General features: G+C 35.7%; 2 protein-coding genes and 1 long non-coding RNA gene across 8 annotated transcripts; all 3 read left to right on the top strand.

The window, feature by feature from the left end:
* The first annotated feature begins 260 nt into the window (after positions 1-260).
* LOC118682628 (uncharacterized) lies at positions 261-2,781 on the top strand. The gene is made up of 3 exons (XR_011396530.1): positions 261-1,791; positions 1,860-2,075; positions 2,136-2,781. It is a non-coding gene; the product is annotated as an uncharacterized lncRNA (long non-coding RNA).
* Positions 2,782-22,592: 19,811 nt separating this feature from the next.
* Positions 22,593-44,638, top strand: Actn (alpha actinin). 6 transcript variants are annotated; one of them, XM_014244309.3, is made up of 10 exons: positions 22,593-22,733; positions 28,599-28,918; positions 37,649-38,065; positions 38,175-38,328; positions 38,534-38,682; positions 40,239-40,331; positions 40,397-40,747; positions 40,809-40,987; positions 42,384-43,518; positions 43,586-44,638. In XM_014244309.3, exons 2-10 carry the CDS (start codon positions 28,805-28,807, stop codon positions 43,742-43,744), a joined length of 2,751 nt encoding a protein of 916 aa, XP_014099784.1. In that variant the 5' UTR covers positions 22,593-22,733; positions 28,599-28,804; the 3' UTR covers positions 43,745-44,638. The 6 variants fall into 6 exon arrangements, with proteins under 6 accessions (XP_014099784.1, XP_036227807.1, XP_014099785.1 ...); XM_036371914.2 differs by lacking the exons at positions 22,593-22,733; positions 38,534-38,682 and adding exons at positions 27,922-28,044; positions 39,736-39,821; XM_014244310.3 differs by lacking the exon at positions 22,593-22,733 and adding an exon at positions 27,923-28,044.
* On the top strand, positions 23,337-25,982 carry usp (retinoid X receptor ultraspiracle). The gene has a single exon (XM_014244313.3). It carries the CDS (start codon positions 24,243-24,245, stop codon positions 25,602-25,604), a length of 1,362 nt encoding a protein of 453 aa, XP_014099788.1. The 5' UTR covers positions 23,337-24,242; the 3' UTR covers positions 25,605-25,982.
* Positions 44,639-72,089: the final 27,451 nt, after the last annotated feature.

Below are 72,089 nucleotides of genomic sequence, written 5' to 3' on the forward strand. Positions count from 1 at the left end.
CATACCACTAAATAAGGACATCAAAAAAAATAAATAAATAAAAAATGTTCAATAAATTGTTAAATTAAATTAAATTACAAATAAATACGAACCGGTATCTATAACAACTAAATCCGGGTATTTCAGTTATTTATTTCAAATTAAGAACGCTAATTAACAAAAAAAATTTTATGCGGTTATACATACAAGTATATACGAAAATTAATATTAATTTTGTTCGAAGTGGAAAACTCTATTCACTAAAAAAAAAAGCTTTCGTTCACACACTTATATATATGCTGACCACCTGTACGTAAATGACACGTACAGTACGTAAATTTGGAGCCATGTACCGTGTACCGAAGCTTTAGCGAAAATCACGAAAATGTACGTAAATTGAAACGGAGAATATTGATGTACGTAATTTGCGTTAAAACAACAAAAAATTGCTATACAATTGTGTCCCACCCGTGACGATGGAATGAATACCCCTAATGCAAATTAAATATATTCACCCAGCTTTAACTATGTTAAACTCGCCATTATGGCAACGCCGTTTGTGGAATGCTTTTATTGTATTTGTTCGTGTTAAAGAGAAATTACATATGTTAAAGCTCTTCTTATTTACATTTATTCATGTATTTTCTACCAACAATTTGTGGAACTTATGCTGACAGGTGATATTGTGGAAGCTACGCTATTGTGTGTGTACGTTGTATTATTTTTTTAAAATGTCGCGAAAACGTGGAGTAAATATATTTAACGAAAAATTGCGCGAAGAATTTTCGTTTATTAAGAAAGCGAAGACCGAAAGTGATGTCCTTTGCGAAGTGTGCAACACGGGTTTTAGTATTATGCATAGTGGTCGCCGAGATATTGAGTCGCATATTAAATCAAAAAATCGCCAAATTGCACGCTGCCACGTCCAGCCACACACTCAATAGATATTTAAAAAGTTCTACTTTGACCGGAACAGATGCCCATATCGCGGCGTGTGAAGGCGTTTGGGCATTTCATGTGATAAGTTCTAATCACAGTTTTCGCTCGGCCGATTGCGCTTCCAAAATCATTCGGAGTTGTTTCGCAATGTCCAAATTTTCTTGTGCGCGAACGAAATGCGAAGCTATCGCAACCGGAGTGTTCGCACCGTTCGTATTGCAAGAGCTCCAGAAAGACTTAAATGACTGCCATTTCTTCACTATATTGACGGACGCCTCTAATCATGGCAGCACAAAAATGTTTCCGATATTAGTTCGCTTCTTTTCGGAAAAGGATGGCGTCAAAGTGAAAATTATAGACTTGGTAGATGCACATGGAGAAAGTTCCGAAATAATTGTAAATTTGCTGAATAGCGCTATGAACAAATTGAACAGAAATAAGAAACTAGTTGCGTTTTGTGGAGATAACGCGGGGTGTAATTTTGGCAACGTTAATCGAACGCAGCTTTATCCTGGATTGATTGGCGTTGGATGTGCAGCGCATATTGTTCACAATACTTTAAAAAAAGCTTGCGACAAAATGCCTTTTGATGTGGAGATGATTGTAGTCAAAATTTATTGACATTTCTATTTGTTCACCGTGCGTGTCGCAAAATTGAAAAAATTATTTGATTCCGTGGATGTGGAATATAAAAAACTGATAGGTTACAGCAAAACTCGTTTCCTAGGCTTGTTGTCATCAGTCGACTCAATATTAAGAATTTTTGATGGTCTTAAGGAGTATTTTTTGGGAGATCCCAACACCCCAAATTCTTTGCTACTATTTTTTGAAGATCCAAGGGCCAAGATGTGGCTACTTTTCCTTCGTGATCAAGTAAGTATCGGTTAATGGGAATGAAATGTGTCAGGCACCAATAACTTTCTTTTTAATTTCTTATGTAGGCATCTATTTTCAACAGAACAGTTAAAGCAGTGGAAAGCGACAATATTAATGCAATGGAAGTTGGGCATGCACTCAATTCTTTTGTCCAATCGCTCGAATCTCGGAAAAAAGAAGCATTTTTGTCCGCTCCAGTGCAAAAGGAAATGGAACATATTTCTGCTGTTGACGAAGAGTGTCAAAAGAAGAGATGCAAGATCTCTCACGTCAATTCTATGGTTCGAATATTAATTTAGATTTATTTTCAATTTAAAAGATTTTATTCATTTCTTTCTAAGAATCATGTATAAAATATATTGAAAAGTGGAAAGAACAATTTGACCATATTATGATTTTTGCCTGGTGTGCGCTTGATCAACCACCGCAATGGAAGTTTATCGAAACCACCGCGAAGTACATCGCAACCAATAACCATTTTGATCTGGAATCATCCGATACTGATTTATTCGATCAGTTCACGTATTTGGAAAGATACGTAACCGAAGAGAAAATCCAATCGTGGGAAGAAAATGGTACTGCCACCGATCAACGCTGGGTTGAAATTTTTCAACATTTCGTCAAAAATAAGGTTCCATACAACCACATGGTCAGAATCATATCGTATATTCTCTCCTTGCCAGGCACATCAGCCACCGTTGAACGAGTATTTTCTCTGATCAATCAGATTTGGAACGATGAAAAATCACAAATAAAGATCGAAACATTGCGAGATCTTTTATATGTTCGATACAACATTAAAATGACTTGTAAGGAATTTTTTGAATTTTTAAAAATGCAACCTAAAATGTTGAAGGAAATTGCATCAAATAAAAAATACGCATTCAAAAATGCCAATCAGATCGACGAAAACAAAAATAAGTCTGCTGAAATTTGTATGCAAAAAACGAGTTTGGATACCGAAAAATAAACTGCTTTCTCCATAACTTGACCATAAATTGAAATCAAATTAAATTAAATTGCATTTTCAAGCACCGTTTTTTCATTAATTAAAAACTGTACATAATATAAACTTATAGTAATCTAACTATCATTATAGAAAGAGGCAAGCAAAAAAATTTTTGTGTACGTAAATGAGATCTTGAAAAGGTGGTCACCCTACTTATATATATGAAGATATTTCCTGAATTATCCATCAGTCGACACTGAGGAATTTTTAATTTATTTCATACAATTTCTAAATGAGCTCAGACTCAAAAGATTCAAAAACAACACAGTCTCTAAAGTACCAAAAATGTTTTCGGACGAAAAAAGTCCATGCACACCAGCAGAAGCTACACGCTCAAAGCAAGGTGCTGCAAAACAAAAAAGGGGTAGAGACATTTTTTATACAAAATTCATTTCGGAAAGTGACAGTTTTATAAGATACTGCGCTAGATTCTCATCTTCGCCGATTCAGGACAATTCTGAATCGGTATTAGAAATCAAAAAAGACAATCTTGACAATTTTTGGTCACGTCTCCAAGCTGCATATGACGCAATTGCAGAATCTGACGACTCAGATCTACCAGAAAATTTCAAATCTTCGGCTTACGCCAAATACGAAAACTGCTTAGACCAGTTCGAAAAAACTAAAGCAATGATTTCTGATCAACTAAAGCTAATAAAAGCAATTGCACCTCCTCCACATCAACGAGTAGAGCTGCCACAAGTACAAAGCCAAGATGCAAAGCGTAAATGCACAAAAATTTTATCACCTCCGATACAAAACAAAAGGTCAAGCAGGCGTAATAGTAAAACAGTTCGCACTAAATCCAGATATGAAAATGAAAGAATATTGGTCGATAAGCAAGTAACGATACTAATGAACTTACCTAAGATTCTAAAGGTTGAGAGTGCAGAGTTTATAAAACTGCAATCCACTGTTTCTAATTGCTTGTCGGTTCTATCGACACAAAATATTCCCACAGACAGTTGGGACCCAATACTGGTAAATATATGTACCGCCGCTTTACTAGAAAAATCGTTACTTTTGTGGGAGCAATCGCTCTCATCTCGAAAAAAATGCCCAACATGGCAACAGACGAAAGACTTTTTAATAACCCAATACGAAATCGCAGAAAGGGTAGATAAAAAAATGGTCAGAACGAAAACCTTCCAACACGACCTAAATAGAAGCTTTCACAGACCCCAAGCCAGTAGCAACAACAATTTAAATAAAAGCTTCTTCAAAAATCAAACGTTCACATCCGAACAGTACAAGCAAACGTCATGCGAACATGTACAGGGGGGCATAAGCTCAAATCTTGCGAGAGATTCAAAAAATTGAATATTATCGACAGAAACAATTTTGTAAAAACAAAAAGACTTTGCACAAACTGCTTGTCACATGCGCATACACTTAAAGAGAGCGAAAGAAACATTTAATTGCGTTTATTGTCATAAACGACATCATTCTATGCTTCATTATAACAATTTTTCCAGCTCACCCCCAAACAGCGCAAATATGAAAAGAGCCACGGGTTTAGTTGCAACAACAAATCCTGAAGTGCGAAATCCCGAAAATTGCCAAGAAGCACCATGTTGCTCAAAGGCATTAAAAACTCAAACGCTACTACCAAAGTAGGGTACTACCACCCACAGCAGTCGTCTCCATCGAACACCCATAGACCAAGGATCACAACGATCTTTCATAGCGTCTAGGGCACAAAATAAGCTGCAACTGCCAACAAAACAAGCCAACTTTGAAATTACAGGAATTGGCGGAAGAGTAGTGCAAAACTCTAATAAAATCCCCATTACCTTCATTTCCTCCCAAGCGGATAAGAGAATTAAAGCAGAAGCTTTAGCCTTGCCGCAACTAACAAATATGCTTCCAAGCTATCATATAAATAGCAAGCATTGGCAAAAGGTTTCACACCTAAAGCTACCAGGTCCCAACTGCAACACCCCCGCTCAAATAGACATTCTATAGGAAGCGATCTCATACCTCAGATAATACTCGAGGGTGTAGGTAAAATTTCAAACACACTATTGGCACAAAATACCATTTTCGGTTGATCCTAAGTGGACTAGTTACGGAAACAGTTACCACTATGACAACTGAGTTGAGTTGATCTCAAATGAATACCTCAATTCACAATTGAACAAATTTTGGGAGTTAAAAGAACTTCCCCCCATTACAATTACAACCCCAGAAGATCAGTATTGTGAAGACTTTTACAAAGCCACAACTACTAGATCAAATAATGGCAGGTATGTCGTACGTCTACCACTAAAACAACAATTTCCCAACACAATCGCCTTAGGTCACTCTCGCACCTCTGCAATACAGCAGTTTCAAAGTATGGAAGAAAAACCTACTTAAAAAAGGTGAACTCAAACCAGTATATGATGGTGTGTTGGAAGAATACCTCCATTTAGACCACATGGAGAGAGTAAGTCCATGCGAAAAAATCATCAACGGCAAATATTACTCATTTTACTTGCCGCATCATGCAGTGGTAAAGCCAGACAAAAAAACAACGAAAGTAAGAGTTGTCTTTAATGCATCAAGATCCACCAGCTCGGGGAATTCCCTAAATTATATCCTATTTACGGGACCCACGCTCCAACCAGATTTAATGCTACTCATTTTAAATTGACATATATTCAAATACGTATTTAACGGAGACGTCGAAAAAATGTATAGACAAATAGTCGTACATAAAGACGATCAAGATTTTTAGCGAATTATTTTCCGAAAATCTCCCAATAGTCCACTCCGCGACTGTAAATTAAAAACGGTTACCTTTGGCGTCAACTGTGCTCCATATCTAGCCATTCGAACACTGCACGAATTGACAGGAAACACCAAGTCAGAAATTCCTCTGGCAACCCAGATGTTAAAAACTCCAACGTATATAGACGATATCCTGTCTGGAAGTCACAGTCTTCCACAAGCATACGAGTCACTATCACAAGTGGTAAAAGCCCTCAAAACCGCAGGGTTTCCGTTGAAAAAGATAACGGCGAACCACCCTAATATTTTAAAAAATATACCACATGAAAATTTGTTAGATACTAATTTCCTTAAATTCGAAAAGGAAAGTACAACAAAAACTCTGGGGATCCAAGGGAATGCGATATCTGACCAGTTTTCATACACTACAGAGTCAATATCTGCGTTATCCGCCATAACAAAGCGACAAATTCTATCCTCTGTGGCGAAACTTTTCGACCCCGCAGGATGGCTTTCGCCAGTTATGATACAAGCCAAAATCCTAATACAAGAATTATGGTTAGATGGAACCGACTGGGACGAACAAGTAAAACCACTTCGTTTAGAAAAGTGGTCCCAGTTTGCGAGCAATCTAAATGATATCTCACAGATACAAATCCTACGTTAGGTAAATTATGCCCCAGAGCACAAAGTCAAACTACACGGCCTCTGTGACGCTTCTGAAAAGGCATATTGCGCAACTATATACATATGTTCGCACACAAAGCGACACTGCGACCACAAGCTACTTATTAGTAGCAAAGGTAAAAGTGGCTCCTTTAAAAACAATAAGTCTGACGCGACTTGAACTATGTGGAGCGCTATTACTAGCCAAACTAGTGTCCATCGTACAAACGCACACAAACGCAAACATCTCACAATATAAATTATATCTATGGTCAGATTCCCAAATTGTATTAGCATGGTTAGAAAAACCACCACATGCATGGAAGACGTATATTTCCAATCGAACGTCTCAAATCCTTGAATTAGTAGGATCAGCCACTTGGCCACATGTAGCCAGTGCTGATAATCCTGCTGACCTAGGTACAAGGCCCCTACTGGTTAACAGAATCTCATGATTCTTGGCCACAAGCGCCCATGCGCAATATAATTGCCCCAGAAAGTCGAAAAATCGACTCTTTTCATGCAACATCGGATGATACTGACATCCTTGAGCGATTCTCATCGTTCCCCCGAGCCCTCAGAGTAGTTGCCTACATGATCAAATTTATAGAGCAGCTCAAAACTAAAGTTAACGGAACATCTCCAATATACCCCCAATGCGATACATTAACGCACCTACACTTACAAAAGGCAAAAGGCGCTCTTATCCCATCTACTCAAGCGCGCTACTTCAGCCGTGAAATATCATTGCTAAAAGATTCGAAGCCGATGGAGAAAAGGAGCTCACTTTTAGTACTAAATCCATTTCTGGACACAAAGGGTCTGCTTCGTGCGAATGGTCATCTTGTCAAGTCCAGCCTGACATACAACGAACGACATCCCATAATCATACAAGAAAAAGCACGGCTTGCCACATTATATCTGCATTATGTCCACATACTGATGCTACACGCCGAGCACCGACTCATGCAACAAATAGTCCGCCAAGAGTTTTATATTCCCCGTCTTAAGCCTCAAATAAAGAAGTGCATTTACATGTGCAAAGTTTGCACAACGTACAAGCAAAAAATGCGAACGCAGATAATGACAGCACTTCCACCTGCACGCTGCAACTTTGATCTGCCCTTTACAACAACAGGTGTCGATTTTGCTGGGCCTTTCCAGACAAAGGCTTCAATGTTAAGGTCTCCCACTTCAATGAAAGGCTATGTGGCAGTTTTTGTTTGTTTTACGACAAAAGCTGTTCACCTTGAACTATGTACAAATCTGACGACAGAGACTTTTCTCGCGGCATTCGCTCGCTTCGTTGGACGGCGTGGTTTTCCTTCAAAAATAATGAGTGACAACGGCAAAACGTTTATTGGAGCCAAAAGAGCCACTGATAAACAGTTTGTGGACTTTATCAAACAAGTCTCACCACAGAAGTACGCACCCCAAGGCATTAATTGGCAGATTATCCCCCCAAGCGCTCCTCATATGGGTGGTTTATGGGAATCAGTTGTAAAAAGCTTCAAATCCCACTTCAAAAAAGTAGCTGGAAACTACAAGTTTAATTATGAAGAATTCACGACCTTATTAATTCGAATTGAAGCCGTACTTAATTTACGGCCAATCACAATCCTCTCGCAAGATCCCTCCGATTTCACCGCCCTAACTCCTGGGCATTTTCTCAAAGGACCACCCATTCAGGCCATACCTGAGCAAGAAGTGGAGTCGTTATTCTTATTAAACCGATTTGAAAGAATCAAAATTCTCCATCACAATTTTAGCCGCCAAGGGAAAGAAGAGTATTTAAAGGACCTCCACAAGAGGTACCGCTGGAAACCTCCAGAAAAGGCAACGAAGCTTGGACATTGCGTGCTAGTACACAATGATTGTCTCCCCCCTACCGAATGGCGGCTTGGCCGCTTAGAAAACCTTCACCATGATTCCGACGGTCACATCCGAGTAGTCGATCTCCGTACGCAAACCGAAACACTAACTAGACCTCTAGTAAAGCTATGCTTTTTACCCACAGCCGATAATACCAAACAAACGTAAATAATAACCCGATAAGAACCAAAAACCGCTAAAATTAATAAATAAAGAAAACCTTAATCCGGTAAAAAGTCGATCGAACTAACGACCCATTTATGCCACTTAACATGGCCCAAATTTTCAACTCAATCATGCGACAAACTTATAATCTAAATAACTTTTTTCCCATATAGATCATTATGGACGGAAATGCACCAACACCAACGCCAGCAATACGTTCGGCCGTTAATGTGCCACGCCCAGGGGCAAATCCTGTACCCCGAACTACGGCAGCCACAGCCCCTCTAATCGCTCCTCGTAGTGGCACGCGGCCACTAACCCCGTCAACATCGCTGTCCGCGGAGCAGCACCGCCTCCGATGCCCGCTATGTCGTCGCCCACACCGGTTGCAACATTGCGGCATATTTAAAGGTATGCCACCAGTCCAACGACAGCAAATCGCCCAGGCACATGGCCACTGCCTGAATTGTTGGCCCACACCCATGCAACAACCGCATGTGAGTGAAGGGGCCTTTGTCAGATGTGCGGTGAGCAACATCACACACTCCTTCACCATACCGCGAGGCGCGACAGTGGTCGACTAACTACCTCCCACCGCCGCGGCGTAGTCAGGCGACTCCCAAGACGCGCCGTAGCCACCTTCGGTCACCACCCCGCCGTGCCACTGGGCTGAGCAGCGTCGTATACACGCTGCAACAACTTCAGCGTCTGCTAGGCTAATAAACGCCTAGGGGGGCCGGGATGGCTAAATTATCCTACGTTGTCCCGAAAATGTACACACCAATACACCTCCCACATCAACTAACACAATCTACATCACACATCACCGACACGCAACATTCACCACATCACCTCTCGCAACATTCACCACCTCACACAACGACACTACCACCCAGGATATTCAACACACCGACCGATCACCCCACCAACCATCAACAAAACCACAAACACTAGAAGCGGCTGACCTCTTTTGACGTATCAAATTCGAAGCAGACACCTCGTCAACGTACATTATCGTGCATCAGCAGCCTGAGCCGGACAATTCCATTTTTTCTTATAATCTAAAGCATTTTTATACATTTTTTTTCTGCGCTGCGTCGCAAGTGATTGTTGTATTAAGTGGGTGTTAAATATACTATAATTTCATTTTATTCAATTGTTGCGACACGTTATTGAAGAGTGAGTGATGAGTGCAATAATTCCAAAGGGTTGGAATAAATACACAAAGCTTTTGTCGATTTATTTTTACAATTCTAAAATATTTTTCCGTGACTCGCAAAAATCGGCGTCATATGTATGCATTCTCATATATAACATACATATTTACGATGATTTGTGGGCAAAGCTGTTAGAGCGGCAAGGGAAGCGGTGACAATCGGCGAGCGTTCGTTTCTTTTTCGGCACACCTCGGATTTTCTACCAACAACACAATGTTGTGACGCTTTGTTGTCCTGTCAGTCCTTCGGCAGATTGACTCTTTGACATAAAAGCAAAAAACGTGAGCTTCGATCATTGATTGTGAACGGAGATTTCACATGAAATAATGAGTGTACACATCTACATACATATGTTGTTTGTAGACAAATTTACTAATATTTTTCTTTCATATTTCTTTACTTACTACTACTAATAATTTAAAAGTATTTTGATATATTTCTCATAATACAAATAAAGTGAAAATGAATTAACATAAAATAATTTAAACAAGTAAGGAAGTGCTAAGTTCGTATGTAACCGAACATTTTATACTCTCACAAAGCAAATGGTATACTCGTTTGAGATTTCTTTGTGGATTGACCGATATTTGCGGTAAAAGGTCAACTATAGGCAGGGGGGTCCACATATTCAGTACTTAGGGGCTTGAACAGTTTTGGTTCGATTTAGACAATTTTTGATCACAAGGCGGCATACTTTAAACGTATTATTCACGCAAAGTTTTACCCCGATATAATCATTCTTGCTTGATTTGCATAATGACTAATTTTGAACGCGGTTCCTATAAAGTGATCTCATACCATCCCAGATATAAAATTTAATTTCACACTGTCGATAGAGGTGCTAAAAACATTTGTTATCTGTGAATTTGGTTATTATAGCTTTAGCGGTTTAGGAGATATGCACATTAAACTTATTAGAGGCGGGACCACGACCACTTTATAAAAAAAAATTTAACTGCGGATGCCCCTCTCTAATGTGATCCTGTGTACCAACTAACAGTCTTGTATCTTATTGCGGAGCTTAGTTATGGCAATTTATTTGTTTTTGATTAATGGCGTTTTATGGGCATGGCAGTTGTCCGATTACGCCCATCTGCAATACCAACCGTCTTACGGTACCAAGAAACATGTGTACCAAGTTTCATAAAGATATCTCAATTTTTACTCAAGTTACAGCTTGCACGGACGGACGGACGGACAGACAGTCACCCGGATTTCAACTCGTCTCTTAAAGATCATATATATATATATAACCCTATATCTAACTCGATTAGTGTTAAATGCATCGCTTATATACCATTTACAAATCTTACTATCTAATTAAATGTATACATACACATAGCGTTGTTTTTAAGTACAACTCAATACATGTGTGTGTGTGTGTATCTCCGTATGTATGTACATGTTATGGGATTGTTTTCAAGTGCACATGTGCACTTGTAATCAATTGCCTAAATATATATCTTAGGTCTACAAGTTATCATATGAGTGTATATTTGTTTATGTGTTTGCTTATGTATGTATGTATGCCTGTTAAATATATTTGAGCATACATATTTAGGATTAGTGGACTGTATATTCTAACATGTTTCTTATCTTAATACTTATGTAAAATAATAAAACTAAATTTATTTCTGCACGCCGTCTAAGTGGGGCCCTTGTCCTAACGCACATGTTCATTTTTGAACTATTAGTTTTAGGTGATACAAACAACCGTTAGGTGAACAAACTATTATACTCTGTAGCAACAAGTTTCGAGAGTATTAAAATAATAGTTCAATAAAAGGGAATTTATTTCAAATGGCATATCAATATTCCCAGTTTGGCATACATATTATATTCTCCTCAATATTCGCCGTTTGGTTATGTTAAGAACGGTGATACGCTCATAAGCTCTGTACAGATTCACCGTTCTTATAAAAGCGAGAATTTGTTTCTCCTGCGTGTAAGGTGAACTCCCCGATAAAATTTTACAAATGTTCGCTGTCGAACCTGCACCTTCTCATTCTTCTAAATTCTCTGATTAAACGACATCGACGGGAAAAGAATCCACGCAGTTGAGAAAGAACTGGCTAAGGAAAAGGGGAAAGAGTCAAAGAGCTGTACAAAGAAACCAAATGCAAAATAAGAGTAGATGGTAGGCGATCGCAGAAATTCTGTATAAAGGATGGAGTAAAGCAGGGATGCCGCTTAAGTTCTAGACTCTTCATAATTTTAATAGCTGATCTGGGAATTGAACTAAGTAAAGAACAAACCGGCGGTCATAGGAAAAGATAAAATTTGGAGCCTGGAATATGCTGACGACGTAGTACTGCTCGCGACCAGTGCAGAAAAGTTAAAAGATATGATCAAGAGACTAGAGAAATATTTAGATCAGAAAAAACTGATACTGAATGAGACCAAGGTAATGGTTTTTGAAAACGGAGGCGGCAAGAGAAGAAAAACTGACTGGTTCTGGAAAGGAAGACAGCTGGAAGAAGTAAATGAATTCATCTATTTGGGTTACCTATTCAAGAGTAGCGGAAAAAATAGAGCCATATCAATGAAAGAGTCAAAAAGGCTGTTATAGTGTATACTTATGTCTATGTATATACTTGGAGTATAGGTGAACCGTAAAAATGTTCGAGAGCCTTATAGTCAATATAATGGCATATGGAGCCGAAATATGGGGGTGGGAAGATGTTGAAGAGATGGCAAAAACTCAGAAGTAGTACCTCAAGTGGACACTTGGATTAGAAAAATGTACTCCGGATTGCATTTTGCTGGAAGAGACTAAACGAGAAAAGCTAAGACTAAGGTTCGCGAAAATGGCTGTTAATTACGAAAGCAAAATTATGGAGAAAGAAGGCCTGGTCAAAGAGTGCCTGGTGGAAAGATCCAGAGGAAGAGGAGGTAAGCTGACATTGAACTACAGAACGAAGTTTTTAAATGATTTTCAGTAATGAAGAAGTTGATGCAATAAAAGACGCTAGTAGGTCAGTTGAAGATGAAGTTTAAACGCGAGGAATGGATGTACAAAGGCAGCTACAGTGGAACAAAATCCAAAATCCGCGTTTTCACTTTTGTGGTGGCTGAGGTCGTAAGCGGGAAGGGGTTAAGCACAATCCGAATACGGACCTATACGTTCGAATCCTAAAACTCATGAAACTGAAATTTTATTTAATTTTTTATTTTATTAATTGGAATCTAAGCATTTCATAATTCAATTACTTTAATAGCATATTTAACTTCCTTATTTATGCGTATTTACACAAATGTGATAATCACACATACATTCATAAGTACACGTATTATATTTTCCTGATATATTTTAATTATCTCAGTAAGTAAAATATGCTATTAAAGAAATTGAATTATGATATGCTTAGACTCCAATTAATAAAATAAAAAAATTAAATAAAATTCGTTTTAGGATTCGTACGTATAGGCTCGTATTCGGATTGTGCTTAACCCCTTCCCGCTTACGACCTCAGCCACCACAAAAGTGGAAATGTGGCCGCTTAGCCACCGTTTTATTGTTATCCTTTGTTTAATAAGCAATTGCTCACATAACGCACATACATAAGTTGGAAAAATAGCCTATTAAATGTTTATTTTATTATGAATTCTGGGGTTTTTACCGGTAATACAGATTTTTAATTCAGAAGGCTTTTCATAATTATAAATTTGTCATATCATAGAAATTGAAAACATAAATCTAAATAGGTATGCGCAACGATTTTTCATATAGGAATATTCGTTGTGTCTATTTATAGCATTTCGCATATTGTGTGGTGTATATTTCTTTTTCGAAGTTATACTTTTCGATGTTCCCTCTTGTGGAATTACAAATTAGTACTCAAAAAGTTTTCATTTAACATTTGCTCCTTCTCTACTCATCAACATTCTCTGTCCTAAGTTAGAACGCCTCTGTGTATGGTGGCAAGCCAACGAAATAACGGCGAGTTCGCGCAGACATTGTGTTGTTGAAAAAAACCAAATGACGACTTTGTCCACAAACATACATATGTATATACATACATACATACATATATGAGCTCGCATACATATTGACACCAAATTGTGTGAATCGTCGCGGAGTTGACAAAATTTGTTTGTACCGACAATTTTGCGACAATGTCGGTCGGCTAAGTTGTCTCGTTTGCCCTTTATGCAGTGGTTTGCTATTGAAAGTTGACTTATGCCAGAGAACGTAAATGAATAGAGAAGGAGCAAATGTTAGCAGTACTAAAATGTTAATTACGTTGGAGGAACATCGAAAACGCGCAAGTTCGAAAATAAAATGTCACCACAATTATCAATTTACGCAACGAACTACACCACTCTATAAGCAAAATGTATGTATATACATATGCACAGATGTTCTTTGATATGCGCATAAACAAAAATTGAAATAATAAAAACGAAAGAAATTGACTTCTGACAGGAAAATATTAATAATCAGGGAAATAATATTAAAATAGAATTAAAATATCATTTCATAAAAAAGGGTTATAAAAATAAAAAAGGACTATATAATATATGATTGGATTTGAACTTAGGCAAAATATTTCACGTTGCAGTAAACAAGTCTGCTATACAAGCAGCACCACAGACGATATTCGAGTAATTTTTTCTAATCTGTAAACTCAAACAGCTATTGTTGTTTACTTGCTTCAATGTACATACGTCTATATGTGAATATTCTTGAAATTGCCTTCCTTCATTCGCATGTCCAAATATATTTGCATATATGTACACATATGTACATATGTATGTCCCTCAATCTGTCTTTCGCAAAAAATCGGGGCATATTTTCTAAGTTTTTCATATTACAACGACAACAAATTCATTCATAAGGAACGTGCGTCTGCTTCAAAGCAAAGTACGTTCGTTCATAACTCTGCGCCGCGCTATTTTTTCTGTGCGCCTGGTAAACCACATTTGGTTTGCATATAGAATTCCTACGCAAAAGTTTATAAAATAATGAATGAATGAAATTGAATTCAGTAAAATTGAAGAAGTTTCAATTTTACAACTGATCCTACCATTCCCCTCGCATTTGTATGTTGCCCACAAGCTGCTGCCTCACAACATTTGCTAAAAATCAGAAATTGAAGACTTTGTCTGATGTTCACTTCAGAAAGGAGAATTGGCAACATGACCTATTGCGAGTTTAAATAATATTTATATTTTTGCATATTATGCACTATATATGGTATTAAATTAAAAAATTTATATAAAATTGCCATTCATAAGAAATCTTTAACTACTTCTATATATTCTATGCACACTGCATATAGTACTTTTACATGTTTACTTATTATCATTGTTTCATAGTTTTTCGATTTAGGCCATTTTATCTAAATATGACGCTATGAAAATGCAGCCCAATCGGTAATCGCAATATTTCAAAAGAGCATAAGTCAATTTTCAACAGCAAAGCCCTGCAAAAAGGACAAACGAGACAACATAGCCGATCGACATTGTCGTAAAATTGTCGATTGAAAAAAATTTTGTCAACTCCGCCACGATGCGCAAAATTCGGCGTCAATATGTATGCGAGCTCATATGTATATATGTATGTTTGTCGTCATTTGGTTACTTTCAACAACACAATGTCTGCGCGAACTCGCCGTTATTTCGTTGGTTTGCCACTATACACAGAGGCGTTCTAACTGAGGGCTCTTAGTATATTATTATGTTGCTTAATTTGTATTGAAAAATACTGATGCATTTATGAATTATTTTCGTACTATAATATATATTATATATATATATAAATACACATAAACTCATACCTATAATCGTTTTTAAACTAAATTCGATAAATAAAATATATATCTGAAATAATTATGTGGCAGTGCGCCCCAATCCCTCCTTGCCTGCGATCGTTCAACTCGCAAAAAGCAAAAAGTGTGGACAAAAGTCATTGCTTGTGCGGGGCAAGAAGAAGCAAGCATCAGCGTACGTGTACTTATGAATTACGCTTAGCCACCGTTTTATTGTTATCCTTTGTTTAATAAGCAATTGCTCACATAACGCACATACATAAGTTGGAAAAATTGCCTATTGAATGTTTATTTTATTATGAATTCTGGGGCTTTTACCGGTAATACAGCTTTTTAATTCAGAAGACTTTTCATAATTATAAATTTGTCATATCATAGAAATTGAAAACATAAATCTAAATAGGTATACGCAACGATTTTTCATATAGGAATATTCGTTGTGTCTATTTATAGCATTTCGCACATTGCGTGGTGTACTTTTACTTTTCGAAGTTATATTTTTCGATGTTCCCTCATCTGGAACTACAAATTAGTACTCAAAAAGTTTTCAGTTAACATTTGCTCCTTCTCTACTCATCAACATTCTCTGACAATATTCGAACTTTTCAGTCTAATCTGTGAAGTCAAACAGCTATTATTGTTTACTTGCTTCAAATGTTCATATGTCTGTATGTGAATATTCTTGAAATTGCCTTCTTTCATTCGCATGTCCAAATATATTTGCATATATGTACACATATGTACATATGTATGTCCCTCAATATGTCTTTCGCAAAAAATCAAACATTCGCGCAAGTGACAAAAAAACGTAGACGCACCATCATCGACCAATAATATTCAAGCGAACTCGCGGCTTATTTTCTAAGTATTTCATATTACAACGACAACAAATTCATTCATAAGGAACGTGCGCTGCTTCAAAGCAAAGTGCGTTCGTTCATAACTCTGCGCCGCGCTATTTTTTCTGTGCGCCTGGTAAACCACATTTGGTTTTCATATAGAATTCCTACCGCAAATGCGCGAAAATTAAAATGAATGAAATTGAATTTGAATGTCTTCAGTACAATTGAAGAATCAGCAAAATTTCAATTTTACAATTTGTATCACTGAAAATCCTACCATCCCCCTCGTATTTGTATGTTGCCCACACATTGGCAACATGACCTATTAGCGAGTTTAAATAATATTTATATTTTTTCATATTATGCACTATTTATGGCATTAAATTATAAAATTTATATAAAATTGCAATTCATAAGAAATCTTTAACTACTTCTATATATTCTAAGCACACTGCATATAGTACTTTTATATGTTTACTTATTATCATTATTTTATAGTTTGTAGATTTAGCCCATTTTATCTAAATACGACGCTATGAAAATGCAGCCCAATCGGTAATCGCAATATTTCAAAAGAGCATAAGTCAACTTTCAATAGCAAACCACTGCAAAACGGACAAACAAGACAACATAGCCGACCGACATTGTCGATTCAAACAAATTTTGTCAACTCCGCCAAATGCCCAAAATTCGGCGTCAATATGTATGCGAGCTCATATGTATATATGTATGTTTGTCGACAAAATCGTCATTTGGTTTTTTTCAACAACACAATGTCCGCGCGAACTCGCCGTTATTTCGTTGGCTTGCCACCATGCACAGAGGCGTGTCAAGTGAGGGCTCATAATATATTAATATGTTGCTTAATTTGTATTGAAAAATACTAATGCATTATGACTTATTGACGTAATATAATTAATAGATACGTAAAAATATAAATACAAATAAATTCATACCTATAATCGTTTTCAAACTGAATTCGATAAATAAAATATATATCTGAAATAATTATGTGGCGGTGCACCCCAATCCCTCCTTGCCTGCGATCGTTCAACTTGCTTCTCGCAAAAAGCAAAAAGTGTAGACAAAAGTCATTGCTTGTGCGGGGCAAGAAGAAGCAAGCATCAGCGTACGTGTATTTAAGAATGTATGTGTGATTATCACATTTGTGTAAATACGCATAAATAAGGGAATAAGCAATAAACCCAAACATATGAACATATTTTCCTGAAATATGTTAATTATCTCAGGAAGTTAAATATGCTATTAAAGTAATTGAATTATGATATGCTTAGATTCCAATTAATAAAATAAAAAATTAAATAAAATTTCAGTTTCATGAGTTTTAGGATTCGAACGTATAGGTTCGTATTCGGATTGTGCTTAACCCCTTCCCGCTTACGACCTCAGCCACCTCAAAAGTGGAAACGCGGCCGCTTAGCCATCGTTTTATTGTTATGGTTTGCTCAATAAGCAATTGCTCATTAAATGTTTATTTTATTATGAATTCTGGGGTTTTTGCCAGTAATCCTCCTTTTTAATTCAAAAGGCCTTTCCATAATTATAAATTTGTCATATCATAGAAATTGAAAACATAAATCTAAATAGGTATGCGCAACGATTTTTCATATAGGAATATTCGTTGTGTCTATTTATAGCATTTCGCACATTGTGTGGTGTATTTTTCTTTTTCGAAGTTATATTTTTCGATGTTCCCTCATGTGGAATTACAAATTAGTACTCAAAAAGTTTTCAGTTAACATTTGCTCCTTCTCTATTCTTCAACATTCTCTGCTTATGCTCTTTTGAAATATTGCGATTACCGATTGGGCTGCATTTTCATAGCGTCGTATTTAGATAAAATGGGCTAAATCGAAAAACTATGAAACAATGATAATAAGTAAACATGTAATATAGTACTTTTAGTGTGAATAGAATATATAGAAGTAGTTAAAGATTTCTTATGAATGGCAATTTTATATAAATTTTTTAATTTAATGCCATATATAGTGCATAATATGCAAAAATATAAATATTATTTAAACTATTAGGTCATGTTGCCAATTCTCCTTTCATCAGACAAATTCTTCAATTTCTGATTTTTAGCAAATGTTGTGAGGATGCAGCTTGTGGGCAACATACAAATGCGACGGGGATGGTAGGATTTTCAGTGATAAAATTGTAAAATTGAAATTTTCTCGTTTTACTGAAACCATTCAAATTGATTCATTCATTCATTTTATAAACTTAATTTCGCATATGTGTAGGAATTCTATATGAAAACCAAATGTGGTTTACCAGGCGCACAGAAAAAATAGCGCGGCGCAGAGTTATGAACGAGCGTACTTTGCTTTGAAGCAGACGCACGTTCCTTATGAATGAATTTGTTGTCGTTGTAATATGAAATACTTAGAAAATAAGCCGCGAGTTCGCTTGAATATTATTGGTCGATGATGGTGCGTCTACGTTTTTTTGTCACTTGCGCGAATGTTTGATTGTTTGCGAAAGACATATTGAGGGACATACATATGTACATATATGTAAATATATTTGGACATGCGAATGAAGGAAGGCAATTTGAAGAATATTCACATATAGACTTATGAACATTGAAGCAAGTAAACAACAATAGCTGTTTCAGTTCACAGATTAGACAAAGTAGCTTAAATATTATCGGCGGTGATGCTTGTATAGCACACTTCCTTATTGCAATGAAATGTTTTGCCTAAGTTCAAATCCTATCATATTTTTATATACTATTTTTTATTTTTAATAACCCTTTTTTATTGAATGACATTTTAATTCTATTTTCATATTATTTCCCTCATTACTTATATTTTCTTTTCATAAGTCAATTATTTTCCTTTTTATTATTTTAAGTTTTGTTTATGCGCATATCAAAGAACATCTGTGCATATGTATGTATGTGTATACATTTTGCTTATAGAGTGGTGTAGTTCGTTTCGTACCCTGATAGTTGTGGTGAAATTTTATTTTCGAACTTGCGCGTTTTCGATGTTCCTTCTTAGCAATTAACATTTTAGTACTGCTAACATTTGCTCCTTCTCTACTCATCAACATTCTCTGCTGGTACAGCTAACATTTGCTCCTTCTCTATTCATTTACGTTCTCTGATTTAACATTTGCTCCTTCTCTATTCATTTACGTTCTCTGATACGATAGCAAACGGATCGTAATTTATTTACAATTCACAATAGTTTTTAAATTTGCTTTGGATTGTATTTTTAGATCACAATAGATGTGGAGCTGTCAAAACTGTTGCAATTTTGAATAAACTAACAAAAGCAAATTCAATATCAAAAGGATCCGAATTTGTTATTTTATATATGAGCTCTAGTGAAAGTGATGGGGACATTGTATTAGCAACCCGTACCACGTGTGACTTTAGTAGTAGAATATAAGTAGGCAACCCGTACCAAGTGTGATTTTAGTAGTAGAATTTTCGTGGTAACCCGTACCAAGTGGGACATTTTTGCGTATGTATTAGTGAAAATCTTAGGATTGGTTACTTGTTGATGTATACCATTGTATAAGCCTACAAGTAGCCAAAGAATCAGCTGTTTTCCTATGTGTGTGAAACAGCCGTGATCACCTGATCGAATGTGCCTTTTTTTGACACAGAGTTTTAAATAAAAGGTTGCAGTTTAACAATTTGCACTTCAAATGGAAATATCTCGAAAACTATAAGTTTCCGGCTGCAATAATTTAATATATTCGTGATCTAGAGAATCTCGTCTCTCCAACCATACCCCTCTTAACCCTGAAATCGTGGGATGCTAAACGAAAGTTTTCCCATTGCTTTTCCTCACCACCTCTGAGGTTGCAATATAGGCGCGTTACCGATCTTTTTTGGGTGTTCGTTTCCCCAGGACTAAACCGGTAAACTAACAATTTAAATATTCAACAGACAAAGAATTTTCACTCACAAAAACATAAACATGTAAGTAAAAAAGATAAAATCGGAAACATATAATAATATTTAAATACAATAAATAATAATTTAAATAATACTTTGTAAATTTAATCTTTAGGAATTAAAACAATCGAAAAATATTTGAATATGGAATAAAAACATTCTTAAAGTTATTAATTTTAAAACATAACACGGCAACACACTATAGCAGATTTCTGTCATTTGGACGTTTTAGTAGTAGAATATTGTTTGTCAACCCGTACAAAGTGTGACTTTAGTAGCAGAATATTGGTTGGCAGCCCGTACCAAGTGTGATTTTAGTAGTAGAATTTTCGAGGCAACCCGTACCAAGTGGGATATTTTTGCATGTGTATTAGTGAAAATCTTAGGATTTGTTACTTGTAGATTTATACAATGATGTATACAATGGACGATGATGAGAAAATAGTGCGGAGGCAGCAGAGATCGGAACAATCCTTTGGCACTGTTGAATACAGTGTAGGTATACAAAAAACAAATTATGAAGCCTCATTAACAATTTCGTCTAACTTAAGAGGCTTTTGAATATGTCCTAAATAATACAGGTAGTGCTACAATTGGCAGCCACATCCCACTTTTGGCTAGTGGTAAGCAGTGACTATTTGGTTAGGATGTGTCAAAGCACTGTTTCGAAGCTGACATCACATGAGCTTAAAGAAATGGAAACGAAGTTGTGCCCACAGTTTATACGGTTTGCACCAGAGTATTCCCTTACATGGAAGGAATGGTTTGTGCAGCGGTAAAAAATCTCTGGAGATAAATTACTCAAATAGTAATATTGCTAAATATAATTAATTTTTAGTTATTGGATGCGTTGATGGTGTTCACATCGGCTTGCAAAAATCAGTAGACGAACATATGTACTTTAATACAAAAAGCTACCATAGCATCAACGCCATGATAGTAAAATGATATTAGAATATATTTTTTGAATAAATATGATATTTGTTAAATTTTATTTTGTCAGATATGTGACCACACATACAAAATTTTGGCTATCAACTGCCAATACGGTGGTGCACGATTCATTTGTTTGGAAACACTCAAACTCAAGAGTTTTGGAAGAACAATTTCAGCACAATGGTAATGTAAATTCATGGCTTTTAGGTATATTATCATTTTTTCGCTATTACCACCGAATGAAATTTATTTACATTTTAGCAGCGGATTCTGGCTACCCACTGCAATTATGTTGCAAAACCCCTTACAGAAACGCTTTGGATGGTGCAAGTTACGAAGTATCTTAAAAAGATGCTGGATAATTTTAGGATATGACAAGAGAGGGAGAAACCATCCCACGAAATTTACAAAATTTGTTAACGTTTGTGTGGCATTACATAACATCTGCATATAATATAAAATAAGTAATGATCCTCAAAATTGCGATTCTGACTACACACCAGAAATCAACACCGTGAAGTGAAATGAAGTATTCTTTATTAAATTTAAGCAGAAAATATATACAGTGGCGAGCAGATTTGAGTGCATGTTTACAAAACTGACTTTCATCACCTATAAAAACATAACCACACAAGCAAATCCAAAATTTTTTTTGTTTTATTATTAATATTTAATTCGTAACAAATTGTAGTAAAGAAACAATGACTAATAAGAAAAATTCGAAGAGTTTGAAAGAGAAAACGAAAGATTATTATATTGCTATTTGCAAAATTTTTCTTTCAAACTATTAGAATTTTTCTCATTTGTTTTGGTTTCTTTACTAGAATTTGTTACAAATTAAAACATAAAAATAAAATAAAACAAAATTTTGGATTTGCTTGTGTGGTTTTTTTTTTTATGGGTGATGAAAGTCAGTTTTGTAAACATGCACTCAATTCTGCTCGCCACTGTATGTATGTCTTTAACTTTGTAAATAATCTTTTGAATTTAAACTGAAATACAAAAATTTTGTTCATATAAATAAATTTTTTTTGTACTTTTAATGATACTTTCAAATGCAGAAAATTTTATAATTCCCGATGGTGTGAGGTAATGCCAAAGACAGTAGCATGCTACTGAAATGTAACATGTAAAAAAATTATATATTAAAATAATCGAAAAAACTAAAATAACAAAAAGTTATTGCAAGGCCTTTTCTTGAAAGTAATCTTTTATATTGCTTGGTCCTTTTTAATGCCCATAGAGATAGTGTAAAATATTTCCTTTTCCTCCATAAGTAATAAAATATTTAAAGATTCTTTGTTGTCATAAGAAATTTGGCTTAATTTTCTGGTTTATATGTATTTATTTTCATTTAGTTGATTTAAAGCATTGTATACATCTTAGGCTTATACAATAATTTAAAGTGTCAAACTCATAGAAGGCTGGTACATGGTTTCCTGAGCTTTTATTGTAGTTCACATTGTAGTACGGAATCCATATGTTGAAATTAAAGGTTTCCTGTTAATTGTAATGAAAATGTTTATGTGGCAACCTGGGACACAGCACTCTTCGTAAGTGCATGTAGGTGTGTGCGAAATGCAATTATAGACTGTATTTGGAAGATGGATTAAATAATTCACTCATTTCGTGTTGTCTCTTTTTATCACATAGTGCATTGTCCTAACATTTCTTTGTGTACTGTGTATGTAATATCAAAGCAATGAGTGTTGAATGACAAATTGTTTGGTATTGTTGTGATCGGTCTGGTTGCGAAGCCGTATAAATAATAGTAATTCATTCGACGTTCTGAGACGCAACATTTGCGATAGTGTAAGTAGTTAAACAAAAGTCTGTGCAATTACTGTTTTGAAATACATGATATTTTCTTCGTAAATATAAACAAAAATTTAGCAAAACTAAAATTCACCAAAGTCGGCATTTTAAGTTTGGTGAATTGATTGTACTGCTGTGTTTGAAAATAAGTGTTATATAAATACAGTGTTGTATGTCAAAAATAAATTAGAACTATAGATGTATAACACTTGTGGACACATAATTTATAGCGTTTTCTTTTCCAACAAAAATTTTTTCCCAAAATGTAAGGGTGAAAGTTGCCCTGATGATGTTTATTCTTCGTTCTTAATAGTTATTTTTTTTTATCAACTTTGTCTACTAATTTTAATGAATCTATTAGTTTTGTTATGCCCAATAATGGATATTGCAAATGAGTTGGAGTTGCATATAATCATGTTGCCATATAATGAGGCAACATTTTCATCGATAAAAGAAAACGCTTGAAGTAAGGGCGGCATCAGATTCGTTAGAATAAAAAAAAACAAATATAATTAGTGCATAAGGTGTTTTTCTATGGACATTGAAATAAATCATCTGACAAAGTAATAAAATTAATATATAATAAATTACAATGATATCCTTAAAGTTGGTTTATATACAACTTTGGCTTTGCTGTCAAAGTGTAAACCATCTGATTTGAACTGTCTCGAAGAAAACATGTTAGCGCTGAGTGGCAGCGGAAGCGTTGTCAATATGTTTGAACGTGTGTACGTTTCAGTCCATTCTTTCTAAAAAATTTCCCATATACTATGTTCGCACCGACACAAAATTCGTGTTTTCATAGACAAAAGAGGTTTCCACGCAAAAACTTGTGTTTTCATCCATACAAAATCTATCAAACGAAAACACAGTTTTCACTAAAAACCCTTGAAAACTTACATTCCACTTATAATAATTGTGTCGGTGCGAACATAGTATTAGTTCATTTTGTTCTTGACTACTTTGTTGCTAATGCGCAATTCGTAATACATTTCATGATAAATTCTTCCTTCCTTAAGAACAGGTGGTTTATAAAAGCAACAGTTAATAAGATAAAAACTAAAACTGATATTAGGAATACAATTTATACTACGAAAGTGAATGTTTCTTTGTTAGATTTTTACAAATCAGATTAAGTTCAGATAATTGTCCCTCTGTAACGGATCGTGAACCTTTTTATTTATATTTTATTTCACTATTCACTTAATAAATTTTGAAATATTCCGCATACATAAAAATTAAAATGTGTTAAATATGCAAATATCCCCATTTCATAACTTTTATTGGCGCAGACTTGAAATATTGGTATTTGGCACTTGAAGTTTCTATGTACATATCTAATGTAACAACACATTTCGAACGCAGTATAAGGTGTACTTCGTTGGTGATGGTGAAAATTTTATTTGCGAAAATAAAATATCGCCACCGAAAATTGCTCATTATTAAAGTTTTTCAGAGGGTTTTCGTAATATATTTTTTGATAAAGGTTTTTCAAATTCATTTAAAATGGACGGTGGTGAACAAGATCAGGGTTTCCGTTTGGGACCATTATCACCACAAGAAGTGAAACCAGACATTTCTATATTGAATGAAAACAACACTAGTGGATACTCACCAAAATCACCAAGTCCTGTTTCTTTTGGGGCAATTGGTTTGCAATCAATGAATATGACAAATGCTGGTTCAGTGGCAGCGACAGTAGCAGGTCACAATCCTAACCAGCTACAACTCGGTACACAACAACAGCAACAACAATATCCCCCAAATCACCCATTAAGTGGATCAAAACATTTATGTTCCATTTGTGGTGATAGAGCAAGTGGAAAACACTATGGAGTTTACAGTTGTGAAGGATGTAAAGGTTTTTTTAAACGTACCGTAAGAAAGGATTTGACTTACGCATGTCGTGAAGATAGAAACTGCATCATCGATAAGAGGCAACGCAATCGTTGTCAATATTGCCGGTATCAGAAATGCCTGGCATGTGGAATGAAGCGCGAAGCCGTTCAAGAAGAAAGACAACGTGGCACAAGGTCACAAAATGTTCGTTCAAATGATGATTTCAATCCAAGTAGTTCTGTCCGTGATTTAACAATAGAACGTATTATTGATGCAGAACAAAAAAGTGAACAACTTACTGGAGATAATGCTATACCATTCCTTCGGGTTGGACCGAATTCCATGGTACAACCTGATTATAAAGGAGCTGTTTCACATCTTTGTCAAATGGTGAATAAACAACTTTATCAAATGGTTGAATATGCCCGGAAAATGCCACATTTTGCAGAATTGCAGCGTGACGATCAGGTGCTGTTACTCAAGGCAGGTTGGAATGAATTACTCATAGCAAATGTGGCATGGTGTAGTATTGATTCATTGGATTCTGATTACGCTTCATCAGGAGGTCACGATACTTCGTTCGGGCGGCGTTCTCCAATACGTCAACCTCAGCAACTTTTTCTTAATCATAATTTTTCCTATCATCGTAACAGCGCAATAAAAGCGGGTGTGGCAACTATTTTTGATAGGATTTTATCAGAACTTAGCGTAAAAATGAAGAGGCTGAGCATTGATCGCTCCGAGCTATCGTGCTTGAAAGCTATTATTCTCTTCAATCCTGACATACGTGGTTTAAAAGGACGAAATGATGTAGAAATTTGTAGAGAACAAGTTTATGCTTGCCTTGATGAGCACTGTCGTACAGAACATCCTGGAGATGACAGCCGATTTGCACAACTTTTACTTCGGTTGCCGGCACTACGATCTATTAGCCTTAAGTGTCTGGATCATTTGTTTTTCTTTAGAATTATGGGTGACAAACCCTTAGATCAATTATTCTATGAACAGCTTGACGCGCCAATGTGTTAGGTAGTTAAAATTAAATTTAATAATTAAAGTACTTGATAAATTTCTCAAATGAACAACTTTCCAGTTGATAGATGTGATTCCTATCATCTAATGAAATATAACTAGCTGCTTAATTCTTCAAAAGTTTTTCTTTAATCAAACTTATTTTTAGTAAGTTACTATTTACTGTAAAGAATTTTTGACAATTAACTCTAATATTGTAAATTGAATAAATGTCTTGTAAAATGTTGAAATGTCGTTAATAACTGAAGGGAAAAATTTATATAGTATTAAGGTATGAGGTAGCAACCGACCTTCAGATGTTCTATTTTGTGTTTAAGAATATCTATGTTAATCTTATTCATATTTTAATTCAATATATTATATATACACATATGATGACTTTATCGTTTTTTTTATATCCTGAACAGGGTATATTAAGTTTGCCTTGAAGTTTGTAACATCCAGACGAAAACTTTGGAAACCCTATAAAATGTACATACATATATATAAATGATCAGCATAATGAGCTGAGTCGATTTAACTAACTGCATACGATATCGGACAACTATATCATATATTAGAAGCCATACAAAATGACCGATCAAACTCAAGTTCTTGTATGGAAAGCTTTTTTTATTTGATAAAGCCTTCACGAAATATGGCGTAGATTATTGTTCAAGGCAATGGTACAATCTCTGAAAAAATGTTTACTTCGGGCAGCCATGGCATATATGTATGTAGCTGACTGAACAAAATTACTGACCGATCAAAATGATGTAATTTTTTAAGTCCTTATATGGAAAACTTTTTTATTTGACATGTTATCTTCATTTAATTTGGCATGAATTTTAGTTTAAGGCATATTTACATTATCCAAAAATATTGTACAAATTGGACCACTTTAGGGTAAAATAGTGTATAACAGATGTAACTTCTAAAAATTAATTGCGAAAAATTATTAATTTAAACACATGTTTATTTTTAGAAACTTTTGTCCAACTAGATTTGGAATTCAGCCCACTGTGCGGCGTCCACAGTGTAAAAAATAGATTAAAGCATTTTCCAGAAATTGTTGGAGACAATATAAAATTAAATAGCCATAGCCTCGCATTTTCCTTAATGCTATATAAATTAATGTTCATATGTGCTACCATATGCACATTTAAAGGTATTAAATAATGGGAAACATATTTTAAAATAATAAATTGTATATTCAAATCATAGCAAATATATCTGAGCGAGAGTGGATCGAGTGGGTGGTAATGTTATGAAACAGTTTACCTAAAAATAAATATGGTACACAGAGAAATATTTCACTTGTGAGCCATTTTAAAGAAAATGAAAAGTTTATTGCTAATAAGATGAAAAAACATATTCATTTGTTATATATATACATTGCGTATGTATGTACTTAAGAATTACTGATATTATTGAGAGCGTTCTATCCTTGCATCGTGCCAATGCTTTGAAGAAGAGACATTTTTAGCACAGGGATCATGGGAATAGTTCTAAATTTTTATATTCACTGAATTTCGACTAAGTGCTATTTTCCGAAAAAACATTAACAAACAATCCAGTGATAAAATTGCATATCTAGATTTATGATATAAGCATACATACTTATGTACATATGTATATATTATATTTATAGCTGCATATACTAAAATATTTGTGTTGATTTGTACGTATAGAAGCATGTAAACACATTTTCAGTCATATGTTTATACATTTTTGCAGATATGCATAAGTACTTGATTGTCAAGTCTTTCCTGTATTTGTTCGTTTCCCTCAAAAGAGAGACTGCCTCAAAGTGCGATCTCCTGCACTTTCCTAACGAGTCGCCCAGTGGTCGGAGTCATGAAATAGTATCAAGAAGTGAATATACATATTTACATGGCTATGTGTATTTACATACATATGGTGCCGTAAAGATACAAATAGTGAATTGTACGTTTTCATCTTCCTACCACTGAAACAATTTGGAGTTGGCATTGCTCTTTAATTTCTCGGTTAGTTTCGCCGCCCACCCACACATTTTCGGTATTTTATATCATATTTACATGTAGGCAAACATGTAGATATTTATATATGTGTGTAGATGTGTACATTTGCGAAAACAAAATATCATCTACATATCTTGTTTGAAGCACTTCATATTCTCACAAGTACGAGTATTTTACTCGTTATACCGTTTGTTTACTTGGAAATAAGCATACAAAGGTATGCACCTTCATATGTACATATATATATATCTATATATATATATATATGTATATTCACATATTCGTGGATAAAACTGTATGAACGAGTATAATTGAGCATCGGTAAGATTGCGTTGCGGTTACAGCGCGATTTTCATTGCTTTGGGGCGCAGTTTGTCCAAACGCAGATCATTGGCGCAACATTAGTTTTGAGTTGGCTACCAACGCGAGCGGGTCATTCTCTTTTCAAGCGAAACGTACTGATCAGACACGGTTTTTACATATTTCATTTTATTTTGTCTTAGTATATTGACAACATACTACATACATAGTTGCATACATACATACAGAATGTCTTTGTGTATATTTCAAATTGAAGCAAATAAAAAATAATTATTATTTATTTGTATTAATTGCATACATACATATGTACATACGCGTATGTTTTATATTATACATAAATGCATGTACATACTTTATGCATGCAAATACATATATATTTATGTATATACTTATATAAATAAACATATGTATAAATATTAAATAAAAATAACAAATAAAATTAATTCGAAAAAGAGGAACTATTTTTAACGAGTGTTATACAACGACAAGGCATCTCCTGCCTAACCATTTTTTCATTATTCCAAACTGTGGCCGAACTGTGTCAAAATTATTAAATAAATAATATCTGTAGTGTTTATTCAAAGAATTAAAAATTAAAAATTAATTTAAAAGATAACTTTCCAAGTTGTTGATTTTTGTATTGTGCTAAAGCAAATTCTTTATATTTTTTGTTTATTTGGAATTTCAGATTTAATATTAAGCATACTCCGAACGAATTAAAGTACTTTAAGAACGCCCATCTTACATCCTTCTAAGTTTCAACCTTAAATAATAAAATTTACATGATTTTGCTAATTGGAACAAATCAACAATTCTAGAAACGAAATACAAACAATTATTATACAAAAACCTTCGATACGAAATTTAACGGATAATAACTGTAAAGAAAGCAACATGATGATGGAGAACGGACTCTCCATGGAGTATGGAGATGGCTATATGGAGCAGGAGGAAGAATGGGAGCGAGAAGGACTTTTAGATCCCGCGTGGGAGAAACAACAGAAGAAGGTAAGTGACTATATTCTGTAGATGCTATTGAGCTTTAAGAATAAGTATTTGGTACAGACGAATTCATCACGAAATGAGATCATTCGCAACAATCGATTTTTTTGAAATCTAATTAGTTTTTTAAGCATGACCATTTTTCTAAAAATAACCTCAAAAAAATTTTAAAATAGATTTTTCATCTTACATAGTATAGACTGTTTTATTATTCACACAGTGTTGATTTCTAAATAACACATATTTATCTTCGCTACACTTTTTCAATACTTTTTCAATATATAAAAAATGGATTTCTTTTTAAATTTCTTTCATAAGTCCATTTATTTATGTATATGTGAATATATGTATGTAACAACACACATGTGCCGTCGTGCAAATGTATATGTTTAGAAATATTATTCTTATTTTTTGTGTTTCGATTCCGATAAAGTCTAACGAAAAGAGCTTTTTATTTTTAAAAATAGATTCAACACGACACATAAACTAGCATACAAGTGTTTGGGGCTCTTACTTACTGAAATAAAATCACCAAATCTCAAAATTATGCATAAATTTTAATTTTTGGCTTATGAGTTTTTCAATGCTACCTTCGAAATGTGTTCGAGACCACCAAACACTGTTTTCTTCATTATTATTAGCCTCGATAATATTATTTTTCACCACATTCCTTATATATAATCACGAGAAAATATACACGAATGAGCATGTATGAGTGTACGCAGATAAAATATGTGTAAAAGACATAAAATTTCATTAAAATTTCTTATTTGCCAAAATGATTAGTTGAGTGCTTGAAACTAAAGACAACGTAATTTGTTAAATATCTCTAGCCCTTTCAAAGCGTTGACCTGAACGCCATACTTGTATGACTACGGATAAGTATGTCTCCAAGATGGAAGTTTTCAACGCTTTTAATATAACGGTGTGGTTTGACCTTGATTAGTTAGTGTGATTAACAATGTTCACAAATGTATATCAGCTACAAGAAACAATTTTAAGATAATCATTTCTCGGTGTACACAGAAAACCAACAACTCAAAGGCGCTTGAACTAATAACCGTTGATATTTGCGCGCTAAGACAGGCCTTATTATTTGATAAATGAGGCATAGCACTTCAGGGGTTTTTGCGGCAAAGAAATTGTTCCATGGCTGAACACCGCATGTCAATGCGTGGTGGAGGTGATGCTAAGATGATTAACATATATTTGAGAGATTTACGTGACTGGGAAGGAAACTACAATGACCTTGCAGCACTGAATGCACTATATTTTTGATAACTAGAATGTAAAAATGCAATGATCGAGGTATTTGCACATGTCGTTGTTTTTAATGAGCAGCTACATTTGTGTATTTCATTTGTTGTGGTTCTTAATGATACTATTTATATTAAATATTGCATTCTGCTTTGCGTTTATAATTTCACAACCGAGTGCATATCGCAGTGTGAAATTTGAATATACAAGGAGAGGGGGAGAGGTTGGACACATTTGTCACAATTATCGATGCACTTTAAACGTTTTTGTATATGTAGCACCTGCTCATAGACCAATAGTCTTAGAATAGTTTTGAAATTGTCTAATATTTGTGGTGAAGGATAATATGCATAATAATTATTAATGATTTGTGTGTCGTCAGACAGACCACCTCCGCCGGCTGTGGCAACCACGACAAATGAAAACTCAATGAGCAGCGTCAAATTTCATTCGCCCAAAAATGGATTGCGGTGAAGAAGTGTGCGACGGTTCGAGCTTTGAGCTTTTAAAGCACATCAATGTATTTTCCTAGAGAGCATTCGAAAATATTGCTCAAAATTTGATTATTTTGCGCATGCGCTTAAGCAGTAGGTTGCTAATTTATAAACGTACGCTGGCAGGAATTTATAGGAGACAGTGTGGTCAATCAGAATCTCGTGGTAATCCAGAGTGAATGGTTCAAACAGCGAACAAAAGCAAAAGCTTAAGTAAAACTAAATTTTTTCCGTTTTGTACTAAGCACATTCTTAGTATGTAAAATCATGGTGTGTATGTTAATATGTAAATTAAATATTAGATATTAAAGAGCATAAGTTTTGCAGAATTCCCCGTCGACACTTTGACAATTTATTAATATATAATAATATAATAAAAAAAAAACATAACTTACTCATGACACAGAAATTTCTAAATTATAAATATATTTAAATGTCCTTTCAGTTATATGATTTCGTAATAGAATTTATCATTTTCTATAATTTGGAGCTTTACCGGCTGTATTTAGGCATCAAAGTGTCTATATATGTATATGTTTGTCACACTTAGTCAACCAGATTAACATAACTTAAAATTTTACCCTTTTTATGTGTGCCACACTAGTAGGCGTCTCGCTTCATTGGGACAGATGCCTATTTGAGGAACAACCATTTTTTAATCCTATTTTTGAATTTATGAATGTTTTATACAATTTATCAAATGCTTATCTTATTTTTAGAGGCAAATTCAAGAAAAAACCCTAAAATGGATTAATTTTATATGCATATATATTATATGTTTATATTATGTATTATAGTTCGAATAAGTCATATCTTAAAGAATACCTTTGTATATATTCTTATACTCAAAACAGTGTATATTAAGTTTGCCACGAAGTTTGTAACACACAGAAAGAAACGTTGGAGACCCTATAAAATAAAATATATACATATGTATGTAATTATCAGCGTGTTCGAGTTGAGTTGGTTTATCCATGCTCGTCTGTCTATATATATGTATGCGAATTAGTCCCTCAGTTTTAGAGATATTTTTGAGATATTTTTTTATCTGACAAAGTATCTTCACGAAGTTTTGCACAGATTATCGATCGAGGCTTCAGCTATAATGCTAAACAATACAGTTAGGGTTAAATTTTTAACGTCTTTAACACTTTACATTACGTTAATTTTAGCGCCATCTACCGGATTTGTGTCGGCTTATAAATTTTCCTTAAAAGCAAAAAAAAATGTGTTCAAAAGCGGATACATTGGTTCATTTTTAAATTATATTGTGGTCAAGTCAGTAAATATCAAAAGTCATCAAATTCAAATTCAATGAATCATTTGGAGGGTGCTGTGCGTAAATTATATGTGTACAATACTCACATGCATACATAAGTAGTTCGTCTGATATTGTTCCATCATGCCATATATTCCTATATACACGTATATTGTGAACTAGAACATTTTATCCTACGATAGTTGTCTATAAAACGGTATAACTATTTTATATACAAACTTATACTTAAGCGTTTGTCTAATTATGCTACATAGTGAAATGAGTTGCCAATTGAAACTATCAGCTCTTCAATGGAGGTAGAACCTGTTGGTTGAATTTACCAAAACGGTAAACTAAAGGAAACCGGATTGTTGTCGAATTGGTTCAGACTCGGCGAGATATGGCGTTGTAGTTTGTCTGGCCTCACCACCACTCCTGGTGCATATATGTTTTCATTGTTATTGTTGTACGTAGTGAATGGTTATAAGATACCAGTTGTGCTGCAAAACAGCTATAAACTTAATGTTGCTCATTGTCGTTATCAAAAGAAAGAAATCTGTTGCATTTCAATAGCGCGAAGAGAGAAAACAAGAATATTGGTTTGGGTGTAAGCCATTATATGGGATTAGTCAATCGCGTCTTTTCACCTCACAACTGTGGCGAGCCATACCAATAGCTGCATTGGCACATGCACACATTCATGTCTCTGCATGTGTGTGCATACAATGTCAATGTATAGTGCAAAACGGCGATGCAATTGAAACCAATGCATAACGGATTGTGTTGGCTGCGGCTGCAACTCGTTTCGATTTGTATTGATGTGTTATATCCATTTGTATGTAACTTTTCTTGAACTCTTAGATACGCAGATACCGTTTTCTAACAGTCCTATTTAATTTGATCTTGTTTAATTTACAAAAGATTTTAATTCATTTTCCAAAGTTGGAATATTTTCACATATATACATATGTACTCGCGTATATATGTATGTATGAATATTTCTATTCGCATATAAATTGTTTTATATGAATAATAAGCCAAACTTATCGGCCTTCAACAAACTGATTTATTTTTCAAATTTTGGTCAGAATCATCATCATCTTTTAGCGCTACAACTTCTTGTGAGCTTTGACCTGCTGCACATGTGCCTTTGCAACTTTCTTCTGTGCTCTCTTGTCCGTTATCGTTACATGGTCGAGCCATCTTATTCGCTGCGCTTTGATAAAGCGTATGACATTTTCACCTTTTTTTAAGCTGGTCTAGCTCATCGTTTCACCTTATACGCCATTATCTCTTATTGCTGCAAAGATTTTTGATAGGACCTTTCATTCGAAGGCTTACAGTTTGGTTTTGTCCTTTTCGAGTAGCGTCTATGATTCTGCTCCGTGGCACAAAACTGGTGGAATGCTGGTTTTGTATTGGACCAGTATACATGGCCTATTTAGTAGCATTGATTTGAATAGTTTCATTAGGGACGCGTATGACCTATCGGCGGCCTGTGTATTCTCAGGTAAGTAAATACCTTAACAGTTTTAAATGCGTATTGGTAAATTTTCACTCTTGGTGCTGCTTTGTGTTTTCGTGATCATATATTTCGTTTCATCTTCATTGATTTTTAGGCCAATTTGGCCAGCTGCCACTTCAATATTAGCGAAAGTATTGGACAGCCTGTCGATTTTTTGCTGACTGTAGCGATGTTATCCGCGTATGCAAATATTTGCGTTCTATTGTATTGTAGTTTTGTGTGTCTAGTTCTTTTTGCGGCACTTATTTCATCAATGGCACAGCACATCATTATGTTTAATATTATGGATGATAGCGTATCTCCTTGTCTTACTCTAAACTTAATTCTAAAGAATTCGGACTTATTGTCTTGTATCATTAGTTTTGATACGGATTTGCGTAAGTTTTTCTGGTATTTTGCAGTTCCGAAATGTTGCGGGAAAAGTCATCCTATTAATGCTATCGAATGCTTGCTTGAAATCAATAATTAGCATATGTAAATCAATACTGTGCTCATAACTTTTCTCCATGGACTGTTTGATAGCAAAAATTTGGTCTACTGTTGACCTTTCGGGTCTAAATCCGCATTAATATTCACGGAGGACTTTTTCTGCAAGGTTTATGAGTCTTCTGGTCACAATCATCGCAAATATTTTATATACCGTCTTGAGAAGGGAATTTCCAAGGTAATTTTTGCAGTTTATTTTATCGCCTTTTTTGAGAATGGGTATTATTATTGCTATATTCCAATCGTCTGGCAGCGATTCACTGTCCCAGATCAATGTCGTCAGGTGATGAATTCTTCAATGGACAGAATGCTTGAGTTTTTTATGAGTTCAGCTGTTATAACATATTATTCCCCCCAGGCGACTTAAAGTTCTTCATGTGTTTGACCGCATCTCGTATTTCTTGCATTGATGGCGGTTGTTCATTGGGATAGTCAGCATTCAATAGTTCTTTTAAGTGTTCAGCCCATCTCTTTACAATTTTCTTCTTATCTGTAAACTTATCGTCAGTTTTTGGTTTATCCTCGGTTGAAGTCCTTGTTTTCTAGTATAATTTTTCTATAAAATTTGAGATTGATTGCTTGTCGTTAAAATCTGTACACAGGGTTTCTAGCTCTTTTTTCAATGATTCTCTTTTATTTTTCTGACACGCTTCCGTCGCTATACGCCTCCTTTTAATGTATGATTCTTCAGCGGCTCGGGTTTTTAAGAAGACAGTTCTTTCTTGCTTCATTTTTAAGATCTATCATCCTTCTACACTCTTCATCGAACCACTCCGTGTTGTTGTTTTTAGTTTTATTTCCAAGTATATGTGTTGCAGCATTGTGATCGAGTTTTTTAAAGTTTTCCATTCCTTCTCAATGTTGTCAGATGAGTTTTGTTGCTTTAACTTTTCGTAAATTTTGGTCTGATATCTGCTTTTGACCGCGAGATCCACTAGTTTACTAGTATTCCATTTTTTTCTCTTAACTCCTTTGGTTTTCTCCACGTTCGAGAGTTTAAGTCGTAGTGTTACCCTTATTGAAACTGCGCACGTCGGTTAGCAGTTTTTTCTTCGACGATTGATAAGAACGTGGTCAACTTGATTCACTTCATTGTTTCCGGGTACCTTCCACCTCCCTTAGTGTATTTTGTTATGAGGAAACGCGGTACTCGAAATGAATGTTGTTGTGGAATTTGCGGAATTGCAAATGGGTCTTACGCTGTCGGATGTTTTTTCATAGAGTGAGTGTTTACCGACAACATTTCTGTTGCAACTTTCAATGCTTACTTTGGAATTAAACCTAGGATGATAGTTGCGTCACATTTACTTGTTTTGTTGTATGTGTCTTCTAGTTTTGTTCAAAATGAGTCTTTGTCAAATTCGCTAGCGTCTTCGGTTACTGCATATGCTGATATCAATGTTAAGTCGTTGTAAGGTTTTTTATTTTATTTATATTTTTGTTTTGTCCTTCCAACGTATTTCTTGGAGGGCCACGATGTCCATCTCACATTTTGCAAGTTCAGCTGCGATTTCATTCATTCTATCAGCCTATAGCATAGTCCTTATATTCAATGAGCCGAGTTTCCATTTATTATCCTTTTTTCGAGTTTTCCGGTCGTCAACGTTGTTTTGGGTTGCTCTCTGAGGCATTTGTGTTGCTTTCTTAGCAAGTAATTACCGCCACTGTCAACCCTACGTCGACAGGGCCAAACTCAAGCCACGTGGTAGCTTGTTATACCTCAAGCTGTCAGGTTGTCATTTTGTTTTAGAAGCTGGCTATTAAGGTGTGCCGCCCATAATCGGTCACCAGGACCTCTTTTGTTATCGATAGGGTGCACCGATGTGTAGGTGAGGTTGACAGTTGAATAGGGGTTAAATAAAATAACCCATTAGATTTCATTAAGGAAATTCTATATGCAGGCTACTACATTTTCTGACTATCTTGTTGCTTTATTTCAGGATACATATACACCATGGCATTTTTAAAATATTGCTTTTATAATAATTTTACTCTTGGTTAATCATTTGCCTTGTATGTTAGCAAGTTTATTATATTGTATTTGAAATATAATTTTTATTTTAAATGCGATTTTACGCTCGTAAAATTCTACACTTTTTTCTCGCCCAAATGAACAAATAGTTTAATTGTAAAATCACAAATTAGGGTTTATAAAGTTGGTTTTATGTACGAAAAATAGTTTTACAATCTCTAGTTCAAATAAAATATTTTATAAATATATACCCTATGGCGACAATGACACATATCATAATAAAGTAAAAGTAAGTGAAATACCTGACACATTTTTGTAGGTTTTTCAACTTTTATATAATAATTTTGGTTCGTCGACGGATATTTATACCCTGAACAAGAACTATATTAAGTTTGCCATAAAGATTGTAATACCCAGAAAGAAACGTCGGAGACCCTATGAATTACATATATACATAGCTTCGGTTTTCATATCTATAAAAAAAATTGTTCTTGTTTTCAATATAGGACATTTTTTAAGTATTTATTATTAATTGGTGTTATAGAATAATGATAATGTGCATTAACCACTATTTATAGTTTGGTTTTACTTATATCAAGATGTGTACATATGTATGTAATTGATTTATGGTTTGATCTATGAAGAATTTACATACATACATATGATCAATTTTAAAATGTTACCATTTTTATGGTTAAAAGCACGACTTCAATTTGCAGTAGAATAGCGGTATACGAGGTGTGTTCAAACATTGTTCGTGTTTTGAAAAAAATATTTATTCATTCGTCTACATTAATGTTGTCGCCTTCAAAATAGTTCCTATTCGATATTATGCACTTATGCCAGCGCTTCTTCCAACACTTTTCACATTTGATTTTTGGGATAGCAATTTTGATCTATCTTGTATACCGACGACCCTTTAAGGTTTTCTTTATTTTCGAAAATAGGAGGACATACACACATGAAGATATGTCTGGCGAATATGGAGGCTGGGGAATCGTTACAGTATTGTTTTGACCAAGAAATCTCCAAGTGTGAGCTTTTAACAAACGAAAATCGCCAGGCTGATAAAAACACGACTAACTTTAGCGGCTACTACAGACAAAGTAAGCAATGAATGCAGCTGAAAATTGTATCGTTCTTCAGAGACTGTACATATGTAATCAACATAATAAAAAATAATTTTGACTATTAAACTCTCCAAACCCCCAAAATTTAAAATTTTAAAGTTTCCGCACCTCATACAGGCTTTATGTGTCTACAGCTGGACTCATATACCTAACACATGCGATACATATGTACTTTTAATTTAGAAAGTAATTGTGATAAAATTTTCATTTCGTCGTTTTAATATTTATAAATAATAGCTTAGAAAGTTCTGTCCAATATTTATGTACCATATACTACGGAGAGAAGAAAAATCTATTTTTCGAACTCAAATAATACTTTAATGTTCATTATGTTTTTGGTAATCAAAGAAAATACTTTGAAAACGGTGTTTTTGTCTATATCTCGAAAACGGTTTTTTGGAAAAGTAAATTGAACTTTTTGCGTATTCAGCAAGAAAACCAGTTGTAAACTATGCACTATACTTTAAGTATGAGAATCTTTGCATTATAGTGTAATCTCTACAAACATTCTCGTACATAGTTAATGTTATTGTTTCTCAAACTACAAACAATTTCACAAATAATAACGCTACTATTTCTGTTTTGTTTATTTTTTGTTTTTTACACTTACACAGACATTTACGGCGTGGTGCAATAGTCATTTGCGCAAAGCTGGCACATCTATTGATAATATTGACGAGGATTTCCGTAATGGATTGAAGTTGATGTTGTTGTTGGAAGTTATTTCCGGTGAAACTTTGCCAAAACCCGATCGAGGCAAAATGCGCTTCCATAAGATCGCGAATGTCAATAAGGCGCTGGACTTCATCGCATCGAAAGGTGTGCACTTGGTATCGATTGGCGCTGAAGAAATTGTGGATGGCAATCTGAAGATGACTTTGGGCATGATTTGGACCATCATTTTACGTTTTGCTATTCAGGATATTTCCGTTGAAGAGATGACTGCTAAAGAAGGCTTGCTGCTATGGTGTCAACGCAAAACTGCTCCCTATAAGAACGTCAATGTTCAAAACTTCCACCTTTCATTCAAGGTAACTTCAAATGCATACTCTAGTGGACATAACTCAATTGCATATATACATATGTATGTATGTACATACTATTGCCGTATCATATTAATATTTTATATATATTCTACAGGACGGTTTAGCATTCTGCGCCTTGATTCACCGTCATAGGCCTGACTTGATTGATTATTCCAAACTCTCCAAAGACAATCCATTGGAAAATCTCAACACTGCCTTTGATGTTGCAGAGAAATATCTCGATATTCCAAGGATGTTGGATCCAGATGGTGAGTAGATTACATGTAGATATGCCCTTATACGCACTTACTCATTGTATTTTCACACACATATATGTCTACATGCAAATAATATGTAATGACATTTATTTGTGCTATATAAGTATCATCATTTATGGATTCAACGTTTAGACTTAAACTTAAATTGGTTTTTGTTTTTTTATAACTTTCCAAAAACGTCGAAATACTTCGTTAGATTTGATCAACACTCCAAAGCCGGATGAACGCGCTATTATGACTTACGTGTCCTGTTATTATCATGCTTTCCAGGGAGCTCAACAGGTTGGAAATGTGACGCATGTACCCGAACCCACAAGACAATACACCTACGTCCCGAATTACAATGTGACTAAACTTCACATCAATACACTTATTCATTTTGTTCTTTTACAGTTTGTTTTTTGGAAAATGCAACCTTTATGCATAAATTATAAATAGCATTTAGGCGCTCTAGTCAAATTTGTGAAAAATACTTAGTAACTACATAGTATAATACGCTGCGCGCTAAACGCTGCTCGCTCCTTATGCTCACAACTTTTTCATTTTGTTTTGATACTGATTTTCTATTTAACTTACCCATTTCGTTTTAACTTCTTGTGATGTGGCTTAAAAAGTAAGCAGAGGACTAAGAAACCTCTTTAATTTTTCAAAATTCTGCTAAATAAGTAAATTAATTGTTGTTGCTGCATATATACAGTTTGAAATAGTTCTGTCAGTTTTAGAACTGTGCAGAATAAATAAAACAATTCGACTAATTTCTATTGACCCGAAATTGGTTCTTATATATTTTTATAAATAAGTCGAAAGTAAATTAACATAGTATAAAGAGACACACCATTTTTAATGAACAATTATTTTTCCAAAAGGCAAATTAAAAACTCATAACACAAACGGATCAACAATGATTAAATGCTTTTCAAGGAAATCTGTGTGTGTATGCTAATTGGAGCAAAATTTAAAACTATTTTCTCGATCTAAATTCGAAATTTCGTAACCTACTAAATGCACACGCACATATTCCGTACACACTAGAGTGAATCAATTGAGGCAAAATGAATACGATTATAGTGTGTACAGTGTAGTACAGGTATCGTCATTGTCTTGATCCGTAGCCATAGATCATCGCTTCATTCCCTGTCGCCTGTTGCCTGAATGTTTAAATGAATTTTTTTCGATTGTTTTACAAGTGCACACATTTCTAACAATAATCTACATGTTTTTTGCGTTGTTTTTACTAAGTTTACAGGTTTTGCGATTGCTCACGAAGTGTTGCTTTGATAATTTTGCAATGATGATTTTGTTAATAGAACTTCTTTAAAAATGCTGCTTGTTTTTTGTTTTAAATAAATGTACTAACCTGTGTTTTGTTTGTTGCTTTTCTTACTTAATTCCTAACAGACTTGCAGAATACTGCGCTGCCAGATGAACGAGCAGTTATGACGTACGTGTCATCGTACTATCATTGCTTTAGTGGCGCTCAAAAGGTCGGTGCTCGTTTCAGTTTGCAACCATTAACCTTTATGTGGATAACTCTCTCAATAAACACTAGCGGATTCACTAATTAAAACTATAAAACGTTTTGTTTCTGAACAAAAGCATAACATTTTGTGCAGATATATATAACTTGCACGATCAGAGATTAAGTAATAATAATTTACATGTAATGGAATTATTACAAGCTGATAGTGTTATCCACCTGAAGAGTATTTTTTATTTAGATACAAGCGAATTTTATTCGGAATTGTATGAACATACTACACTAGAATACCCAATTTTAATCGCTTTGTTAAACTTAAAAATTTTCTTAAGTTATGTTGAAAGCGTTCATTCTAACACGAAATAAATGCAGATGTGTGTAATGCAGAGAAATGCTTACAATAATGTATCTTATCAATTGTCAGGCGGAAACTGCAGCTAACCGTATTTGCAAAGTGCTCAAGGTGAATCAGGAAAATGAGCGTCTTATGGAGGAGTATGAACGGCTAGCCAGCGATGTAAGTCATATTTTTAGTGCAAAAATAATGACATTTTGTATTTATATTTGATTTTGTACTTGCAGCTTTTGGAGTGGATACGCCGCACCATGCCATGGCTAAACTCTCGCCAGGCAGATAATTCTTTGGCTGGTGTTCAAAAGAAATTGGAGGAATACCGTACTTATCGCCGCAAACACAAGCCGCCACGTGTTGAGCAAAAAGCAAAACTCGAAACTAACTTCAACACTTTGCAAACGAAACTTCGTTTATCCAACCGTCCAGCCTACTTGCCAACTGAGGGCAAGACCGTCGGCGATATTTCAAACGCCTGGAAAGGTTTGGAACTAGCCGAGAAAGCTTTCGAAGAATGGCTTTTGGCTGAAACTATGCGCTTGGAACGCTTGGAGCATTTGGCTCAAAAGTTCAAGCACAAGGTAAATCTGACATATTTTCCTGTAGTAAATCCCACAATTTACATTTATCTTTGTTTCGAAGGCTGATGCTCATGAAGATTGGACACGGGGTAAGGAGGAGATGTTGCAGTCTCAAGATTTCCGTCAATGTAAATTGAATGAGTTGAAGGCACTCAAAAAGAAGCATGAGGCTTTTGAATCCGACTTAGCCGCTCATCAAGATCGGGTAGAACAAATTGCAGCTATTGCTCAAGAGTTGAAGTGAGTAGAAGTCGGAGTTATTACGAATATTAATACTTTTAGTGTTACTTCTAATTGCATTAAGATATTAGGCCACCCTAAAGTCCTAAAAAAAAGCAAATTTTTTTAAAAGTAAGGAAAAAGGAATCGAATTTCTCTTTATTTCTGGCTATAATAAACATGCATTTATGTGTATAAAACAATCTATGCTGCTTGGCCCATCGTCGGAAACACCCTTTTAAAGAGGGCCACTTTTTGTAATACAATTGATGGTGGGGATAGGTAAACGTACTATTTGAAACAAAAAAAAACGGTATGTTAATCAACTTATGACATATGTATAAGACATGCTAGTAAAACTCGTAGGTTTATATCTTTACATCCATTTTTCGCGAAATGAGGGAATTGTAAAAAAGTGTTATAGTTTTGATCGAAATGCTGAGCATTAAATTGCAATAAGAAATTCGTCGTCCGATTTGAAAAATGCAGTGTTGAGGAAAACGCGTTTAATATTTTAATGCGGAAACATTTTATTTTTACAAATAGAATAATGTTTGTAGGAATCTAAGCTTTGCTTTAAACCCCAGTGAAATTACAATCTGAAAATGTTTAACAGATATTTAACCTCTAACACCTCTATAAGACTGGTAATATCAATTCATACTGGGGTACAAAACTAGCGTGCTATTACGCGTGAACTTATCGTAAAAAGAATTTACAAATGCGCATAGCTCATCAACATTGTTTCTCTAACCCCAAGTTTTTTTTGTTTACTATAAAGAGTGAAGGGCACAATAAGCTGCAGGTCGTAATGCATATCTTTATTTAAATTTAGTAATAATATGTCAATATGTAAGATATCTTAGCAGAGTTATGTGAATGTATAATACTGGATATACAACAGTTTATTGCCGAAAATGTATGAATCGGTCCTCGAATTAACCAAGCTCCTATATACCCCATATACATATAATGTTTTTCGTTATTCCATAATACGCATGCATAAAATTGCATGAAAACATGTTCCCGTAATACCAGGATTTAACGCAATAACTTTAGATCTTCTACTTGCCCAATATATGGCGATATGGGGATTTTTATCTATTTTTACTTTTCATCAGCCTCTAACCCGTTTATGTTTGTGTGATTTTTTAATTAAATTTAGGAAGATTCATTAACCATAACCATTGAAGCTGAATAATAGACTTTGCATTAAACCCTAATATCCCTAAAAATCCCTAAATCTTATTTGAATTAACTTAGTTGATTTTAACATATATATCGCTATATTAGTCGAAAGTTAAAATACGAACTCTCTAATAAAAATATTCTTCAAAATATTACCACAATTTGCTAATATTGAATGAAAATATAATTTTTGTATTCGTTAATTATGTTATCTTCTTTTGTTCCTTAGCACTCTGGAATATCATGACTGTGTTTCTGTTAATACTCGTTGCCAGCGTATCTGTGATCAATGGGATCGCTTGGGTGCGCTCACTCAACGTCGTCGTACAGCTTTGGATGAGGCTGAACGCATTTTGGAGAAAATTGATATTCTGCATTTGGAGTTCGCTAAGAGGGCCGCTCCATTCAATAACTGGTTGGATGGCACCCGTGAAGATTTAGTTGATATGTTCATTGTACATACAATGGAGGAAATTCAAGGTCTCATACAGGCGCACGATCAATTCAAAGCTACATTGGGAGAAGCTGACAAGGAGTTCAATTTGATTGTGAACTTGGTACGTGAAGTAGAGTCTATCGTTAAGCAACATCAAATTCCTGGAGGATTAGAGAATCCCTACACTACACTTACTGCCAATGACATGACGAGAAAATGGAGTGACGTTCGTCAGTTGGTACCTCAACGTGATCAAACTCTTGCGAACGAGTTGCGTAAGCAACAAAATAATGAAATGCTACGAAGACAGTTTGCCGAAAAGGCGAATATTGTTGGACCATGGATTGAACGACAGATGGATGCTGTTACTGCTATCGGAATGGGCTTGCAAGGTTCTCTTGAAGACCAATTGCATCGCCTTAAGGAGTATGAACAGGCTGTGTATGCCTACAAGCCTAACATTGAAGAATTAGAGAAGATCCACCAGGCTGTACAGGAATCGATGATATTCGAAAATCGTTACACTAATTACACAATGGAAACATTGAGAGTTGGCTGGGAGCAATTATTGACTTCCATCAATCGTAATATTAATGAGGTGGAAAACCAAATTCTAACACGTGATTCCAAGGGAATCAGCCAAGAGCAATTAAATGAGTTCCGCTCCAGTTTCAATCACTTTGACAAGAATCGTACAGGCAGACTTACTCCTGAAGAGTTCAAATCATGTCTTGTTTCCTTGGGTTATTCTATAGGAAAAGACAGACAAGGCGAAATGGACTTCCAAAGAATTTTAGCTGTTGTCGATCCCAACTCCACTGGTTATGTGCATTTTGATGCCTTCCTTGATTTCATGACACGCGAAAGTACCGATACCGATACCGCTGAACAAGTTATTGACTCATTCAGAATCCTTGCAGCCGACAAGGTACAATGTACACATATTAACATTTCAATTATAAATAATTAATTATTTAAAAACCTTTATCTTTCAGCCATATATATTACCAGATGAACTTCGACGTGAACTCCCTCCAGATCAAGCGGAATACTGCATCCAGAGAATGCCACCATATAAAGGACCAAACGGAGTACCCGGCGCTCTTGACTACATGTCCTTTAGTACCGCACTGTATGGCGAAACTGATTTGTAAAAAGAGAAGTGTCAAAAATACCGGAAACATCGAATAAAAATCGTTAATTCGTGATAGGACGCCAAATCGAAAGTACTCACGTAATTGAAAAGTCACGAAGTCATTAACCAGCAAAGTAGTGAAATTAATTCGTTTCCCAAAGTGTATTTTTCGTATCGTATTTCCGGATTTCTGACGTAATTTTTTAACTATCATTACTAACAACCATCAGAACGGTTTTCATAGATCAATTCAATAATGTAAAAAATTTGTTGTGCGTATCGAAGTACATATCTAAATATCTGGAATAATGAGGGTACAATAATAACTCTGTGCATTCAAATGCATGCATATGTATGTACACTCGCCCAAAATGCTTGCCATTGCCATCTTGTATTTTAAAATCCTAAATTCAAACGTGATTATATAAACAAATTTCCTGAATAGACGTTTTAGACGGGATGAAATATGTGAAAGAGCTTTTTAAATAGATGATTATGAGGAAAATTAAAAGCAAGAATTATATATCAATTCTCAAATACATTTCTTGGGCGAATAATATAAAATATATTTATTTTTTGGAAATTTTTGTTATATTAATTTAATATTTATTTTGAGATTATTTATAATGATTTCATAGCTCTTTATTTAATTCTAAATACGTTTTATATAATTATTATATAAACTTAGTATATGTTACAATGATTGAGAAAAAGAGAAGAGAGGGCATTATATGATAATTTGTAAGGATTATAGAATGTTCCGATTTTATCAAAATGAAGAACATCCATCAAACATCCATTAAAGTCAAAAAAAATATACTTTTGTATATTAGATATTCTGTCAACTATACATACATAAATTTGTGAGTTTTAAATAATCACATGAAAGAGACAAAAAATATAAGTTCTCTAATTATTGTTTGTTTTTGTTTTATATTCGAATTAGGGTTACTTATAGCTTTGGCAACTCCGTATTTTATTTTATGTTAAGGTAGAGATTTCAAAGGCACTACCCGATATGTGATTGTGTTGAATGGTCTCGTGGACTCATTTGTTAGCAGGAGCGCCTTGTGTGTACTGCCGCGATCCTGATAAAAAGTTCTGATCAAAGAGTTTTTCTACTATTAGTTATACAACATATAAAATAAAAATCTCAAGACTTTGCGCTGATTGTTATAGATTTGAAATTGCTTCTGTCAAATGACCGGCAGAGAGAGGTTAAATATTTCGGAACTTTTGGCTTTAAGGAATATCCTAAGGATCATTGTACGTTATAATGTTACTAGAACTAAAATGTGTACTCTGTTTTGATGGTTAGAGATTTGGATTTTATATATATTCATATTTTGTGATTTTGATAATCATCCACTTTTCGTTTCTCGATTTTATTAATGGTAAGTAGAAGAGATGTTTTGTGACATACCTTTTAAATAATTAGCTTTCAAATTGGGAAGCTCCAACAAAGATCGACGTCTAATTTAACCGCCTTTACCAGGGCGTACATAGCAATCACATTCTTTGAACGATGCTATTTTAAAATAATATCATATTTCATTTTCTGAAGATACACAGATGTTGATATCCTCACACAGATCTTGGATTTACCTCCAACAAGAAATAATTTGGGGGGCCTAACGACATTAAACAAGGTCTAGAACTTTTAGGTCTAAGGCCCTATTAAGGTTTTCAACCTAACTGCATTTTGGTTGAAGTTTTGAAATTTGGTATTACGGTTTTCAACTCTGTGTCAGTGGGGTTGACTAGAATATCAAAAACTGCTAACAAGCAGTAGTAGTTAAACATTAATGAATTTATTTAGGAAAAATATAAATAGCAAACGAAAAATGGGTAAAAAGAACTATTTATTTATAATTTCAAACTATTTTAATCAGTTGTCATGTACAAATCCATAGAAAGCTGAAAAATTGTTGAGTTCGTGGAGTAAAATCTCGAAACTGGACGAGACAAGCTTCCATTTGGAAACCTTAAAATAAAATAAAGGAACCGCTGGAAGTGTTTCGAACATAGAGAATCGATACAATCTACTACTCCAAGGAATATACTTTTTGAGTAAAATTAAATTTTTGAAGCGTTTTGCTCCTCCTCAGTCATTTATCTACAGCGCACACAAAACTTGTGAATGAATAATTTTGGATGTTTTGATAAATTTAAAATACTGAATAAAGTCTAAAGTTTACATGAGTTCATTGGAAGAAAAAAGCAACGAAAAAATGGACCGCCAAAAGTATGATTGCCGAGATGTTTCAATCTCAACCTAGCAAAAGCCGGACAATGGAGGAGAAAGTGCCGGGATGTTTCCACTTCACCCTCCTCCATACAGCTTTGACAACTGCCATCGGGTAGTATTCTAAGCCGCACCGCATGAGTTCCCATTGGACAGTGCCCAGTGAGAACTCCTACCATGGCGGCGAGGTGAACTTTGTTCAAGGCGAGAAGATCCCCCGACCTCCTGCGATCCACTCTCGGCCAGAAGGATCGCGCAGGAGCTGGTCGCCGACCAGCGTCTGCTGAGCTCCCGCGAGGTCCATTGGTCCAGAGCGAGAATGTAAGACGTTAGTGGAGAACCAACTCGATCCCATGCCGATGTGAGCGGGGCAAGGGTACCCCCCCTGGCCAGCTCATCGGCTTTGCAATTCCCAGCGATTCCGCTGTGACCAGGCACCCAAACGAGCCTGATATTGAAGTAGCCTGATGCTAATTCTAGCGAGGACAGACACTCCTTGACTAGCTTTGAATGCACGGTTCGCGCACTCAGGGCTTGTATTGCCGCTCTGCTGTCGGAGTGAATGCTCACCTCTCTAAACGAGGCTACACTACGTAACAGTACTTCTACCGCCACCTTGATCGCGGCCACTTCCGCCTGAAAAACGCTACAGTGGTCCGGTAGCCTGAAGCAAAGATTGACGGAGAGCTCTTTACAGAAAACCCCCCCCCCCCCCAACTTTCCCTCCCGGCTTCGACCCATCCGTGAAAAAACTCACTGCGCCTCTTCTCCAGCGGCTTCTTCCCCTCCACATCTCCCTCGTTGGGATATGAGCAGAGAAAAAGCCGCCTCGAGAGGCCGCTGTGACGCAGTGATCCAAATTTTTAGGAATGCAGGTGAAGGAGGAGAGAATTGCGGCGTGTCCTTGTTCGGACCTCTTCACAAGCCCAGCTTCTCTGAGCCTAATAGCACACCTCGCAGCAATGCACCTACCGGCAATGTCCACGGGTGCTATATTTAATATAGCGTTGAGAGCTATCGTTGGTGTGGTTCGCAGTGCACCGGAGATCCCGATGAGCGCCGCTCTTTGGACTCGCTCAAGCTTTTTAGCCAGGGTAGTCTTTTTGAGCGCCTTCGACCAGACGAACACACCATAGAACAGTATTGGCTTGACTACGGTTTCGTAGAGCCAGAACACCACCTTTGGTGAGAGTCCCCACCTTTTCCCTATAGCTCCCCTGCAGCAGTATAAGGCGACCGATGCCTTCTTGACTCTCTTCTCGATGTTCGGCCTCCAAGAAAGCTTTCTATCCAGGATGAGCCCTAGGTATTTCACCTTATCAACAGGTTGAAGACGTGAACCCCCGAAGGAGGGGAGAGGCACATTTGGGATCTTATACCTCTTAGTGAATAAAACCATTTCGGTTTTACTTGGGTTGACGGCTAGGCCGCTTCTGTTTGCCCAGTTGGATACCACGTTTAGGTACCCTTCGGTGAGCTCATAGACGGTATTCAGAAATTTACCTTTAACCATAAGAACCACATCATCAGCATAGGCTATCACTCGACAGCCTTGCTCCTCGAGTTCTATAAGTAGGTCGTTTACAACCAAGATCCAGAGCAGAGGGGAGAGTACTCCTCCTTGCGGAGTTCCCCGATTTACCTTTCTGGTTGACTTAGCACTACCCCACTCCGTTACGACAGTTCTGTCGCAGAGAAGACTGAAAATGAGGTGTTTGAGGTTCGATTCCACTTCAAACTTTTCGAGGGCTTTAACCACTGCCTCTGGCCGAACGTTATTGAAGGCCCCCTCGATGTCGAGAAAGGTGCCCACTGCGAATTCCTTTTGCAATAGCGCTGTCTCCAGCCATGACACTACATCATGCAAAGCAGTGTCGACCGACCTGCCCTTGATATAGGCATGCTGCGCTCGTAACAGTTTACCCCTCGGTATTCTGCACCTGATGTACAGATCCATAAGTCTCTCCAGCGTTTTCAACAAAAACGAGGATAGGCTGATGGGTCTGAAATCTTTTTCACCGACGTGAGAGCTTTTACCGGCCTTCGGAATGAACGCAACCTTAACCTGTCTCTAGGCCTTCGGGACATGGCCCAATCTAACACAGTTCGTGTAGATAGGGGCCAGCCAGCTGCATGACACCTTAACCGTTCGCTGTAGTTGCGCCGGTATGAGGCCATCAGGACCCGGGGACTTGAAGGGCTTAAAAGATTTCAGCGCCCAGGTAAGATGACGCTCATCCAGAAGGTCCAAGAAGGCTGTACAGCCTTCCTGAAGCTCCCCCAGTGGCACTTCTTCAGCAAAGCGATTTCGTGGAAAATGAGCATCCAGGAGTAACCTCAGCGACTCCACGCTACTCGTAGTCCACCCGCTATCTGCATTTCTTAGATACCCCACCGGAGTAGGATTTTTCGCAAGAATGCGTCTAAACCTTGAGGACTCGTGACAACCCTCTACACTGTCGCAGAAGGCTTTCCACGAAGCCCTCTTGGCTTTCTTCAAGTCGGACTTGTAAATGGCCAATCCGGCCTTGTACAATGCCCAGTCGTCGCTAGAGCCACTTTTACGGGCTTTATTGAAGAGTCGTCTACTCGAAGATCTGATCTCCGTTAGCTCCGAAGTCCACCAAGGGGGTTTCCCTCTACTTTTCTGAGTTTTCAGAGGACAGGAGCTTTCAAGAGCAGATCTGCTGACAGAGCTGAAAACCTCGACGAGCTCCTCAATCGCGTCCGCAGATAGGATCGAATCCCTGTCATGCGCGGTTGGGAGAGCTGATCGAAGCTTCCTGCAATACAGGACCCAATTGGTATTCCTGAAGTTTCTGTAGGTTCTATGCTTCGGGCGCGAGGCGTCCAAGCTGAACCCAATATATTTATGATCAGAAAAGGAGTGGTCGTCTAGAACTCTCCATTTCGAGATCAAGGGAGCAATTTCCCTAGAGGCTAGCTTGACATCAAGGACTTCCGCCCTGCTAGTTGTCACAAAAGTAGGGCAGTTTCCCCTATTACAGATAAAAAGGTCTACATCACAAATAAAATCAAAAAATGACTCACCTCTTGCGTTTGTGTCCGAGCTCCCCCAGACGGTGTGCCTTGAGTTGGCATCCGAGCCTATAATAACCGCGGCTCCTTTGCGTCTGGCCTCTGCCAGAGCCATCCTCAGCAAGTTCGGAGGTGGTTCCACCTCGTCGTCGTGCGGCATGTAGGCTGAGACAAGCCAGATTTCCCTAGCACTGTCCTCCAGCCTAGCGGTGACGACGTCCTCGTTGCTGAAATTAGGTAAAAGAAAAACGTTAAGTTCATTTCTGACCAACAGGCAGGCTCTGGTTCTACCTGTGCTGCTTGCCGCCAGGAGCTTATGGCTATTTGTCCTTAGTCCAGATATCCCATAGCTACTCAGCCACGGCTCCTGGATAAGGACAACGTCGGCTTCGTCCCTTCCTAGACGAAGCACTAGATCGGCGGAGGCCGCCTTTGAGTGCTGGAGGTTAATTTGGAGGATCTTCATCCTCCAAACTCCTCTCCAGCAGTGCGAGTTCCGCACCATCGTCCATATCGTCGACGCCAGCCTCCTCGAACAGATGCTCGAGACTGAAGACGGATCCGCCATCACTTGACGATCCGCCCCCCGTGCTCACCGTGTCCGAGAGGACAGGGTCGACGTCCATTTTCGAGAGGGGAACTTTCCCACTCATGTTTTCCCCTAAAGAAACCAGGATAAATTAAATCGTAACAATAATATAAATTATTTTATTAACTTACATTTCAAATTTGTCTTGCTTACTTTCTGATAACAAAACCGATAAAATTGGTTTCTGTGACACCTAAAACTGATAAAATTTCCGTGTTGAACATCAAACCAATACTATCTATAATAAATTCATGACACCTACTACATTTTTTTCAGTTTCAATTCTGATTCTGACAACTATCAGATTCTACAACACGCCTGATATTGTAGGTTGCTTAAGCCTAAAGTTAAAATCATTTAATATGCATTCTTGATAACTATCGGCAGAAAGGAAATGGAGAGTTTGTGGTAACGTTCATTCATTTCATTCAGTAAAAAACAAAATGATTCCTCATTTATGAATCTGCAACAAACATTATTTAAAAGCCATTTAATTGTCAATACAACGTTGGCTCACTTGGTGTTAGGCAGTACTAATGGATTTGAGTGATCACGAAGCCTTTTTCTTATGCGCAGCACATCAGTTTTGACCCCAATATTTTTGTCACCGTAATATAAATAAAACTAATCTCCATTTTAATATCGTGCTTCAACTTTAATTCAACCGAATGGAGTTGGAAACCGTTTAGGGGCACAAGTCATATTGCTTTGATGGCAGCACTTTACTAGTCAAAAAAATACACAAATAATATGTTACACATATATTATTTTACATTTATATTGTTAGAATAAAAAAATCATAAAATGTATCGCAATATCACATATTTTCGGCATTAAACTACTTGTATAGTAACATATGTATGAGAAATAGGGACAGTATTGAACCGCTTTTATCCATTTTTGCATGACCACAGAAAAAGATGATCTTCATTAAGATACCTCACATACCATCACTAATAGTATATGCGAGATAAAGTCACCGGATGTGTTAAAATCCTGATATTAGTTATTATATCTTTTAATTTCACTAACATAACTCACATACTGACCGAGATTTGCTGTATAAAGTCAGCCGAAAGTTCGAAAATTTTTCGATTAGGTATATGGGGACTAAGGGAATTATTGATCCGATTTAATCTATTTTTGTTACACGGGCATATTAATATTAGATAAAGATTCTTTATGAATTTCTATAATATACCATAGATTGACCGATATTTTCGATAAAAACTCGCAATAGGAACTGGGGTCTATATATTAGGTACCTAGGAGCTTGAACAGTTTTGGTTCGATTTGGATAATTTTTAGTCGTAACACCTCAAAGTCAGTATTCGTGCAAAGTTTTATCCTAATAAATTCATTGGTGCTTAATTTTTATACTGGAAATTGAAATAATCTGATGGATTATAAAATTGTGTTATATGAGAAGTAGGCGTGGTTGTAGTTTGAGATCATCTACTTTCACACTGAAACATAGGAATGTCAAGATATTACCAAATTTGATCGACATTGGTTGAGCAGGTCCCGAGATATGTGTTTTTTCCTCAATGTGGGCGGTGTCTTGCCCACCGTCTAATTTTTACTTCGTAAAATAAAGCTCGTTTGTACCATCTCGGCCTCTGGCGTATTAATTTAGTACCGTTATATGGGGAGGGGGCGTTGTTAACATCCAATTTCATCAATTTTTATAGTGTCGGTAGTGGTGCTTAAGAGATTTGTCCCGAGCGAATTTGGTTATTAAAGCTTGAATGGTTTGTTAGATTATGTATGGATATGTACATTAAGCCTCCTAGAGGGCGGGGCTACGTCCATTTTTTCAAAATTTTTCAAAAGTTTTCAAAAACTATTATACTATGTAATGTACAAATATTATATTAATAAGAAATATGTATCTTATTAATCACATTTTTAAACGCAATTATACAAGTTGCGCAACAAATAAAATAAATCATTAAGAAATCATTTTATTTAATTTTTTATAACATTTTTTTGTGACTTACCAATGTATGTATGTACATCGTCAAAGCTAACGGTGCCTTGTGTTTTTTTTACTTCTTTTACTTTTTTTGTTGCCTACATATGTTTGTCAGAAGTTAGGGGAAGGACTTGACCAGACTTGATGGTACAGACGAATGTGTCGTTTTTCTTTTCCCTCTTTTACAAATGCAAGTAGAATTGATTTCAATTTTTCAGTCATCGCCAGGGATAGCGGTATTTTGTTTTAATTTTACTGCTTCCGAGCAGAAAATTAGAAGTTACTTATTTTTTCATTTTCAATTCAAAAGCAATGAGTGGGGATAAAAGTGCGAACAATTAATTTATTTTGACAACGTATGACACATTTTCCTCCCGCTATCAGCCATTGTTATGTGTTGTGCGTTTGTAAGAGATGTAAGAATTCTAATACTTATTTTACTTAATTAAATAATTGGTTAACACGACTATTAACTTTTGCAAACAAAAACAGACAGTTTAAAGATACATATTACGAAAAATATAAGTGATACGTGCATGTTATGTAATGAAATGTTGTAGGAGTAGTGCAAAAAGTTGAACAGCAATTATATTAAATACTATTAGTGATATCATTGTGAAAGTTATAAATTATGGTTAAGTTAACCTTCACTAACATCACTACCCAAGGTTAGTTTTACTAATCAGCTTTTCAATAATGCACCATTAGTTAGAATATCCTTTGAGTAAATTTTTTAGAATCTAATCGGTCTGCTCAACATAAACTATTATGCAGGATATGCCATTTCTCGATGTGAAAACGACATACTCCGAAAATGCTATCATCGATGTTTTCCCGAAGAAAAACCGGTATATACAAGTATAATAAATGTATGCTTTTTATAATTATATACACTGTAGACACCCATATATTTTAATGTTTTGACTCTTCATTATTAATTTTTAGTATTCTGTAATTAGAATGTAGTTCATTCCTTTACAAAAAGCATACTTATAAGCTGAAGTTTGGAACTTTGAACAACATTTTTATACTCAAAGCAACATGTTGATACTGCGTATAATAGTTTTGTACACCTAATGGTTGTTTGTATCAATTTAACCTAATCAAGATAGATACAGGGATATATATAAGTATTTAAATGATCAGGATGACGAAACGAGTTGAAATCCGAAGGACTGTTTGTCCGTCCGTCTGTCAGTGCAAGCTGTAACTTGAGTAAAAAGTATGATATCTTGATGAAACTTGGTAGACATATTCCTTGGCAAAAAAGTGAGACGTATAAAGTTCCATAACTTAAGATACAGAACTAAAATTTGGCACAACGAATCGTATTATCGGCCCCTGCGGTTTGAAAATTTCGAAAAATTGGGTGTGGCCCCGCCCCCTAATAAGTTGAATGTGTATATCTCCCAAACCAACAAATCTATATCACCCAAATTTGTACAGGGAAAATATTTTCAATTCTTCTTGCGATATTGTAAAAATAGGTGAAATCGGATGATAACCCTGCAAACTCCCCATACTACGGTTTTGTTAAAAACAACTAAAAGTATGATAAATCAATAACTAAATGCGTCAGAGACATTAAATATTACACCCAGGATGGCACAAGAGGGATTTATAGGAGTCGGTATCAAAATTAGGCGGGGGGTGTGGCACCGCGCACTTTTTGGTGAAATCACATATCTTGTTACCTGCTCAACCGATTTCTACCAAATTCGGTACATGACACTCTTATAATATTCCCATGTCTTAATAGGAAAATCGGACTACAACGACACCTACTTCCCAATAACAAAATTTTAAATTCCATATGATTCTTTCACACTCCAGTATGCAAATAAAGCTCCAATTAATATATCGAGATAAAACTTTGCACGAACAGTGCCTCTGAAGTGTGCCACCATAGACCAACAATTGTCTAAATCGAACCAAAACCGTGCAAGCCTCTTGGTACCGAATATGGGAATCCTAGTACATATAGTTGACTTTTTACCGAAAATATCGGTCAATGTTTGAGATATATATATGAAATGCGGAGAGAATCAATTCCTGATAATGGTATTTAATATAAAGTTTTCCTACACCTGAACTTAGACCTTCCTTACTTGTTAATGATTTTTGTATACGATGAAAAGAGTATATTAAGTTTGCCACGAAGTTTGTAACACCCAAAAGGAAACGTCGGAGACCCTACAAAATATATACATAAATGATCAGCATGATGAGCTGAGTTGATTTAGCCATGTCCGTCTGTCTGTATATATACAAACTAGTCCCGTAGTTTTTAAGCTATCGATCTGAAATTTTATATTTCACTAGACGACAGAACCTACTTCACAGAGCTGCAGAACAGGAGCATGACGCGATCAGTCATTCAAACAAATGTTTGATTTCGAAAAATAGAGCCGAAGAGCAGGCACGCAACACCGCGGGATCCTCAAACAGACGAATGAATCCTGAATATAGGGGGGCGGAGCAGGAGCGCGACACGGAATATAGAGCTGAAGACAGGAACGCAACACCGTAGAACACTCAAACTCCTAAATACAGAGCAGCGCAGCAGGAGTATGACGCAGTAAACTGAAGAGCAGGAACGCAACACCGCAGAACACGCAAACAGACGAATGAATCCTGAATATAGAGCAGCGGAGCAGGAGCGCGACACAATGGAATGTTCTGTACGGCGCCAGAATCCAATAATAAGAGAAGAAGAAAGACAACGAGATGCAGCATTGAGGAGAAGTCGTCGAGAAGTCACTGAACTATCTGCCGGGTACAAAGCTCTACGTCAAGCATAATATACAAATTTCAAGTAATTGTCTCGCAAACATTAAAAACGAGGAAACTGTGCCATTTATTGTGAATGCTGCAGATTAGGCAGAAGTAAAAGACCTGCTTAATACTCGTCAGGAAAATGTACTGCTTGAAATGGAAGAATAATTAAATCCAGGTGGTCAGGAGACTTTAATGGACAATGAGTCCGTTAAAAATAGATTGGACGGATTGCAATGGCACCCGGACAAGGTAAATGCGGGACCTTACAAACGACGACGATGTTCATTAGTTTCGTATCCAACGATTTACTGCGGAAAGAAAAGAACATCCACAACAACTTACAGTAAAATTGCACGTTCTGAAATACGACACTATGATCGGCGTTGTGTGCGCGTGGACGAGTTAGAGCGCATTAAAAATTTTGTCCACAACCTTATCCAGCATGATGACGGCTATCATGTACTCAAAGGACTTTGATCCTCACCTGCGCATTGGGGGGCTGAGAAGAAGAAAGTTTTAGCTATGGTCCGTCAGTTTGGTTTGCCAACGTTTTTTATTACAATGTCTGCTGCAGATATAAAATGGCCTGAGCTGTTGGTGATATTGAAGAAACTGGTGGATAAAGTAGATATTTCGGAAGAGGTACTGCTCTATCAAGCTCTGAAAAGGTGAGACTGATAAGGACAGATCCAGTTACATGTTCCAGGTATTTCGACAATCGAATTCGCCAAATGCTAAAATCTTTACATAACGGTCTATTTGGAGAGCATTTGGAAGTCCGTTACTATTACAGAATTAAATTGTAGCATAAGGGATCACCACATTGTCATGGCATGTACTGGCTAAGTGATGCATCAAAATTGGAAAGTGATGGAATCATCAACACAAATGATGTTGAAACATTAATCGACTGACACATCACAAGCGATGGGGATAATTTGGACTTACTGGATTTCATTCAATATCAAAAACATAGACATGGTCGACCTTCCCTAAAAGATCTACATGAAAAGCAATTGTGCGGATTCAACATGCCATATCCGCCGATGCCACGGACAGAAATACTTTTCCCCTTGGAGAATGAGGAAGGTATTGAGCAACACAAAGTTTAATTCCAAAAAATACAGGAACTATTAACTCTAACGGATCTCCCAGAGGAACGAAGTAGAAAACGAAGATGCCCCGACAGCTGCACTTCCAATGGCATTAAAGGATGGATCAGGATTTTTAAGGAAAAGGAAGCAAGCTGTTATTCTTCGCTAGAAACGTTTAAGTGTTGAAAGTGCAAGAGCCGATTTCTTCAGAGAAACCGCCATGATGTTTCACCCATGGAGAAATGAGGAAACATACCTATTAAATAATGACGTCGAGAGTGTTTGCAATGCACACAAGGAGCAAATTGAGCAGAATAAGCTTAAATATGACAAATTTTCATCGAACGAACTTGAACAGATTTGTAAAACCTTCATGTCACAGCGGAAGAATGAGCTGATGATCTGACTACCTCAGAACTTTAAGATACCGAATTCAGAGCTCTAGCCGTTCCAGAGCAAACAGGAGACATTAATGTTTTTCAAGAGGACAACAATACAGAGAAAGAGGCGGTTCAATTACTTAAAATCCCACCTCTAATATTATTTATTTAACAGCAAACAGAGGGGTTTTTTCACTCCCCGTCAACCAGTCTTCCGGCGGTTTTTGGCCAAGGAATAGTGGTTCAATGGTTGGAGCAAAGATGTTTGCATATTTAGATTGTAGGCTAAAGCAAATTTTCAGGAGCAGCGCATACTTTGAAGGCATACCACTTATCGTGTTTGGTGACTTCAAACAGCTGCCGCCAGTAGGAGATCGATGGATATTTGCATAGAATAGAAATGATCATTACAGTACAATTACAGGAACACCGCTTAGGGATCAATTTCGGTACTTTGAGCTCACTGAAATAATGCGCCAGCGTGAAGATCAAACATTAGCCATCGCTTTAAATAACATGGCAGAGGGGAATATGACACCCCCTGACATCCAATTAATCAAAAGCAGGGAAACGGCCTCATGACGACATGAGGGGAAGGTACCTATTTGACGTGGTGTAATTGAACTTTCGAATTTACGCATTTTCGATGTTCCCTTTAAGTAGTTTACATTTTAGCAGAGAATGTTAATGAATAGAGAAGGAGCAAATGTTAAATGAAATCTTTTTGAGTACTAATTTGTAATTCCAGATGAGGGAACATCGAAAAGTATAACTTCTAAAAAGAAAAATACACCACGCAATGTGAGAAATGCTATAAATAGACACAACGAATATTCCTATATGAAAAATCGTTGCGTATACCTATTTAGATTTATGTTTTCAATTTCTATGATATGACAAATTTATAATTATGAAAAGTCTTCTGAATTAAAAAGCTGTATTACCGGTAAAAACCCCAGAGTTTATAATAAAATAAACATTTAATAGGCTACTTTTCCAACTTATGCATGTGCGTTGCGTGAGTAATTGCTTATTGAGCAAAGGATAACAATAAAACGGTGGCTAAGCGGTCGCGTTTACACTTTTGTGGTGGCTTAGGTCGTAAGCGTGAAGGAGTTAAGCTCATTCCGAATACGAGCATATAAGTTCGAATCCTAAAACTCATGTAAATTAAATTAAATTTTTTTATTTTAATAATTGGAGTCTAAGCATATCATAATTCAATTACTTGAATAGCATATTTTACTTCCTGATATAATTAAAATATATCAGGAAAATATGTTCATATGTTTAGGTTAATTGAATATTTCCTTATTATGCGTATTTACACAAATGTGATAATCACACATACATTCTTAAATACACGTACACGGCCTTGCTTCTTCTTGCTTGCTTCTTCTTCCCCCGCACAAGCAATGACTTTTGTCCGTACTACTAAAGGATTATAGGTATGAATTTATTTGTATTTATATTTTTACGTATCTATTAATTATATTACGTCAATAAGTCATTAATGCATCAGCATTTTTCAATACAAATATAAAAATAATAATAATATACTAAGAGTCCTCAGTTAGAACGCCACTGTGTATGGTGGCAAGCCAACGAAATAACGGCGAGTTCGCGTAGACATTGTGTTGTTGAAAAAAATCAAATGACGACTTTGTCGACAAATAGACATATATACATATGAGCCCGCATACATATTGACGCCGACTTTTGTGCATCGTGGCGGAGTTGACAAAATTGGTTTCAATCGACAATTTTACGACAATGTCGGCCGGCTATGTGGTCTCGTTTGTCCTTTTTGCAGTGGTTTGCTATTGAAAGTTGACTTATGCTCTTTTGAAATACTACGATTACCAATTGGGAAATTCAACCCAATTGGCGTCGTTTTTAGGTAAAATGGGCTAAATCGACAAACTATGAAATAATGATAATAAGTAAACATATAAAAGTACTATATGGAGTGTGTTTAGAATATATAGAAGTAGTTAAAGATTTCATATAATTGGCAATTTCATATAAATTTTATAATTTAATGCCATATATAGTGCATAATATGAAAAAAATATATATAATATTTTAACTCGCTAATGGGTCTTGTTGCCAATTTTCCTTTCTCAAGGGAACATCAGACAAATTCTTCAATTTCTGATTTTTAGCATCGTAGTGAGTAAGCAGCTTGTGGCAACATACAAATGCGAGGGGAATGGTAGGATTTTCAGTGATACAAATTGTAAAATTGAATTTTTATCGTTTTACTGAAACCATTCAAATTCAATTTCATTATATCTTTATATAAATACACAAAAATTCATACATATAATCGTTTTAAAAATAAATTCGATTAATAAAAACTATCTGAAATAATTATGTGGCAGTGCGCCCCTGGCCCCTTCTTGCTTGCAATCGTTCAACTTGCTTCTCGCAAAAAGCAAAAAGTACGGACAAAAGTCATTGTTTGTGCGGGGCAAGAAGAAGCAAGCAAAAAGAAGCGAGGCCGTGTACGTGTATTTAAGAATGTATGTGTGATTATCACATTTGTGTAAATACGCATAAAAAGAGAATATTCAATAAACCTTAACATGCAAGGTGCGTTCCAAAGTAAACAGTAAAGAAGTAACAAAGTAAACTCTAGTGGCGCCATCTATATTTCGACTAGTGCGTTAGAATCTGCTTTCCTTTATAGACTTCCAGTAAAAATTCCATGACATTTTATCTATTGGAAGTGAAGTTATTGCGTTTTAAGTGTCAGTATGTTTTTGCCATCGGTGCGAAAATGAGCAGAGATAAAGAAATGCCCAACTCGTCTCTCACTGGAAATGAGAGCGTAATTGATAAACGTCAAAACCTACTGAACTCAAGCAACTGTCAAAGTTCAGTAGGTCTGACGTTTAGCAATTGGAAAAAGAGGGACAGCCAGATTAAAATCCTACAGAAATATATGTAAACAGAGAGATTTGTTCTGCTGTTGAAGATCACTAACAAAAATTGGAAAACAATGAAAATGAAAGAAACCGCCAAATTGAAATGTATGTGATGATATCTTTTGTGATGTCATGCTAAGTGGTATTGATTTTCAATTGAAAATTTTTAAAAACATTTATTAATTGAGAGCTAATACATTTATTCTTTTGATTACGTATTGAAAGTTCAAAAATCAATTGTTTAATATATCACAAAATCAAAAAAAAAGAGTATAAAAAGTTTCTGAATATGTTTAACGGATACATATATAATAATATTTAATCTTAATAAATGATGGGTATTTTAATTTAAATTCCCAAAAATTATTATTTTGTCCGATCTGGCTACAATGCAAAATGTTATAAAAAACGCTAATTTTGAGGCGCTCTCACACTGGAAAGAGTTGGGCATCCCATTATCCCTGAAATGAGCTTCGAACAAAGAGCCAACATTAAATTTTGTTTTAAAATTGATAAAACTTTTACCTAAACGCTTTACTTGATGAAACAAGTTTATGGCGATGATTGCCTATCCCGTAGAAGAGTGCACGAGTGGTTTCAACGTTTTTAAAGTGGTCGTGAGGACATAAATGAGAAATGAGCCGAAACCCCAAAAATCGCGCCTGGAGAAGACAAAAGTGAAGACAATGCTGATTTGTTTTTATGATTCCAAGGGGATTATATTAGCCACAAAGAATTTGTTCCACTCGGCCAAAACGTTAATGCTGTATTCTTCCTTGGAGTTTTGAAGCGTTTGGTGCGCCGTATTCGACGTGTTCGGCCCGAATATCGCGAAGATGGAAGTTGGCGTATGTTGCACGATAATGCGCCGTCTCATCTTGTGGCCGATTATTTGACCAAAAATTACATTTTAACAATCAACCACTCCCCGTATTCACCTGATATGGCACCGTGTGCCTTCTACCTTTTCGGAAAAATGCATTTGCTGATGAAAGGAAAGCGTTATGCAGACGTGGAGGCTATTGGCTAGGCTAGACGTGGAGGCTAGAGGCTAGACTTGAATAATTGGGTGCCCACTTTAATGGGAAGCACATATTTAAGGTTTTGTGAATCACTTACACTCGCGGTTAATGTTACAAGTGAAAATACATAATATTTATAATAAATATGAAATATGCGAACATTTATTTTTTACAAGTTTATGTTACACGTAATGCAGTGTCGAATCGAAAATTGAGTTGCGCGCAGGATCGCTATTACTTCGAATGAGGTGAATTGAAGATCCAATCCCTCTTTTATTGTTGATTGTGTGGGGTGTCATCGTGTGTGGTGGTAACTTCTGCGGTGACATCGTGTGCAGTGTGGTCGTGTATGTTGTGAGTGCGAGTTGTGTTCCAAGGTGTGGTATGTTGTATTAGGGTGTGTCATTATTTACCCTGATGAGTTTATAGTCATCTAAACCTCCTGGGCCCCCTAGGCGAATATTTTGCCTAGTAGTACAGATATACTGTAAATATTCCAGGTATCACGGCGTACTGCAGTTGGAGTAGCGCGGTATGCATGATAAGGCAGTAGTTGTATTTCCATATTTATCTGATTTATCTGTAGGTACAACATAGGCGAATTTGGTTTTATATCAAATTTTGTATTTTTATGTATGATATGGCCAGAATGGGTGCTCCTTTTAAACTTTTGAAGAGGGATCTTGCGAGAGTTCAGTGATTAGCCGTGAATGGATAATGGCTTTTTTCGAGTTAATAATGTGGTAAATTCGATATATTATATTTATGTTTGAAATATCCAGCTACTTTTTTGAAGTAGGATTTGATGCTTTTTATAGCTGATTCCTATTAACCATCCATATGAGAAGCGCTTTGTAAGTCTAGGTGCGTCAATGTATCACATTGGGAGTATGGTAATCCCTTACCTTTATTTTATAATTGTTTCAATAATTATGAAAATTTAGGGAACTATAAGCCACTATAGTAAGATAGGTGCCGATTTTTCGACTTTCTAGGACAACTATGCTGCGAACGTTATTATGTATGGACGTGGGCGATTGTGGTCAAGAATCGGGAGATTCGAATAAAGTTTAGATTGTTTGAGAATTGTGACCAGCATTTTCGCTTGTATCATAATTGGCGAGAGCCATCCTGCGGGGTCAAAAATGTTATTGCGGATAATGCGGATATTGACTCAGTAGGATATGAAAGCTGATCAGATATCGCATTCCATTGGATCCCCTGTGTTTTTATCTAGTACTGCCGTTTTCAAATTTAAGGAAATTAGTGTACAACAAATTTTCTTTTCGAATATTTAGTAATATATCTCGATGATTTGGTTGAATTATATATATTTGTGTTTTTAACACAGGGGTTGTCAGAAGAAACTCTGACATGGTTTTTTTGTGCCAATTTGTAGAGTGTTGGAAGATTGTGGCTTTGGTGGTAGTCGTACGACGTACCGGCCATTATTTGATCGAGTAGTTGTGGCTTTGTAAAAGTCTTCACAATACTGATCTTCTGGGGTTGTTATGAGGGGGCGTTTTTCTAACTTCCGGAATTTCCTTAATTGTGAATTAAGGTATTCTTTGGAATTTTCGTCAACTTGAGTTGTAGTGGTGGTAAATGGTTCCATAACTAGTCCACTTAGTATCCAACCAAAAATAGTATTTTGTGCCAGAAGTTTATTTGAAATTTTCTCAATACCTTCGAGTATGATCTGTGGTATGAGATCGCTGCCTAATAGAAGATCTATTTGAGCCGGAGTGTTGCAGTTGGGATCTGCTAGCTTTAGGTGTGAAACCTTTTGTCAATGCTTGCTATTTATGTGATAGCTTGGAAGCATATTTGTAAGTTGCGGTAAGACTATAGCTTCTGCTTTAATTCTCTTATCCACTTGGGGGGAAATTAAGGTAATGAGGCAGATTTTATTAGAGTTTTGCACTACTCTTCCGCCCATTCCTTTAATTTCAAAGTTGGCTTGTTTTGTTGGCAGTTGTAGCCTATTTTGTGCCCTAGACGCTATAAATTATCGTTGTGAGCCTTGGTCTATTAAGACCCTAAGTTTAAACAGTTCTCCTCGGTGTTCGATGGAGATGACTGCTGTGGGTAGTAATACCCTATTTTGTATTTCGCTGTGTAGTGTTTGAGTTTTTTGTGCCTTTGAGCAACATGGTGTCTTTTGGCAATTTTCGGAATTTTGGTTTTTAGGAGTTGTTGGTACAACTATACCTGTGGTTCTTTTTGTATAAGCGCTTCTTTGGGGTGATATGGGAAATTTACTGTAATAAAGCATTGAGTGATGTCTTTTGTGACAATATAAGCAATTGAATTTGCTTTTGCAATTTTTATACTTATGCGCATGTGACAAGCAATTTGTACAAAGTCTTTTTGATCTGATCAAATTATTTCGTTCGTTAACTTTTAAGTTTTTAAACTTCTCGCAAGATTGTAGTTTATGCCATCTTGTGCATAGATCGCATGACGTATGTTTATTATGTTCGGATGTGAACGATTTCGTTTTGTAAAAGCTTCTGTTTAAATTGTTGTTGCTACTGGCTTGGGGTCTATTGAAGCTTCTATTGAGGTCGTTTTAAACGTTTTTAGTTCTAACTAGTTTTTTGGTTACCCTTTCTGCTATTTTATATTGGATAGTTAGAAATTCTTTCATTTGCTGAAACGTTGGGCATTTTTTTCGAGAGGAGAGCGATTGCTCCCACAAAAGTAACGAATTTTCTGGTAATTCTGCGGTGCATATATAATATTTTCCAGAATAGGGTCTCAGCTGTCTGTGGGAATGTTTTGTGTCGATAGAACCGACAAACAATTAGAAACAGTGGATTGTAGTCTAACAAATTCTTCACTTGTTTCTTTTTGAATTTTAGGCTAGTTCATTAGTGTCGTTACTTGTTTATCGACCAATATTCTTTCATTTTCATATCTAGATGTTAGAGCTTCCCAAGCCATATTAAAATTGTCGTCATTTAGTGCGAACTGTTTTACTATTGCGCCTGCTTGACCTTTAGTTTTGTATCGGAGGTGATACAATTTTTGCGCTTTTGATAATTTTGGATGGTTGATGTATACGGCAGTGAACATGTCCCGGAAAGACGGGCATTCTTCATAATCTCCATAAAATATTTCTATGTCACATGCGGGTACCTCGAGATGGATGTTTGAATTTGCGTCTTGATTTTGCAGCTGTACTCTCGGATGTGAAGTAGGTGCAATAGCTTTTATTAGCTTTAATTGATCAGAAATCATAGCTTTTGTTTCTCCGCACTGGTCTAAGCAGTTTTCGTATAGTGCGTAAGCCGATGATTTAAAATCGTGTGGTAGATCTGAATTGCCAAAAATTGTCAATATTTTGTTTTTTTATTTCCAATAACGATTCAGAAATATCTTGAATCGGTGAAGATGAAAATCGAGTGCAGTATCGTTTTAATCTGTCACTCTCGGAAATGAATTTGGCAACCTGTTTTGAGCATGTAGCTCCTGCAGGTGTAGTTTGATTTTTGTCGTCATTAACCATTTTTGTTATGTTATTTATTACTATATGTGTCAAAGTTAATTAAAATTTTCTCAGTGTACACTGATTTAAATGCAGCAATAAATGATAATTCATACCGAATACTATTTTACATATATACGATATTTTTTCGGACTAGATAAATATTTACTTGCGAAATAATTTTTTAATTTGTATTTTATTTTAAATATAGAATGGAAGAATGGCACTTTTAATTTAATAATACTTATTATGTCCTTATGTTGATGTATTTAGGTACACCCTAATACACGGACTTGTTATTATATATTTATGTGCTCGTGAAATTGAGAGCTCGTTGAAGAGATCAATACGCTTTGTACATAAGTATGCACGGATTGTTTGTGCGTATGTATGTTTCTTTTCTAATGCAATTGAGAGCTCGTTGAAGAGATCAATGTGCTTCTTTTTTTTATTTGTATGCAATCCTGCTTGTTTGTTACAAGGGGTATTGTTATTATTATGTTATTGTATTTTTTTTTCTTTTTGATAGATTTTTTTTTTTGTTTGCGTTTTAATAAACAATACCATTAAGAAAATTTTATATAATTTTACCACAATGTTAATTTATTCGCAAGATGAAAATCTTTTTTTAGTGAATGTTTAAAATTTGTATAGTTTAATATTACCCATCGTAGGGTAGACAGGAAGATTTTTATGAATTTATGATAATTGTTTCTTTTTTGAAATTGATATTGAATAACTTTATTGTTATTACCGTATGCACTATGTAAATATATTTTTGTATGTTTATTAAAAATATTATATATATTTAACGATATATAGAGATGTAATATCTAAACGTTATTTCGATATGCATATATGTATGTTTGTTTGTTGTCATTTTATTTGTTTCTCTGTCTTGTATTAGGTATGCTATTTTGCCTTTGCTTACTTACTATATGCAATCCTGCTTATTGCTTTATTAAACACAAGGGGTACTGCTGGAGAAATTTGCAAGTATATACTTGAATTTGTTTTTGCTTTTTGTTTCTTGATGGTGTATTTGAATACACGAAGCTACGCATAAATAGGCATTGAATTATTGTTGTTGGTAATAATATATATATATATTTTACCGAACTGTTGTAGCTTGGTGAGCGTATTTGTTATTACAGGTTCTATATATTATATGTAAAACTGTAATTTTTACATACATATATGCATGATAAAATAAAGGAATAGGAAACGATACGACTCACTATGGGGTCCGCCAAGGGGTTTTGGGGCTAATATTGTATACCATATGTGTGTATGGTATACTTGTGTGTTGCTTTTTCCGCTTGTGGCTCTCTCCCAGTTTCTGCTTCGCTGTGCTGATTAGGCTGGAGTGGTTGTTGTTTTGTCCTTTTGAGGTGATTATGTTATTATACTCTCGCAACCTATTGCTACAGAGTATAATAGTTTTGTTCACCTACCGGTTGTTTGTATCACCTAAAACTAATCGAGTTAGATATAGGGTTATGTATATATAAATGATCAGGATGAAGAGACGAGTTGAAATCCGGGTGACTGTCTGTCCGTCCGTCCGTTTGTCCGTCCGTGCAAGCTGTAACTTTAAAAAATTGAGATATCTTTATGAAACTTGGTAGACATGTTTCTGGGTACCGTGAGACGGTTGGTATTGCAGATGGGCGTAATCGGACCACTGCCACGCCCACAAAACGCCACTAATCAAAAACAAGCAAATTGCCATAACTAAGCTCCGCAATAAGATACAAGACTGTTATTTGGTACACAGGATCACATTAGGAAGTGGCATCTGCAGGTAAAAAATTTTTTTAAGTGGGCGTGGTCCCGCCCCTAATAGGTTTAATGTGCATATCTCCTAAACTACTGAAGCTATAATAAAAAAATTCACTGGAAGCAAATGTTTTAGCACCTCTACCTACGGTGTGAAAATGTGTGAAATCGGGTGACAATCCCGCCCACTCCCCATGTAACGGTACTGTTAAAAACTACTAAAAGCGCGATAAATCAAGCACTAAACACGCCAGAGACATTAAATTTTATCTCTAGGATGGTATGAGATGACTTTATAGGAACCGCGTTCAAAATTAGACAGTGGGCGTGGCACAGCCCATTTTAGGTGAAAACCCATATCTTGAGATCTGCTTAACCAATTTTAACAAAATTCGTTACATAACGTTATTTTCATATTTCTATGTTATAGTGCGAAAATGGGCGAAATCGGACTACAACCACGCCTATTTCCCATATAACACCATTTTCAATTCCATCTGATTCTTTCACTTTCCACTATGCAAATCAAGCAAAAATGATATCGGCGTAAAACTTTTCGTGAATAATACGTTTAAAGTATGCCACCTTGTGACCAAAAATTCTCTTAATCGAACCAAAACTGTTCAAGCCCCTAGGTACTGAATATGTGGACCCCAGTACCTATAGTTGACTTTTTACCGTAAATATCGACCATTGTGTAAGATATATAATTGAAATTCATATAATAGAATAAATAAATGAAACTATCGATAATAGTATGTCTTTGTTTCAAAAATGGGATGAATCGGATCAATAGTTCTTGTAGCCCTCATATATCTAATATAAATATTTTTGAACTTCCGTGTGACTTTATACGGCATATGTGAGTTATCTCAATGAAAATGAGAGAGCGTGTTTTACTCATAACAAGATCAAATCGGGTGAAAATTTTCCTTAGCCCCCATGTAACTAACATCAGGATTTTCGAACATTCGTCTTTACTCCATTTGATTGGTGATGGTATGTGAGGTACCTTAATGACACAGTGGGAGCATTTTATTAGTCTGTGGCATGTTAGTAGTATGTGGTATTGGAAAAAATTAGTACAAATCGGGTTAATACTACCCTCAAATTCCATATACTAGTTATAATGCTTGTCGTTATTCTAACCAGTTTTATGCCGAATGTGTCGGTCAGTGAGTATTAATATTTTTTTTATATATAAAATTGCTTCAAAAAATGTTCTCGAGTATAGCTGAGCAATGTCAAAATTAATATATTTCTCTATCGCCAAAATATATATGATTTCCGTCTTTCCACCTGACTTTACACCGTTCCGGTTGATCAACGTGATATTTTAACGAAATTAAGTGGAAAAGATTTCTTAAAAATTATGTGGTTTGACGCTGAATTAGAATGAAATTAGTATATATTAAGTCTAAACCTCACACCTTCATATAATGAATTCCGATTCTCTGGTTGACGTTTGCCACCTAAGCTTATAATATAAAATTTAGCCACTTTGGTGGAGTTAATATCAAATTCATACTTATGTATATCTCACTTCAAGCAATAAAACTGAGACTAAGTTTATGGCCTTTAATATAAGTCAAGAAGATACAAAATTTGATTGTAATTTAATCACGATATCATTTAATAATGGATGTTTAATTCAACATTTTTTAATATACGGTTTGGAGGAATTTTCTGGTCTTTGATTTTCCCAGCTCACATGTACTACTTATGGTATAATTTTTTTCGTCAATTTGATAATTTAATGAAATTAAATGGACAGTTTTTCTTAAAAATAATGTATATCGCTGCATATGAATGAAATTGGTCTAGACTTTGTTTAAACGTTATAACCCTAATATACTGATTTCCGCTCCACTGGTACAACAGCAACCTCATATACCCCACATATTAAATCTAACCCCTTTGGTTCAGTTTATATCACATATACCATGTTTGAGTTAAATAGCTTCTTTTTATAAAAGTTAACATTTCGGAGAAAAAAATAGTATTGACACAAAATAAATCTATGATCAATAACATAAGTTAATAAGATACCAAATAATAATCGAGTAATGAATGTTGAATTATTTCGCAACATTTTTATACTTTCGCAACATGTTGCAACAGAGTATAGTTTTGTTCACCAAAGAGTTGTTTGCATCACCTAAAGTGACAGATATAGATATCTATATACATATATTTCTTTTAATATTTGGTGATAATCAGTGGTTAGGTATATTTTCTCAGCCATCATGTTGAATTTATTATAAAATATACCAGTCAACAATGCTAAAAAAGTTTCTTAGAGTGCTGGACTTTGTATAGAGCAAAAAAATCTTTCTAGAAAAAATTTCAGTCAGAGTTTGCTCAAAGGTGCTGTTGTTAATATACCAATTTCTGTTAACAATATTGTGACATCTCTACCAAGGTCCTTTGATGAGGCTCATGTTATACAAATTCACTTAAGAAGGCGTTTGGAATACAATCATGATTACATGATCGATACCATAAGCCCCGCAAAGATTATGGAAGCTTTGCAGTTCTTAGTGAATACCCCTCTGTATCGTGAGCACAATATACATATTAATGAAAACTGGATTTCAGAATTTAATAACCAAGAAGAAGTTCCGTTTGTTGCATCTGCAGAGGATTCCCGATTGGTTCAATCTTTTGATGCGGCACAAACTTCTCATGATAATCCCTCAGGTAATAATATCCCCACGGGTCTTTTACCTTCAGAGCAAAATCCAGGCGGTCAAGAAACTCTTTTGGACAATATTCCTGTAGAAAACTTAGACTATAACCGTTTAGTTATAGCGCCAGGTGAAGGAGAAAGACCAATTGACATAATTCAAGATAATAATTCAGAAGAGTTGTCATTTGGAACAATATACGTTGGGCTAATCGTACATGCTCTGAAACGTATAGCAAGATAATACGTTCTGAAATTCGCCGTTTTGACAGAAGAGCGTGTACCATTCCAAAGTTGTTCTATGAATTCAAAAAATTAGAACTGCAACTACAATTAAGAATAGTACATCCATTTGCCTTAGAAAGTTTTCAACTTTATTCAACACGATGATGGTTACAAGGTTTTGAAAGGCGTTAGATCCTCACCTGCGCACTGGGACGCCAATTTGGGCTTCCAACCTTCTTTATCACTTTATCGGCTGCAGAATCTCAGTGGGTTGAGCTTTTGGTCATCCTCTCTAAACTGTTGATTCTACAGATATTTCGGAAGAGGAAGCCAACAGTTTAACAACCCAAGATAGATATCGCTTAATTCGGTCAGACGCGGTTACTTGTGCTAGATATTTTGACTACCGCTATCGACAAATTCTTAAGCTTTTTAAAGATAACGCCGGCATTTTTGGAGAGCATTTTGTTACAAATTTCTACTGGAGAGTGGAGTTTCAACAGAGAGGTTCCCCGCATGTACATGGCATGTATTGGCTTAATAATGCTCCCATGATCAACCTTCAAGATCCTCAGATTTTCCCTGATGTCATTAGTTTTATTGCCAATTATATTTCTACCGATGGTTCGATCAGCCACTTAGAAAATTATTTGGGTTATCCAAAGCATAACCACAGTCGGTCTTGTACTAGGGAAATAAGAGGACAACAGTTTTGTCGTTTTGGTATACCATATCCACCAATGCCTTCAACGCAAATACTGTTACCTCTTACAGAAACAGGTCAAAATTCAGAAAGACACAAGGAAAGCTTTTTCAAAATTCAAAACGTTTTAAATTCAAATATGACTACAGAAGACATTTCTAATTTAAACGATTTTGAACACTTCCTGTATGATAGTAGAATAAATATGTCTTTTGTTAGCCCTTAGGTCAATTTTAACAAAACCCAAAATTTTTCTAAAAAGAAAACTACAGGATCGTTTTATAAACGCTTATAATCCTCTGATTTTGGAACACCATAGAGCAAATATGGATATCCAATATATACTGGATGCATATGCTTGCTGTTCATATATAATTAATTATATTAACAAGTCTAACAGGGGAATTTCTAGGCTCTTAAATGAAGCTATATCATAGGTAAATGCTGGAAATTATACTATTAAGCAAAAACTTAAACATATAGGTCACAAATTTATATCAGGCACAGAAATATTTGCACAAGAAGTAGTATATTGCTGCATTGGGCTCCATCTTTCGGAAGCAAGTAATGCAGAAATATTTATAAATACCTCTCGACCTGAGGAACGTGTTCGAATCGTAAAACCTTGAGCGGAACTTCAGAACCTTCCTTCAGGTTCGACTGAAATATTCGTAGCCGGTATTTTAGACCGTTAAACTCTTTGTTTAGCTGATTTTGCATCTAGGTATAAATATTTTAAATCTAGTAAAAGAGCACAAGATAGTGATCATGAAGAAGAAGAGAGGGAAGACGATGATTTACCAGAAAGCGGGGTTGTCATGCCTCTTAAAGACGGTAGCGGTTTTGTGAAAAAACGTACCAAACCTTGTATTATTCGGTATAGAAGGTTTAACCCAGATTTGGCCAGAGTTGAGTATTTCCGCGAAATGTTAATGCTTTACTATCCTTGGCGGAATGAACAGCAAGATCTCATTGAAAACGATAATGAGCAGACTTGCATAACACATCGTATTATAATTGAGGAAAATCAAGGAAAATATGATGTTTTTGAGCAAAGAGAACTTGAAAATGTTGTCTTTATAATGAAATAGACTTGGACGAAGGTGCTCAAAATGAACTACCTATCGTTAAAAATGAGTTCAGAGTGTTGGCACTTCCAGAAATAAACCCAAATATAAATTTACTGGACTTGCATAGCGAATATTCAACAGATAATGGCACTGAATCTTATTGCAATATTAGACTTATTAAACTACCCCCTTTAATTCCAGTTGAGGAATTATTTTCTTTAGTTCAAAGTCTAAATACTAAGCAAAGAACCTATTTGACTCATTTGATGCACCACCTAAAAACAAATCTCCCATTTTATGAGTTCATTGGCGGCGGTGCAGGTATAGGAAAGAGTCGTTTGATATCTGCAATATATCAAGCTCTTAACCATCGTTACAATTCTACACCTGGATCCAATCCAAGTTCCTTAAAAGTTCTTCTTTGCGCACCTACGGGTAAAGCAGCATTCGGAATAGGTGGAATGACCCTTCATTCAATATTCTCTTTACCTGTTAATCAGTTGAATAGAGAGTTGAGACCACTTAACAATGACACAGTGAATTCATTGTATTCCAGACTTATCGATTTAAAATTAATCATAATTGATGAAATATCGATGGTAGGTGCTCGTATGTTTAGCTCTGTTGATGCGAGATTAAAACAAATTTTCAAAACAGACAGCCCCTTCGGTGGTATACCGATCATAGTGTTTGGTGATTTGAAGCAACTCTCACCTGTTGGAGATAGGTGGATATTTTCTCCTAATCCCAATGATGCATACAGCACTTTAGTTGGTTCCCCTTTGTGGGAGTTATTTAAATACTTTGAATTAACAGAGATAATGAGACCACGGGAGGATCAGGCCTTTGCAATTGCATTAAATCATATGGCATCTGGTACTATGACAAATGAGGACATATCACTCATTGAAACTCGAGTAGTTAATTTCGAAGAAGTTCCCGATGATGCCATACATTTATTTTGGTCCAATGAAGAGACAAATAATTTCAATGCCCTTAAGCTTAGTCGAATCCCAACAGAAGTTTCCTTTCAACTGCAAAAGACTCAGTTAAAGGAATTGGTATAAATGAAAATGATAATATTTTGGAAAGAGTTAAACTTTTCAAAACTTCTGAAACGCAGGGACTGCCATATGAATTGACACTAAAAACCTCCGCCAAATATATGATTACAGTGAACATAAACACGTGTGATGGCTGGGTTAATGGGGCAGCGGGACAACTTATGCAAATTGCTTTCCATTGTTCTTTTCCAACAGTTCTGTGGATTAAATTTTTGGAACCTTCTGTTGGTTTGATAGCACGATCAAAAAAGCCTTATCCTCTAGAAAGTTGAAAAAGTTCTAAAATCTTTTCAATATAAAAGAAATGAACAAATTTCAATTGAAAGAAATCAGTTTCCAGTTGTTCCGGCTGAGGGAATAACTATTCATAAAAGTCAGGGTGCCACATATAATAAAGTTGTAGTTCATACTCGACCCAGAATACCTAGAGCTTCAATATATGTCGCTTGTAGTCGAGCTACTTCTGCAGAAGGTCTATTCATCATACGAAATTTTATTCCTCCAAACAAATTTTCTGAATCGGATCCCGTATTTAGGGAACTGAGGGAATTGAACACAAATAAAGCTTTGACAACAAGTTTCAATTTTATGATTTCCCGAACATCAGGACATCAAATTTTATTCCATAATGTTCAGAGTCTTCACGCTCACATTAATGATATAAAAAGCGACTGTTTGATGCTATCTTCAGATATTTTATGTTTTGTAGAAACTTGGAGTTATCCTTGCGAAAGTTTTGATATACCAGGATTTGCTCCAATTAACAAGCTGAGGATAGATAGCACAGAAACAACCAACAGAAATAAACGGGGCATTATAATATAAGGTTGTCATATATCTCCCTTCCGCTTTTTTGTCTTTTGAATTTCGCGGCTATGTACAAACCGCTACAGAGCTCGTATCTGGCAACACTATACATAATTTGAAAGGTCTTGACATAACCTACAAAACAACGCTATGCATGATTAGTTTGGATATTGCGTTCAACAGTTATAGACGTGTAAAGGCAAATCCGCTAGAGAAACGTCGAAAACGACACCATGGATAAGCCAGCCGGCGGAAGACCTGTGACGACAAATACCGATCAAATCATGGAATACATCGAGTTAGACCGGCATATGGCATCTCGTGACATCGCCCAGGAGATGGGAGGTAGTCACCAAACCATTTGCAGAAGGCTGGATACAAAAAAAAGTTTGATGTTTGGGTGCCGCATAATTTGACGCAAAAAAACCTTCTGGACCGAATCAACGCCTGCGATATGCTGCTGAAACGGAACGAACTCGTCCCATTCT

The sequence above is a fragment of the Bactrocera oleae genome, chromosome 5 (assembly GCF_042242935.1).
Source record: "Bactrocera oleae isolate idBacOlea1 chromosome 5, idBacOlea1, whole genome shotgun sequence".
Lineage (NCBI taxonomy): Eukaryota > Metazoa > Arthropoda > Insecta > Diptera > Tephritidae > Bactrocera > Bactrocera oleae.

What these genes read in the sequence shown, in the direction of transcription:
- usp (XM_014244313.3), top strand. Translation starts at nt 24,243, where the DNA reads ATGGACGGTGGTGAACAAGATCAGGGTTTCCGTTTGGGACCATTATCA.
- Actn (XM_014244309.3), top strand. Translation starts at nt 28,805, where the DNA reads ATGATGATGGAGAACGGACTCTCCATGGAGTATGGAGATGGCTATATG. An exon ending in AAGGATGTTGGATCCAGATG is followed by an intron (nt 38,329 to 38,533) that starts GTGAGTAGATTA and finishes ATACTTCGTTAG; the next exon opens with ATTTGATCAACACTCCAAAG. An exon ending in CTCAAAAGTTCAAGCACAAG is followed by an intron (nt 40,748 to 40,808) that starts GTAAATCTGACA and finishes TTTGTTTCGAAG; the next exon opens with GCTGATGCTCATGAAGATTG.